Source organism: Epinephelus fuscoguttatus, linkage group LG12, assembly GCF_011397635.1.
Source record: "Epinephelus fuscoguttatus linkage group LG12, E.fuscoguttatus.final_Chr_v1".
Taxonomy (NCBI): domain Eukaryota; kingdom Metazoa; phylum Chordata; class Actinopteri; order Perciformes; family Serranidae; genus Epinephelus; species Epinephelus fuscoguttatus.
Window position 1 is genome coordinate 24950871 of NC_064763.1, and position 56653 is coordinate 25007523.

General features: G+C 41.4%; 1 protein-coding gene across 3 annotated transcripts; it reads left to right on the plus strand.

Annotated features, from left to right (window-relative positions):
* The first annotated feature begins 2343 nt into the window (after window positions 1-2343).
* lrch2 (leucine-rich repeats and calponin homology (CH) domain containing 2) lies at window positions 2344-50062 on the plus strand. 3 transcript variants are annotated; one of them, XM_049592325.1, is made up of 21 exons: window positions 2346-2750; window positions 13366-13510; window positions 13779-13905; window positions 13998-14103; window positions 16090-16226; window positions 17186-17316; window positions 17438-17525; window positions 18525-18621; window positions 18746-18843; window positions 18979-19046; window positions 19923-20027; window positions 20460-20528; window positions 22128-22190; window positions 24618-24666; window positions 24824-24964; window positions 25237-25287; window positions 25402-25465; window positions 28926-29038; window positions 38092-38229; window positions 38416-38493; window positions 40867-50062. In XM_049592325.1, the coding sequence occupies exons 1-21, from the start codon at window positions 2438-2440 to the stop codon at window positions 40984-40986; spliced, it is 2301 nt and encodes a 766-aa protein (XP_049448282.1). In that variant the 5' UTR covers window positions 2346-2437; the 3' UTR covers window positions 40987-50062. The 3 variants fall into 3 exon arrangements, with proteins under 3 accessions (XP_049448284.1, XP_049448282.1, XP_049448283.1); XM_049592327.1 differs by lacking the exon at window positions 38416-38493 and having other exon boundaries at window positions 2344-2750; XM_049592326.1 differs by lacking the exon at window positions 20460-20528 and having other exon boundaries at window positions 2347-2750.
* Window positions 50063-56653: the final 6591 nt, after the last annotated feature.

The following is a 56653-nucleotide window of genomic DNA, read 5'->3' on the forward strand; positions in this document are numbered from 1 at the left end:
TGATGAACCATAATTGACACCCACTGAACAAAATCATGCCAGTAATTACCTTGTATCTGGGTGCTGTAGCTACTCCATGCTGTAATAGATAGATAGATAGATGTGCTTTATGGATCCCAAGTTGGGAAATTATGTTGTTACAGTAGTTGGTTATTAAGGCATTGAATGGGAGCAGTAAAAACACAGTGATACACATATTACACAAGAAGGGAAAAATGTCTCAGTAGAGAAGGAAACCCCAGCATATTCTTTTTTTCCCCCCCGAATATATTTTTATTGAAATTTTGCCATAGTTACAGGGCAACACAGTGAACAACAACCACACACCCTTCCCACCACCTATAACAATAAGAAGGAAGATGGAGAAAGTAATGCAATAAAATAAATAAAAATATATATAAAAAACAAACAAATGAAACAAAAACATTAAAAAAAATAAAAAATTGTCCAATGTACTAGAAGCATCGTTCACTGAGGTAGTAGAAAAGTGCACCCTGATCGTAACAAGCCATCACTCATGTAATTGTATACAGACGCTCAACTAAATAAGAGGGTGACATAACATATATGAAGGGGGCACAAGCTACGTGAGATGGTATGAGGTAGAGCAGAAACAAAAGTCAGAAAGGAATACGAAGGAAATACATAGTGGGTGAATGAATAAATCAAATTAAGTTTAACCTGCAAATTGCTTAGACAGTGGCAGTGGCCCGACTCAGTGACGATGAACGCTGGAAACCCTAGCATATTCTGTAAGATTAAGTTATCTATAGAATGTACAATATAAAGAATATACTATAATATGCTATATGTGTGTGCAAATTTGTTTTAAGAATGCATTGGGGTATAATGGGAGAATGAATTGTGCAAATTTACCATGTACAATCTTCTGTCCACTATCTGATGCTTTACATTAGGGGTGTTAAACTCATTTTAGCTCATGGGCCACATACAGCCCTATTTGATCTTAGATGGTCTGGATGTGTGAATAATAATGGTAGAAGTATGACTAATAATAACAGCAGTAGTAGTCTGCATCACGCAGGACCACAGCAGAAGTGTAACCATGACACACGATCTAGGCATAGCTGCGATACGAGTAAACCTGCGAGACAGTGGAGCACAAAGGCTCCGGAGAAGAAGCCAAGTTAGTGACATGCAATACAGCCAAGTTAGCGATATGCAGTTATAAGACATGAATGTTAGCAAATGAAGAAGAACCAACTTTTCAGAAACTGAGGAGAGAGAGTCTATGTCAACCTAACTAGGGGCTGGTTCAAGGCAAGCCTGAGCCAGTCCTTACGATAAGCTTTATCAAAAAGGAAAGTCTTAAGTCTAGTAAATACGGAGACGGCGTCTGCCTCCAGAAGCTGAGTTAGTGACATGCAGTAAAGCTGAGTTAGCGATATGCAATAATAGGACATGAATGTTAGCAAATGAAGAAGAACCAACTTTTTAGAAACTGAGGAGAGAGAGCCTATGTCAGCCTAACTAGGGGCTGGTCCAAGGCAAGCCTGAGCCAGCCCTAACTATAGGCTTTATCAAAAAGTAAAGTCTAGTCTTAAATGTGGAGATGGTGTCTGCCTCCCGGACTGAAACAGGAAGATGGTAAATATTATCACCCCCCAAATTTTCCCTTTTTTTGTAAAGAATTACAAGTATATTCTGTTAATGTTCATCCTTTTACAAAACAGATCAACAGCAAGTAAAATAAGTGCAATTTCAACGGTATGTCTCAGTTTTTCCGCATTCAGTCAGTCTACTTCTGACCGTCATGACGTGCATTTATTCACACATTTCCTGATACAGATTCTTTTGAACGGAAGCTGCTGATAGACAATATTTTACACAATGTTCAATATCTTTAAACATGGTCACAGTAAGGATTCACTGGTATATCAGAGGACTGTGCTCTGGTCAGGGTGGGAAAGCATCTGAAGCAGAATTTAACATGAAGTAGGCATTGTTCAACTTGCTCCTGAAATCTGGCACCTCTTGTCTAGTGATAGTTGTCTAGTGATAGTAGGCGGGATTGGACCCTTTGGCGGGTCAGATCTGGCCCACGGGCCATATGTTTGACATCCCTGCTTTAGGTTATGATAGTATTCAGAGGGATATGGCACCACATGGCACTCAGCATTGCTTTAATAACCATATCTGATATAGTTGTGATCATAGTGATTAATTATAATTTGTCAGTAACCATCCACTGCCCTCCAGGCTGAATGTTGGATTACATGAAGGGCCCCCTGTGTGCAGCACTGGGGCCCCTGCTGGGAGTTTGATATTAGCAGGTGGAGGCAGGATAAAAAGCCTAAAATGGCCACCCTACCCTGCTCACCATCACCACCACCATCATCATCATCATCCTCATCACTACTCGCAGCACCACCTCAGAAGCCCATCCCCTAGCGTCCGTCCAGGGAATGTGCCCCGTATGCGCATGGGCGGAGAGACTGCCGCTGTGCGCTGTTATTATTGTAAGAGTAATTTCTTTTTTACGAAAATGGCGTCTAGTCAGGGAGGTGTGGGAGCTGTCACGGCTCTACAAAGCCATCACTACTCGAGCGGACCTCACTGGAGCCCAGGCGTCAGCCAGTACCAGCAGCACCAGCAGCAGCACCACACGGCCCGCAGCCTGGACCGGGCTCTGGAGGATGCCGTGTGCTCGGGGATACTGAACCTGAGCGGGAGGAAGCTGAGGGAGTACCCGGGGATGAGCTACGATCTGACCGATACAACACAAGCAGGTGGGTTGCTGCGTGCGTGCATGGACTATATAGGAAACCACGGGTGCCAGTGTGCTTCATATAAAAACGTGCTCACTCCTTTTTTTATGAATGCAGCACGCCCGCATTGTGCATGGATTTTGTCTGGTTTTATTATAGAGGCGCATGACAATATTTAAAGGGAGCTGAGCCGCCCTGTGTAAATGCACATATAAGGCTACATCCTGGTTGTAATTACTCTCCTCTCAGGCTCATATATCACATCAGCCTACTGCACAAGGGGGTCCGTCTGCTGTTGTGTGGTTGTTTTGGTCGACGCCAACGGCTTTGAGTACAGCCCCCCCGAGACACATGAATGAGACGGCAGGCGCACCCAACTCAGCCGCTGTGCAGTGGTTTGCACACCGAGCTGCAGTTGATTTGGCACCGGACTGCTGGAGCAGAATATGAATGAACCATGAGGCCAGTTGTAAATTGTTGCTCAGTGAATATCATTTGCGGTGAGCATGTGACACACGTACAGGCTTCTTCCTCTTCTTTCCTTTTTTCATTTTCGGCACAACCAGACAAAAGATGCAGTGTAGTTGCAGCCTCACCCCCCTGCCTGCCTGCCTGCCTGCCTGCCATGGGTGCATATGCCCATATAGCCCATGATCTTTCAGGCAGGAGGAAGACTCTGGTCTGCTTTTGGTTTCATATGTGGGATAGATATTTATTTGTTATTTGATTTTGTGTTTTACTGGGTTAGAATGATGCAGCCATGTAGTCTGGTGGTCAGTAGGTCAGTATTAGGCTCACGTATTCTGAAGGGTCGGGCTATACATACTTAATTATATCACACATGGTGGTTTAGACAAAAAAAATCTTGTCTAAGTTTCATGATTTTGTAAAAGGGAACCCTGTGTAGGAGGATATTTGTTCCACTTCTCATACTGTAGGCAGATTGAATAGATGATAGTGAAACTCAGTTATTATTAATTATTCTAAGTCATTATCACAGGCGTCTAGATTATGCTGGATCTCAGAGTGGTGGTTTCCTCCTCCGAGATGTCCACGTACCATATGGTGTTACTCTGTCATGTGCAGCTCATGGCAAGCCACTGGTTTGTTGGAGTGCCCCTACCCCAGGGGAGTTTCATTTTCTGCTCCAAGATTTTGGTATGTCTTCCAGACAGTTTTTTAACCTCACGCGTGGAATTGAAAGGAAAAGTGAAAATATTTGTAGTAGTATGTTTTAAACACAAATTGATTGGCTCTGGTGTCTGGAGGCAAATTGTATGTAGGTAACAGGTTTGTTTAACATCAAGTAGACATTTTGGACATGAATGCTGATTGTGGCTTTTTTTTGTTAGTCATATAGATGTGCATAATGATGTCATTTTAAATGATGTGTGCCCGAACAGTGTGAAAATCTATACCCTTGAACAGCTGATTAGTGGACGGTGTATACAGGTATAGGAGGAAGACCCACCTGTTTTCAGACGGGATCCGAAAGTGGAAAGGGAGTCAATATTGCAAATGTCGTAGGGGAGAGTTCCAGAGACTGAAGGGTCTAGAACCCATGGTAGTCAAGATGGCAGATGGTGATGCGAGTTGGATTGCAGAGGAGGATCTAGGAGTATGGTAGGTGTACCTGCCAATCAGCCAAAAAGCCATGGAATATAGAGGAGAGTGTACCCACTTCATTCTCGGAAACCTATCCATCTACTTAGTAGTAAACCCATCTCGTCAACTACCACTACACCACTGCCCTTATAGAGCTGAAGCCATAGATATTAGGCATAGGCTGACATTCAGGGAGGAGGTAGACACAACAGGAACTTATTGCATGGATTAGGGCTGGGCAGTAATGGTAAATGGTAAATGCCTTTCTCATCTTCCAACCACTCAAAGCACTTTTACAATACCCATTCACACACACATTCACACACACTGATGGACAAAGCTAACATACATGGTGCCACCTGCTACTCAGTTACCATTTACACACTTGGGGTTCAGTATCTTGCCCAAGGATACTCTGACATGTTGACTGCAAGAACCTTATGACTGGTGGACGACCCGCTCTAACCCTGAACCACAGCCGCCCCATTGATATCGTAATATGAGACTTGATATTGTCTGAGATTTTGGACACTGTAGGATCATAAAGGTTGTCTCTTCCTGGTTTTAAAGGCTGCATTACAGTAAAGTGATGTAATTTTCTGAACTTACCAGACTGTTCTAGCTGTTTTATTATTTGCCTTCACCCACTTAGTCGTTATATCCACATTACAGATGATTATTTGTAAGCATTTTGTAAAAGAACGCATAGTTAACCCTTCAATCTTGTTGCAATATCAATATTAAGGTATTTGGTAAAAGATATTGTTTGATTTTCTCCGAGTGCACGTTACTTAACACTGATAGTAATCAAAAGAGATACGAGTGTACATTCCTGTCACACCTCTGACTTCTTGCTTACACAGTGACTAATCCCGTTGCTGTGAATTTAGCAGTCTTATCACTTTTTTTTCCCCACATCTTCATTTCCATGCCTTGAATGAAAGGTGTGCCAGGGAGAAGTCTCACTTTGAGATGTGCAAAGACAGATCGACACCTCACAGCAACATCCTTTGCATCATCACTCTGATCTCTGCCACCGTGAGAAGAAACAGCTTTACGATGCTGCATGGAGCCTTTACATTTCACTGGATCGATCGCATCAGAGGCCTTTTAAATGCAATGAAAGGAAGCTCACTCAGATTTAGTGTGGCCATTTCTTCTGCTGTTAGTTCACACTTATTTTTTAATTTACCTGCAAGTTGACGAAATGGCTGATTCCTTTGAAAACTGTTGTGGCAGCACATGTATTTGCATGTTACTTCCTCATGCAATAGAGCTTAATGTCCGTGCAATATTTGGATATGGATCCTTTATTGAAGCTATAGCATTTCATCCCACCATTAACTGGGTGTTATTGTAATTTCAGTCTATCTGATTGCTGGTTTTAGAAGTTAAATGGGGTTTTGATACAGAATGGGGTCTAACTAAGTGACCTCCATCTGACTAATGAGCAGCAGAAGGCCCCAGTGTGTGTAGACAGAGAAAGAGAGAGGCCTGCTCACACAAGGGTGTCTGTTTGCACTGCGCTCCTGGCAGTTTGTCTCCAGTCAGTTTGTTTTCCCATGGGAATGTGCATGAGCTCTGAGCTGCCGCCCTGACCTTGGAGAGGGGCTGGGGAGCAGTGCATCAACCTGGGCAGATGTTCAGGTTCATATCCCAGCATGCCCCTGCCTGCCATTTCCCTGCCCTTTGAGGGTACAGACACACGCATTAGACAGTGCAACATGCATTGTGCTTACATGTGTGTTTAAAGTATGTGTGGTAGCTTGGGGAAATCCTAGGAAACAAATATATTTTAAAATCCACATTGTTAGAATGTGGGTCGCACAGGAGATTTGAGTTTATATCTCCTTGTTTTGTGACTCCCGCTTCGAAATTAGAAACAGAATCTGTCATCACACTACATATCTATCGCCTTCTCGTGTCCTCTAAGAAGAGTTTGGTGTAATATTAAACAGTCATATGAAGCTGGAACAGAAGGTCAAAGAAAAGATAAAGAAGTGTGATTTTTGTCGCCAACTGAGGGTGAATGCGCAAAGATCTGACAGTCAAGAACAAACCAAAAGCTGAAATATTCATAGCATATCACGTCCAGACTTTTATAGTGGACTGTTGAGAGCTGGCTGAAACAGGTGGCGGAGTGAATATCCCACATTTTATGTCACTATGTGTGACTTGAAGCAAACAGTAGGTCTGCTTCTTCGTTGTTAACATTCCTGAAAAGTTTGTGAAGGACGTTCTCCACAAGGACAAAAGTATCAAGCTTCTTGGATTTAATAATCAACCAGTGTAAATACTGTTAACTGTATTTAAGAGCACTGCGGGCCGACTCACTCAAAAGGCTTCCAGAGGCTTGGTCAGTAAAAACATAACACTGTTCTACTCATATTTCGTGCTCCATCTTATGTGAAATCACATATTCTGGGTGTCTTGTTAAAGCCTGTCTTGTCTATCCTCTTGTCAAGGCTGCTGGGAGGCTGTTCAACAGATCTGGCCCCAAAAATTCGCTGGTAGTAATATCAGTGTAGCTTGAAAAATAATCCACATTCCCAACCGGTGCTTCTTCCCTCAGGGCTCCTTCTAGATATGCCTCTGCATGTCTAGACAAGACAAATGCATACCTGTCAGCAGGAGCACAATGCCATGTCACATTAATGACGCTACTGTTCTATGTTTGGACAATAAAAGTAAACTGAAAATGAAATAGTCCTCATTATCATAATGCTTATTGTGTTGCAGCGTCTGTAATAAAACAAAGATTTAATCATACACTATATACCTGATGGTTTACGGACTGTTAACACTACAGACAGTTGAGGAAGCTCTCTTTGTAAGTGCTTACTTATTCCTGACAGTGGTGAGTTTACATATGGAAATATGATATATTTTTAGGAAATATCTGATACGCCCGCAGTACTTCCCATAAAGTTAGCTTCTGATGAAATTAAGAAGAGATCTGTAGATACTCTGGTCAGAAATCACTGGTATAAGAGCTGCATGGAAAACAAAAATTGACCTGAAAGAACCTTTTGATTAAATTAGACCGGCCAAATTATGCCATTAAATAGACTGTAAATAAAATAAGAAACTCTTGTGTGTCACGTAATGGTGGCTGTGCTTATTTTAATGTAATCATATTTCAGAGCATGATTTGGTTAGATGAGACGTTAGCAGTGAAGTCTCCTACATGTGAATCAGCAGGTAGCTTTAGTGTCACCTTAAGTGTACGGCCATGACTTATGCTTATTCAGTTACAATGCAGGCATATGGGTCGCAGTTTCGGTTTCATTTCATGCAGTCAGCAGTGGTAAGGGTAAAAAAGATACAAAGATTATTTAAAATGATCTCATATTGAGTTTTAAAATAAGGTTGCAGTCATCACAGGGTGGAGTAGGCAGTGTAAAAAGGTGGTCTTAAAAGTGCTCAGAGTCGGGGCTCGTCTATCATCTGGGAGGTTATTCCAGGTTTGTGCTGCAGGATAAAACGCTGCTTCACCATGTTTTGTTCTGACTCTTGGGACGGTTAAAGAAAAAAAATATGGGAATCAAACACACTGTGCTATATACTTTATTTTCATGATCATTTGACTGTTGGAAAGGAGTTTGAACACCAAGACTAGGACCCTTAAAAGATGGAGTGTGTGTTAGTGTGATTGTCACCTCCTTGGATAAAAACAAGCATTAAGTGACCATTAATATTTTATATCTAAAGTGCTTGTAATAATGATTCTGTGTATGTTTATAGGGTATAAATGAATCTGTCTGCATATGCACAAGACAGGAATGTATGGGTGTTGTTAGTTTGGGGCTGCTGAGCAATAAATAGGACATATTTCGTGGGCATAGGCGTAGATTGGGGTGGGGGGGGTGGGGGTTGCAGGGGACACAATAAAATCATGAAAGGACTTTTATTTTCTGCCTTAAATCGATGTCAAAAAGACACAAATTGGTGCGTATAAATTCAACAGAATGCAGGAAAGCGCTGATGCACAAAATTACCCCCAACCTCCCCTAAAATCCATGCCCTTGCTGGAGGGGAGAAGTGTACATTGTATGACAGTAATGCATGGACCCGACATGCACTAAGTTAGTGTCTGACTGTGAGTACAGTGAAAGTGCCCCATAAAAGCCCCCACAGACAGCCCCAGTTGTGAACGCTCAAAAAAATCTTACTGCCTCCCACTTATCTTATTGTTTAAATGGCCCCTCAAATCCCCATGAGGAGTCCCATTAATGTATCTAATTAATGTAGGAGCACCTAGCTGACTGACCATCAAGCACCTGAATCCACACACAGGCATTAACCATCCCCACAGAAGAACGCTTCAGACCACACCCAAAAACCCGCCAGACGCCGTGGTCACGTCTGCTACAGGGCGCAAATAATTAACCCCAATTAATCTTGTTTGTGTCGTGCTTCTGTCCTGTTTTTATTACACTGAACCCTGTAGTGAAGTTGCTGAGGTGAGATTTAATTATTTTGGTGTGTCAGTTTCTGAATTTAATGCTGCACTTCTTGTAGACCCTAAGTGACATGTTTGCGTGGTAAGATGATCACAGGTTGAATCATTTAATCGCAACCTGAAAAGAAATATTTCCTGTCCAGAATCCCTCTGCAGCAGTAAAGAGTCTGTTATTTCCTCCAAGCACTCAGCAGGATGTCTGTTAGTACAGAGTTTGTTGTGTCATGGGAAGACATAACCAGACATTATCTGTACTAGCACCATAAATGAATAGATTGCTGATCTGGCGTGAGGGTGCAGCACAGTGGAGCCTTGATGGAGGGGCTCGTCTGCCTGGCGGGCCTCGTCCTGCGGGAGCTCTGGGCGACCAGCAGGTGGATAAAAGGCCCACTGTGGGCTGCAGATGGTGCATGGCCCTGGGTTGGAGGAGGGAGAAGGGGATGGAGATGGACAGGCTCACAAAGACCGCCTCCACCCACCCCCATCACCCAGCGCCCATCGACCCACATGATTCCACCGCTAAAGAAGAATCCCCAGTTGTTTGGCTGGAGGGAGGGAGGGAGGGGAGTGGGGAAGGCGTCTACGTACAGCTGGGTTACAGCATCAAGGTTTGAGCCTCAGGGAGAGGCAGAATTTACTCTTAATGGAGAGCGAGTATACCCTGTGACCTCAGCTTTGGTCTTTCCTTGCGTGGTAATTTCTGTTTCCCTTAACCTCTCGACTTCTTTTCCCTTTGTGCTGCTGACTGTCTCATGGTCTGCTTCTCACTTCTGCTTACTAGCTGCTGTCAAGAGCTCAGACCACAGCTACAGAACGATGTCTGTCGGGTCTATTGTTGGTTGTTTAAGGCTTTTCAGAAATGAGAGTCTATCTAAAGATGCAGACGCAACTCACACACAGTTCTCATGACATCTTGTGACCTCGGGGAGTCTCGATTAAAGGTTGCAGTATATGTTAAAATTATTTTTGAATAATAGCTGCTGATATGATATTGCTAATCCACCCACAGTGAACAGAAAGTCAGTGAGTGTTTCCTTTCAGTAAAGCCCATATAGTGTAATTGTATAATAAAGGTGGTGTCTGTATGTAATTGCGTGCATTAAGGGATGGAGCTGCAGTAGTGTATGGCTGCAGCGCATCAGTGGGGTGAGACAGAATAACTGAAAGCTGTTTTTATCTGTGGCTGTGCAGCTCCATCACATAGGTCTCTAATTATCGTGCCACCTGGAGATAATTCAGAAGACAAGATCGTTCACACACATACACACACACACATACATAGGCACACACACACACCAATTTGCAGCTGCTGGATCAATATGTGTCTGAAGGTGAAGTCTTATCAATACGGTATCCTTACATGTATTGTTCTCATGGTTCCTCGTGTATCCTCGTGTTTCCTGGATGCAGTTTGTGTCAGGGTTTATTTAATAGGGGACACTAAAAGAGAGAGCATAACCACAATAACTTGGGCTGTGTGAGTGATTCAGCAACCTTGAGGGACAATGTGCCTTAACTCAGGCTTTGTGCGTGATCCAAAAGCATGCATAAGAATGTAGACCTCCAGATGGAGCGTGAGTCTGGTTGATGATGTAATTTATGATTTAGTACATGATGTATGTGTATGGGAAAGTGCTGAGTGACTGCTCTCCTCTACTTTTATGTTCTCGGGCAAGAGAGCCAGTATCTAAATATTTCATCATAGGAGGCAGATGCAGATGAAAGGCTGTGCCCACATTCATTGACTGAAGCACGGATTACATTCACATACTAGCTGCAGAATAGTAGGAGCTACTCTGGGCTGGTTAATGAGGGACTGTGATTTTGCAGCAAACTGGGAAGCAGAGTGCAAGTGAGTTATAGTCAGGCCTGTGCTAACTGTGTCACACACACTTTTAATTACAGCTCGTCCTGTATTGATTCAGCACAGCACGGATCAGTTGTAGCTTTCTCATGCAACTGAAGTGATTGAGATATAGAAAAATATAGTGTTACATATAGAATATCTCTGAATATACAGAGGGGCACCACATATTACAACACATGCCTGATTAATATTTAATATCTCCTAGTATTCATAGAAAATATATGGTAATGCTTTTTGCCACACTATCAGCATGGCTTTCAGGGATGAAAATGTCAGCTTGTGTGTCTGTCCGCTTTTGGTCCAGACTGAAATATATTATATTATATATTTTGAATGGATTGAAATTTAGTACAGATGTTAATATCCCCGACAGGATGATTTTTTTTAAATGAATTTGTTAATTATTCAATTTAAAATCAGGTATAGTTTGGATTTTTCCAAAACCAGTGCCAAAACGTTGCTTTTAAAACCGTACTAGTTTCTGAAAAGTGCCTGAACGGATACTTAAAAACAAACAAACAAACAAACAAAAGCACAAAATGAAGGTCAATGTCATTAATGCTTTAAAATCTGAGCAGATGGGCTCGGTTTCTTCTTCTTGGGAAGAAGGCAAAGAACAATGGAAGAAGAAATGACCCAAAAATTGCAAGAAATTAGTAAAAAGAGAATATTAAAAACTAAAAAAATCAAAAGTTAGAAAAAAATATGAAAGCTAAAAACAAACAAGGAAATAACTTGGAAAAAGAGCTTTAAAATATAATAATTATGTAGCATTATTTTAAATATAAAATAGTGATAATTATAAATACAGTTGCTCCCTAGCATTTTAAATATAATTTTCTAAATCTATTTTTTTCTTAGCAAGTTGCTCATTGCCTTTTTCCTCATGTTTTTGAAAGACATTGCACCAATTTGCTCAGGGTTCAAAGGTTAAAATACTCACGAAAGGCATCTGAAAGCAGCCTAAGAAAAGTGATGTTGCTTCAGGTTTCAAAGGGTTAAAGAACTTTTTTATTTCAAATAATTTGAATGTGAAATTAAACAATATATTATACAATAAATCCAAGACACATTTTACAAATTCACACAATAATAATATAAATAAAACCTAACCCAACTATAACTAGGGCCCGAGCTTAATAAAAGAACACTAAATAGCAGTTGCAGTACATATAACAGCAAAATAAATTTTGTGGTGGGATCAATAATTGTCACAGTAACTCAGGAGAGACTCGGCAGCTGGATGTTTCTCCATAGCTGGTCCACCTTAAGTGAGTCTGGTCAGGTTTTAGTGAGAGGCTAACTTTGACTGCAAACTTCAGGGCTAAACCTCCTCATTTAAATCAGCAGGTGGAGAGCAAGACACAGGAACTTGGCTTGTGTCTTGAACAGTGCCACTGAAGAGGTGCTGGTGTCGAGGAGTTGTAGAATTTATTCACTGACAGACAGGCTAAACTGTGCACACACTGCACTGCTATGTTTAACTTCGCACTCTCTGCTCTGGTCGCTTCAGCCTCACCATAGACGTATCTATGAGCCTCACTGTCACTTGCAGGACAGGGTGCCTTTTTGCCTGTCGACCATTTTCTAATTTACAATGGAAATGAACTGGGAAATTTTTTTGTACTTTGAATGTAAAGAAGGTGTCAGAGTGCATAAACAGCATCAAAATAGAGCTTGTTTTATTTAAGAAAAAGGTATCAGAAAAGGGCCCCCCAGACCCCTTGACAGAGGCCTGAGCCAAGTCCTTTATATGCCTCTGTAGACCTGTGTGAGGCTGGTGTGACTGGATTTACCTCTTGGCAGAGCTGAGTAAGGTCAGCAAACATCAAAAGGTTGAAAACAGGCAGTTCATTTATTATATATAGCAGTAAAAATGATAAGTGTTTGTTTATAAACTGGCTCAGGTAGAGCATGTTAAGTACCCCTGCAGTAGCACCTTAGCATTGTCATGAGTATGTTGCAATGCTAACATTAGCATTTAGCGTAGAGCACCACTGCCTCAGAATTGTTAGCATATGAAAAGACTGGTCTCTTTCTGCAACATAGCACCACAACACTTGGTATATCACATTACACTGCACATATGTTAAATTGATGTCGATATATCTGATGAATTCCATGTGTGTAAAAATACATATTTCAGTTAAGTGCAGTTTTATAGCTCAGACGAGATATTATGCACCATTAAAAAGTGGCTCCTAATGATCAAGCCTAGAGAGATAAATCCTATTAAAGAGCTTAATATTTTTCTTGATAAATTATTCAAAAGTTTCCAGTTGCATACTAAACCTACCATGCTTCTGTACAATTTTTTTTTTGAATAACCAGTTGGTGGTTATCTTCTGCTGCTTGCAACTGATCTGTCAACAAAAAGAAAACATCTGGAGTGAGTCCTGACACTTTTCGCCCATTCATACAAATCTAAAGCCATTACTGTGCCACTCCCAGTGAGATCAATATTGGAAATTCCAAGATATTACACTGCCAGTAGCACTCCACCCCTCAAGGCCCAGGACTCTGGTGTAATCTTAGACTAGTACTCAATGAGGAGGCATGCTGCCCGCCGCTTTGTCAAGTATTGATTGGTCTTTCAAGCCTCATGCTGGAAGCAAACATAATGGACGGTGCCAGGGCTTGACAAGATTAGAATATGTATGTCACATGCGTATCTTATCAGCTCCTGTTCCTTTGCCTTGCAGACTTGTCCAAGAATCGCCTCACAGAAATCCCCCCTGAAGTGTGTCTCTTCGCCCCCCTCGAGTCGCTAAACCTCTACCACAACTGCATCAAGTGCATCCCAGAAGCCATTATCAATCTGCAGATGCTGACTTATCTAGACATCAGGTGGGTCACTGCCAACACTTTACTTTCACTTTGCTTCCTGTGTCTTGTTATATACGTTCAACAAAAGTGAATGTGTGTGTGTTTGGTTTTATATCTCTCAAGAAGTGCTTGTTCCCTTTTCAGTGCACAAACAGGACAAAAACGCTTTCATGAAAGAGAAGCACTTCCTCTTTTGCTGAAACTCAATTCCCAGTGACCAGACACTCACTGTTACATGCCTCTGTATACTGTTTTAAAGTAGGTCAATCTTTTATCTGTCTCCCTACAGCCGAAATCTCCTGTCAGTTTTGCCAAAATACTTGTTCAGCCTCCCCCTCAAAGTTCTGCTCGTGAGCAACAACAAGCTTGTGTCCATCCCTGAGGAGATCGGCAAGGCCAAAGAGTTGATGGAACTGGTGAGCAGTGTGTGTGTGTCAGTGCGTATAGACTTGTGTACACTGTGCGGCCCAGAGCAATCCCATTCCCTACACTTTGTCTCCCCTTGCAGGACGTGAGCTGTAATGAGATCCAGGTGCTGCCAGCTCAGGTGGGGAGGCTTCATGCCTTACGAGAACTCAACATCAGGAAGAACTGTCTTCACATGCTGCCTGAGGGTCAGTCCATCACACTTGATGCTATCCATATTTCATTTCCCTGTGTTCTTTAGCAATATCCCATCATTTATTTAGGTTGACACTTTTGGCAAGAGCACCAGTCCTCTCACAGCCAAGACTGACATCTCTACTGCTTGTTTTGTGTTGGCTGTCATGTTACAGTCTGTGCAGCCAAAATGCCCTTGATGAGTGATAAATAGTGATACAACAGAGGTGAAGGATTCCCGGAGTCTAGACATGTTTTAACAATCCTTAAATGTAATGCAACAAATCATGCAGCCTCTGATATTAATAAAAATAGTAATGATCTTATTTATAAAGCACTTTTCAAAACAGTTACAATATTTAAAACAGACAAGACATGAAAACTACTTTCAAAAGAACTGATAAAAATATTTAAGTGTATAAAAACTGAGAAAATAAAGCACAGTTTAAATGAAGTTAAAACTCAAGTAAAATCAGGAAAGGCTCTCCGATAAAAGTATGTTGTAAGAAGGGACTTAAAAGAGATCACTGACTCGGTCGACCTGATTTCCACGGGCAGATTGCCCTGACAGCAAATGCTCTGTCCCCTTTAGTTTTAAGACCTCTGCCCGAGGACCTCAAAGTACATCCTTGCGTGTACGGCACTAAGAGGTCAGAGATATAGCCGGGAGAGAGACCATGAAGAGCCTTAAAAGTAATCAGTAAAATCTTAAAATCTGTTCTAAAACATACTGGGAGCTGATGTGATCACGTCTCTGGCAGCTGAATTCTGAACAGTCTGGAGTCGATAAATAGATTTTTGATTCAGGCAAGAAAAGAGGCTGCTGCAGTGATCCAGGCGTGAAGAGGTGACAAGCTTTGTGAAATGCTGCGTACAACTTAAATTACTGTCAAACCAGACTCCAAGATTCCTTGCAACAGGTTTGATATTATCCAATAGGGGACCAGCCAAAGGCAGAGGTTGTGGAGTTACGTGCTGTTTATATCATAAATAATAGTTTATATTGTATATTTTTTTATTTATAAGTTAGAAGGTGAAAGTGATAAGGGTTGCAATAATTAAGAGCAACTTTGGTGGTTAAGTGTGTTTAGGTCATATGAATTCACCCAGGCTGGACTGTTATGAAGCAGACATAAAGGCAGTTGTGGATACCTTTCCATAGTCTGTATGCATTTGAGTGAATTAAATGAAAAAAAAATATAACACCATCACACTCTTGAAAGGACAGTTCACCCCCAAATCAAGAATGTCAATTCTTCCTCTTACCTGTAGTGCTATATGGCTAGATGGCACTCTTTGCAGAAATCATGACCAGGTCACTCTAGATAACCCACAGACTTTGTTGTGAGCAGTTTCATGTAGGAGCTCACTGAACTACACCCGTCAACTGTATCACCACACAGAAGGAAGCGTGCATCTACTGCTAGCTCAGCTGAGGAGGACACCATTAACGTTTACATCTCACGCTGTCAAAAGCATGAGCCTCTCATCCATGAGTAGATGCGCCTTACCTTTGTGCAGTGATACTGTTGGTGGGTGGGGTTTGGTAAATTTGGAAAATAGTTCCTACATGAAACTGCTGACAACTATTTCTACGGATCATCTGGAGCAACTATCATGACGTTGCTGTTGAGTTTGTCAAATGTATTTTTTTAGCGCTTTGAGCACCACAGTACGCCACCAGTTTAGAAGATGAGGGTGATTACAAGGTAAGGAGGGTGCAATGTGAAGTTGCTATAAGTTACATTATCTAGTGATTTTTGGAGTTTGACTCATACTAGGGACAGAAATCTAAAGTGTTGATTGAGTTCCTCAAATTTAACAGTGAATACTAAATCAACAGGGCACTCCTTCATGATGTACAAGAGATGAGACCATTGTGGACTTAGTTTTTAGGGTGTTGCCGTACTCTGATTAGGTCTAACAGGCTAGCATAACAAAGCATCCAACTCGCAGTGCATCACATTCAACATACGCTGTTCTCTGGTCTGTACTTGCAGAGTTGGCTGACCTGCCTCTCATCCGACTTGACTTCTCCTGCAATAAGATCACAGAGATTCCTCCAGCTTACAGGAAACTCAGGCAGTTGCAGCACATCATCCTAGATAACAATCCTATGCAGTCTCCACCAGCACAGGTGGGTGCATTCATGTCATGATTCTGTTTGTTCACATCACACAGGTGTTGAGTGTATACATGACATGCAGCATGAATGGTTTTTAAGGGTTTTCTGAGTTGACAGGTTGACATGTCGCTCTCATTCTAATGAACCTGGTACAGTTGCACCATCTAGTGGATGAATCAACAAAGTTCTCTCTCTTGTGGCTACAACACCTCTGACTCTAGAGCAGTGGTTCCCAACTGGTTCAGCCACAGGGTCCAGATTTCTCCTTAGTCATTAGTTCAAGGTCCACACAGTTTGATATGTTTAGCGTCATACTTGTGTTTGGCCATGTCATCCAGTTAGTTTGCTATCTCTTTCAAGTGGCTGTCTGTTAGTCACCCAGTCTACAGCAGGAAATTCCCAGAAATTCACTGTACTTCAAAATAAAGTGTGTCTTATACAAACTTCACTTGTGGCCCTTTCAGAATGGACCCACGACCCACCAGTTGGGAACCACTACTCTAGAGACACCTTCCTATCTTGTCATTTCTCAGCTTGTACGCCTGTGATTCCTTTCCTCGCCTCCTCTCCTCGTGTCTTAAGCCCTCCTAACTGAGATGTGAGCAGAGGAGGCAAGAAAGAGACACAAGGCACTTAACAAAATGAGACATCCATTCTTTGGAGCAGCCATTTTTAAGTGATGTCAATTAAACATGACATGTGGCACAGCTGCGCCATCAGCTGTGTGTGACACCTCTTTTATACATCTCGGGTCCAGAAAGGACTTCTACAAAGGATACACCTGTGCCTCCTCACTTACCGCTCTTCCGGCAAGCCTCCTCTCTCCTCAAGATGCATTTTGGGAATTGAGACATCCTTCAACGTGGTGTGCTAAGATCTAAGATTTGTAGGTCGCTGGGAGGAGGGAGGAAACGAGGAGGCAAAAAATAGAGGAATAACAAGATCCCCTGGTGTGCTTTTTTACGTTTCAGATTTGTCTCAAGGGCAAAGTGCACATATTCAAGTACCTGAACATCCAGGCGTGCAGGATGGACAAGAAGCCGGACACCCTGGACCTCCCCTCCCTCGGCAAGCGTTGCCTTCCACAGCCACTTACAGATAGGTACTGACACAGTTATTGTCACTGTTATATCTTCCTTTAACATATTATTTGCATGTACAGTAGTTACCTGTTTCAAAATACAGCCCTAATGAGCACTTTGGGTTTTTTTGCACATTTCCAGCATGGAAGATTTTTATCCCAGTAAGAACCACGGGCCTGACTCTGGAATCGGTAGTGACAATGGTGACAAGAGGCTGTCTACAACTGAGGTCAGAGTTCAAACACTTGAGCTCAGCTGATTGCCAATGCATGATGAACATGTTATCATGTTGTACTACTTAAATTCAACATTTCAAGATCCAAATATATAAAAGCACCCTGTGGAATTTTGTTTCTGATTCACTGCTGCTAGCCAGATGGTTGCATATAAATCTAACAAACGGAAAAACCCTCGCTGAGGCATTAGCACTCACAAGCAGACCCTCCAGACGAAGCAGCAGAGGATAAAACAGTCCTTACTAGGCAGGAGAAAAGTAGACGGGTACAACAAACAAATCGTGAGAGGCCAAAGCAGCAGGCAGTGGTAAAAAACTGGCAGAGGATCATAACAAAAATGGTGGGCAGAGCAGACAAGAGTCAGATAGTGATGGCAACTTGGCAGCAGAATATCTGGCAAGAACTAAAAGCTTTGGACCAGGTAGACTGGCTAATGGGAGGCGGGTGTGCAGCTCGGGTGGGTAGGTGATCAGGGGTGACCGGTTGAGGTGGGAAGTTCTCTGAGGGTGACTGGTAGACAGATGGGGAACGGCTGAGTCATGACAGGAAAGGCTGTTGTGGGAAGTCACCAACTTCGAAACATGTGTAGGAGTCCACCTTTGCCCCTGACACTAGGAACCACCCTGCTGCTCCTGCTGCTGAGTCAAAGTGTTGCATTAGAAGCCAACATATGTCATAGACTTGGAATTTAACAGTCACTGGAAAAGTTATGGAATTAGTGAAAGTCATTGAAAGTTTTGGAAAAGTAATCTTCAGTGGATGAGCTTCCACCTAAGGTCACATAGCATCAAATGTATTTTCTGTAGCTGTCGACGTGTTGTAGCTCAAATTTGTGATGTGTGTGAACCCTGATCGTCAATCTTGTGAAAGCAGAATAACATTAGAGACTTCATCCAGTCACATTCGTTAAAAAGGAATACTAAAATACTGCACTAGAAATGAGGAGTACTTGTACACAAATAATCCTCTCTCCTTTGCTTCTTCTCCTGCAGCCTTCAGACGACGACACTGTCAGCCTGCACTCTCAGGTTTCAGAGACAGCCCGTGCTGATGCCCTGTCGCTCCTCTCCAAAATGGATTCTTGCAAAGGTTACCGAAAATAAGTATCACATATTCCCTTTGAAAGCAATAACAGAGACACGGGGTGGTTGAATGAAGTGCCTAAAATGTGACAGTGTATTTGATGAACGCGGATGCTTCCTCCCTCTATCAGATCAGGATCTCTATGACTTTATAGACCCCAACCCGGACGAGGATCCTGCTCTGTCAGAGTGTGACGGGCAGCAGAGCAGTCACGTGTCTTGTATAAAGGTGCGTGTATGTATCTGTTTATCAAAACGGATCATTTCAAATGTAAAGGAAATCAGAACGAGTTCCCCAGGAGATAAAATCAGTTACAGGCTGCTGGTTCCTGACGTTATGTTTTTGTGTTTGTGTGTGTTTCAGGAACTGGAGAAAGTTCTTAACATGTCTCACCAAAGCAAAGATAAAGACGGCTGGAAAGAGGAGTCAGGGTGAGGTCATAATTCACCACATCTTTGAACACTGATGCTTGAGCAAACATGTTTTGTCTTATTCATTTCACAGTGCATGGAGCTCATGATTGCAATAACTGCACAAGGAGTTCAATGGAAGAGAGGAGTTTCCTGATGGCAGCTTTTTCAATAATGAGTCACGAGTTGACAGGCTGTCATAAGGCTGAATAATTAAAAACAAAGAGTATGCACAGAGGCCTTCTGCAGCTCTTGAATGATGTATCTGTGAAAATACTGCAGCACTAAAAAGCAAAAAAAAAAAAGGTGTTTGTAGATATGTGAGCAAAGGTTTTCTACAAATCAGGAGACGCAGGCTGAAAACACATAATCCTGAAGCACTGATAAGTAGCTAGAGTAGCTGAGTGCTCGATCCGTCAGCTAGATGGCGCACCCCTGATGCAAGCAGTTAGCTCCTTTCATCAGCAGCTGCAAATATACACGTGCCTCAGCTTGAATACTACTCCACTGTGACACTGACGAATCGGTTTGATTGACAGGTGTTGACCTTGTATGTAAACACTACAAAATCCACCAGCAGCTTTTATGAATACTCTCTTTGTGGGTTGTGCCAGTTTAAAACATCTGCAAATATTTTGGGAGGTTTACAATGCAAAAAGTTAGACAGCGATGTGCGGATGTGATTTATTTCACCTCAACAAGAAACAAATATCACATAGTCAAAAAGGTTAGTTTATATTACAGGATTTACCCACCACACGCGAGGCTTTAGTGTTTTGACAGCTGTATCAAGGCTTTCTGAGTGATTATGTTGCTGCCAAATGTTTAAACGAGGGAGTCAAATAGGGTTGTGGGGTTTTGTGACAATAGTAACTCTGATTCTGAACTTTTCCCCAGCTCTGACAAGGAGCAGCTGGTCGAGGAAGAGGACGATGAGCTGAAAGAAGTGCTGGATCTGAGGAAGATTGCTGTCCAGCTTCTGCAGCAGGAGCAGCAGAATAGGTGTGTGGCTCTCGCTTTTCTTGTAGTGATGTCACAAAAAGCCATCCCACTCTAACCGAATCACTCTGCACTGCCATTAGTTTTGATCTCTGTTCTGCTGCACTGCGAAAACGCACCTCTTTCTTCTGTTACTTCCTCCTCACTCCTCTCAGGAGAGATTGTTGTTTAATTGTACAACCCGTGAAATCCTCTCTCATCTTATCCTCTCATCACATCTGTGCTCCTGTTCCTCAATAACCAAACAGATGTTCTGCCTGACATCCCCAAATATGGCTCCATCATCACCATTTTACCACCCTAACCCCCCCAAATCAAACTGTCATCAGCATTACTTCACTCACTCTCTGTGCACTCTTTTCCCTTCCTGACTATCTATTGTTCCCTGCTTTCTCCCTCAACTCAACCGCTGCACATTTGATATACGGCTTCTAGACGACGGTCCTTAATTTGCAGAGCAGAGAGTCTTATTCACAGACGGAGAGTGACCGGCCGAGCACACAGGTAGGTGAACTTTCTTTAACAGCATTTACAGGTCAAGGCTTAAAACTAGAGGAGGCCAAGTCTTTGGAGTCATGACCCCACAGCTGATCTGTTTCTTCTCTCAACTCTCTTAAAATTCTACTTTTATTTATTATTCATGTGGTCATTTCTCTTGTTTTTATGTCTTTGCAAAGCACTTTGTAACTGGTTTTCATAGATGGCATACAGATAAAGTTACTGTTTGTCACACAGTTGATAACCAGTGGTTGTTTCAATCACACTGACACGGTATAAGGAATTTCAGCTGTTTCTATGCTTGAATTCATGAAAATATTCTTGTCATAGAAATGGATTTAGCTCTTTACCTGTGAGGCTAGTTTAAATCAGTGCTGTTGTTAAAATGAAGACTCATCGATAGGCTGTTTAAAACTTGACAAAATAAACTTTTTAAATGGGTCTAAGTGTATTTTACCTGTTGGAATGTTTGTTAATGCACTCGCTGACAAGGAAACTATAAAGAAGGAGCGGTCATCATGACAGTGATCGTGTTCAAGGAGCCAGACTGTCTGTCTGACTGTGTCAGGTCAGTCGGAGTCAACAGGGCAGTGCGGTAAATCTCAATATATCTTTGTTGTTTTAAGTTTGACTGAAAAATCCTTCCATCAGATTAAAAAAACACACTATCAGACACAATGGTGGACTCACAAATGCAGACTGAGATGAAATCCAAAGTTCAGGGTTTTTAATACAGTCAGGGTTAGTACACAAAAGGCAGTCAGCACAGGTAGAGGTAACCAAACCAACAGGCAAAAACTCACTGGTTTTAATACGAAAAAGGTCAATCTCATGAGGAATACATACTAAGGAGAACACTAGAAAGCTCTCATGAAGGCCAAGACAATCTAGCAGAGAACAAAGGGAAGACACAGACTTATATACCCTCGACAGGGGAGATAATGAGACACAGGTGGAAGCAATCAGACAATCAGGACGGTGGGAAACTTGACAGGACATGGGGAGGCAAATAACAGACTTTCAGAATAAAACAGGAAGCAGAACATCACATTCAAACCCTGACACTGACAGATTTTTTTTTTATCAAAATGTGTGCATTTCTTCTTTTTTTATTGGTCTCCAGACAGATCATGTCTCTGTCCAGCAGAGGCTGCGATGCGGCTGACGGATGTAATGTGTTTTGTTTTTTTTTTCATTTGAAGGTGAAACAATAAAGATTTTATGGGTTCTAGTGTGATTTGCAGTGCTCGCCCCAGTGACATCAAAGTCTGGGTCCTCCTTACTGACATATGACCTTTCCTTCTATTTTACTTTCCTTGGTAGCTGACAGGAAGTTGCAGGGACCAAAGCTGTCGCCCTAGCAACATATGAGCAATGAAACAACCCTTAAACAGACGCTCTTACTTACTGTCCCATCTGTTGTGCAGATAATTCCCTATTGTTTCTCAACTGGCAACATTTCCATTGAATTTGACTCAGCCCAATTGTTGCACAGTTTTGCATTTGTAAACATAGCATCCTGAATGACGCATGGCAATCCATGCATGTCATGTAACATGAGTCATCACCATTGTCACAGTTGTCACACCTGTCTCTTTTTTGCAGATTCTTGAGTCACTCTGGAAGCTCCGGCAGCAAGCCGAGGCCACCGCCTCAGACGGCTCGCAGGTATGCACTGTACCGCATTTTTAGTCCTGCTGAGGACAAGCACACATTTACAACAGGGCCCTTGTAGAGGGCGTGTGGTAAAGATGACCAGGGGTCTCACAGCGCTCCATAGCCTAAAATTTTCTAGTAAGGAGGGATTTTTTTTTTAAATTATCAGAGCTATTCTTAGCAAGGAAGGGACAGAAACTTTTACTCCAGTGAGGAAGTGTCACTGACCTTTTTGCTTGGTATGACACATTGTTTTAACAGATGTAAGTGGTTGTCTTGTCATGACTTTGTGAGCCTGCAAGGTGTGGATATCCAGTGGAAATGAACTGTGATTGTGAAAGAGTTGTAATAGTGTGATCCCTCTGCTGATGGATGGTTGAGACAGTTGAGACTGTTGCATTTTCCCAGTTGCGAATATCTTAGTGTGATCGTCGATGTCTGGCATTATAGTGTTACTGCATGAGAACATTGATGAGAACATTAATCCCTGCATGATCTGATCTGTAGCGTTCCACTGACTCACTGTCATCCAGTATTTGGAGAATATTTCTTCTACCTCTTTGTCTTTCTACCATTTTCTAGTCTGTTTAAGAAACTCTTGAGCTTTTTAAAATACCTGAGGGGTTAAGATGCTCTGTGAATAACTTTTACTTTTATTTTGATAATTTTCTCAGAATTTTGTCACAGGGAACAACTCTTAGTACAAGGAAGTTTTGTGAATACAGCCTCAGAAGCAATATATCTGCTTTGATTGTCACATGATGTCATTTACCTGTGCTCTTTGATCAAAAACTTGTGCCTCTGGAGGAATTGTATATTTTTCTGACTGGTTTTATGAAAAAGAGAGAGAAAAACATAGTAAAACATCAACTTCGGAGGCAAATATTTCACTTTTTTTCCAATGAATGATCTTTCCTGTAGTCTATAAATTCCTGAAAAATACAGTAATAACGGCCATTACAATTTCAAGGAGCTGAAGTTTTCATCCGTCCAATAGTCCAAAACTCAAAGCTCTAACATTCAGAATTGTATAAAGCAGAGATAACAACAGATACTCACATTATAAGTGATAAAACCAGCAGTGTCTGTCATTTTGCTTCATAAATGAAGATATTGTTGCTGTGTGTTGGACTAAGAGTCTCATCCTACTCTCTAATGTGTTATGTGTGAGCTCAGTCCTGCGTGTTCTTTAATGAAGCAATAGGAGAAGATATTCGGTCTCAGTTAATGTAGTTTATTAAGCAGTAAAGGAATAAAATTACAGAGCTCTGGGTCTCAACTTCACGTCCCTGATGAACAACAAAGGTGTGTCGGTTCACGAAGTCTGACCTCCTGTCCTTTCCCTGACCCAGTATATTTGAGCGTAACAGAGTGTCATTGTGCACGCAAGGCGTTGTCCTCTTCTCATTGGCAGTTCCACTTCCTCCTTCACCACACCACGCCCCTGCCTCGTGTTAATCTGACTCCTTCCCGCTGGCGGTGGGGGCGTGGTTCCTGTTTTGAAAGACAAGAGAACAACACAACTCCCTACACGTGCTGTACCTTACTATCTGTACATCACTTTCTATTCTTTTTACCATATATGAAACTAATTATCTAAGCATTGCGGTATGTGCTCCTCAGACTTCATGTCTCTTCCTCTCCTGTACTTCTCCACTTCTGCAAAGCAAACACATTCAGATCAGCTGAAATCATCTCAGTATTCTCATTGTTCACACATATAAAACTTATATAGTGAAACACAACTGATAGTAAAACACATAAAATCATTCTATTCCCAACATGTGATAAAATTAAAATTGACTGTAGGGTGGGTTTTGAGATGGCATTTGAAGAATGTTTTGCTGTCAGACTTTCCAATGTGTGGAGGTGGGGAGTTTCAGAGCCTCGGGGCAGTGCACTCGAAAGCCCTGGCACCCGTGGTGTTGAGGTGTGAGATGGGAATGGTCAGGAGACCAGCAGAGGAAGAGTGAAGGGAGTAGGAGGGGGTGTACTCTTGGAGAAGGTCAGAGAGATAGGTGGGGGCTAGGTTGTGCAGGACTTTGAAGGTGAACAGCCAGTGTAATTTGATGAGGATGAGGATGGGGGTGATGTGTTTGGATGATTTGGTGCGGGTAATGATCCAGGCAGCAACTTATGCCGCTAACCTTGCAATCCACTGGATCAGCCACTGGCTTTACTGGTCTTTACCTTCCAATGCCAGGGCTTGCAACCAGTGTGGACGCTAATATTCAGATATTACTCAGATAATATCCTGAATGTTCAGATTAATCGCAGGGCAGCTCTGTGGTGTTTAATTTCTGATTCTAATCAGACTTGAGGACATTGAGCCTCATGCAAGAATCACTTGGAAACAAATCTCAAAAATGTTTACAAGAGAGATACTTAGGTCCATAGTTTCTTTAAAGTCATCTGATGCTACTTGTGTCTTTATTCTAGTGCTTCTCTGGATGAAGGAAGTAGTGGAGCATCGGTGCTGAGTGGACAGGTACAAACTCCTTTTCTTCAAAGCAAACATACCATGAGTCAAAATGTCCCGAGTCTATCAGTTTCTTTGTTTATGCTCGTGTCTCCCACTCCTCTTATGATGTTTTCTCTCTGGACGGATGAAGAGGATGATTTTTATTTGATGTGCTTGCTTACAGCCTTCTTCCTCCTGCTCCTTTGATGGCAGCCTGAAGACAGATCAGTCAGACTCAGAGCCAAAGTGGCCCGAAGTCCCACCAGTCCTCAATCAGAATGAAGATCGCAGGCGGAACAAGTACCTGAGAAAAGATTATCTGAAGGTATGAGCGTGCACACGGCTCCCCATAGCCGCAGCAGTCTAATTTATGGTTACTTTGATTAAAAATAACACAGTGAAAAAATGTAGGATGATCGTAAGTCATTCTTTTATAATGAGTACATCAGAACGATGTCTACGAAACAGACAGTCAACAACACAAGTCTCCTCAAGTTTGCATCGTCAGACACCCATTCAAGCAGACAACACAAATAGAGGTTAGCAAAGTAATTGGTGTCAAATCGTAAAAAGAACATGTCTTTCCTTTCCTGACAGTATAAGTGTCAGAGTGCTCGGAAAAGCTCCAGTGGGAACGATGACTGTGAGGTGAGTTTAAGAAACTTCCTATGTGAATAAACATCTAAACATCATAGTATTTCAAAACATCTTTCAGTGCTAAGACAGTGCCTCATTCTGGTTTCATGAATGTTGTGTCTGCAGGAGGGCTTGCGCAATGCCGATTTCAGCACCACTCTGACAGTGTTTGGACTCAAGCCCAGATCAGGTAACGTGGTTGTTGAATGACACTGTCAACTGTTTGGCTCCATGTTTTTCCTTTTCGCTACAGTAGTAATCACGGAGCTGAAGTTTAAAAATAGTCCCCTACAGGGTTATTGTCTTTTATATGCAGTGGGAATGTAGGATATCACCTCTCCATGTGCGTGAGGAAGTTCACATCAAGCGTGACATCAAGTCCAAGCCCTATGTCCTCTTCTGAAGAGATTTCTGACGATTATAAAGACATGGATACAAGCAAGGATGTAAACCCTTAAGACTTGATAAATCCAGACACTTGAAGCTGGAGTGCGGGACTTTAACATATTAATGACTGCTACATGCAAGCCCCTGCGAAACAGGTTTACACAATGCTAATTAAGCCTATCACTGTCAGGGAAAGCATTTTCTGTTCTGTGGTATACTGGAGTTGTGGTGTCTGTGGCGACTTTCCCATGCTGGCACACAGGAAATATCTCATTTCACATGAATCAGCCAGAGCTAAAGGGGGCAGGAGAGGGGAGGAAAACACAACAATGGAGCAGCAGCTGGGAGTATGGCGAAAACTGTTGCGGAAAATGTGTGTTAGATGGTTCAAATAAAAAACTTTGTATTCAGAGGATAGACTAAAGTCAAAAAAGACTTGAAGGGAGTGCTCCTATGGGCTCCTATGGGAAGATGTGGTGAGCTCACCTGTATGCATACGTCATAAGCATGCGTCGACAATGTTTGTGTTATTACTCTCACTGCCAGAGGGGGGAGACAAAAGCTCCATGCTCAAGCTTTAAGTTTTTTTTTGTTTGTTTTGTTTTTTCCCCCAAAATTTTATATAACAGGGACGATGTGTTATAAACATTAATCTCGAATCACAAGAAGAGATGCATAACACCAGATTTAGCTGACAGCTAGTTTCCATCCAACAACAAATAAACAAACAAACAAACAAAATAAGTTAACAGACAGTCAATGTTAATTGCTGTCCCCTCACAGTACAACATCAGCACGGCCGCACACAGTCACAACCAACACATTTACTGTAACAGCAACTTGCCAGATCTTGTGGCTCTGTTTGATTGCTCCGAGGTGAGCTGAATGAATTTTTTAAGTGGGCGAGGTGCAGTGCCATGGACGATTTTAAAAACCAGCCGTAGATCGGAATACATCACGAAGTTCTCAAAGTTCATCATGTTATGTTTAGCGTGTATGTTACAGTGATGATACATTAGCGTTTTCTTATCAAATGTTGTCAGCGCTTGCTTGTAGAGTGATACAAGTGGCATAAGAGTTGTACGATTTGTTTGGGACCAGCAAGTTATACAATATGAGAAGTAGGACAAAATCATAGCATGCAAAAAGGTCTTAGCTGCCTCGTCTGTGAGAGGGTTTCTTATATATCTAAAAGTAACTAAGTAAAAGTGTAAAATTAGTAAAAAGCAAAACATATTTATGTAAAATCTACCTCATTCATTTGCTGTCATTGAGTCTCTCTCTCTCTCTTTTACTAAGGATACCTTCAAATCAATGGGATGAACTGAATGAGTCTTTGTTAGGTCCAGTTAGCCTCCACTAATCTAAAAAAATCAAAATGAAGTTTGCATAAACAGAGAGGCAGTGATCCATTTTAACCCAAGGCTCATAGCTGAAGCCAAGTTTTTTTTTTAGGTGGAGTCCCAGTATCCCTTCTCTGGAAGTGGGGAAGGTTTCTGAGGAACTGTTGATCTGTTCTTTATCGGTGCATTAGCAGTCAAGGACAAGGTGAAACAGGATTCATGTCTCTTCCTGACACGCTTTATTTGGGTGCATGAGTAAATCTTGTTTCAGTGCCCAAAAAAGTCATGGAAATGTGTTTTTATTGTTGCTGATTATAGCTATCTGTAGAAACAACAGTATTCAGACACTTGACTAAAGTAAAAGTGTCAATGAAACACTGTAAAAACATTCCATTGCACTTACAAGTCCTGCATTGAAAATGTTATTTATGTTATTTATATGTGAGCATAATCATAGTACTCAATTACTCGTGCACTCATTTGCAGCTGGATGAGTTGCAGCTAATATTTTAAGTTTGATACAAGGCTGCAACTAATGACAGTCTTCACCATGGATCCATCTGCTGATCATTTTCTCCATTAATCAATTTGTTATTTGTTTTGTTAAACTTAAAAAAAAATAGAGAGTAACTCCATGACAGTCAACAAGAACCAACTGCCATTGACCAGTGCCATTGCCTTGAGGGGGTTTACTTGGTCTGCAACGGTGTTTGAGTGGGTGGAGCACATCCACATGAATGCCAGGATCCAAGGTTTCCCAGCAGAACAGTGAACTGTAACAAAATGATCCATGTTATTCACTTAACCCACCTGTGGGTTTTAATGTTTTGGCTGATTGGTGTATATGTAATGTGTATTTTCATTGCAGGTTTGGTCTTAAAATTCATAAAAGGTGGTATTAAAAAGGTCTTAAAAAGTCTTAAATTTAACTTACCTGTAGACACCCTGGATTAAATAAGTCTGCAAATCCCCACTTTTAAGAGGCTGAAACTGTGAAATGTTTGGCATTTTCTCTTAACGTGATTAATCTGTTTTGTTGCAGAATTGCTTTAAAGGTTCTGTATGTAATATTCAGAGCAGTAATACAGCAGCAAACCACTATTTGTTATGTAAAAACAGAGAGGAGTAATGGCGTCATGACCACAGAATGACATCAGGCTCCCTCTGTGTGGTTTGTTGCAGTGGACTGTCCAGCCATGCGTGCATGTTAGTGCAAGTGTGTATACCAGTAGTTCATTGCTGCCACTTTGCACTGCACTTATACTCTGGTTATAGCTTATATCAGGATGGTGTCACCACAGATGCGTAGTGCCCACCCTCTGTTTCCTCCCTGGTTAACACTGTTAGCTGTTTATGGAGTTAGCACCGTTAGCTGTTAGCCGCCGGCTCAGCCACCTCCATGATTGGAGTGCTTTCTGAATTTCACATTGAGCCTCTGTAATTGGCTAATTGTTCCATCTCCATTGTTATATAAAATGTTTGTATCATGTATTATTAGAAGCTAAGGTTTTAGAACTTAGTGAGCAAATGAGGAACAAGGATTTGTGTAGGATGCAAAACTTTTTACGAGAAGATTTGTAGGAAACACTCACCCATATTCTACAAAATTAAGATAAAGTATTCGGAAGTATTCGTCACATCTCAACCATTTTTTTATAGGAGATAAAGGCAAGATGCAATCATATTTCTTGGTGACATCACCCTTTTTTCAGATAAGAAAGATAATATCAAGGTATCTTGGATATTATCAAATGGCTTTGGTTTTTGGCTTTACAAGAGATTTTCTTTTCGGCAGACTTTCCAGGAATGAAAGGTGCCTGTCTGTTATGACCTGAAGTAGCTTTGCCAGGAATGTCAACAGTAGCTGTTTCTAGGATTCTGGGTTATCTGGAACTGAGCACGCTTCATTTATTTTTTCAGCTTTCACCAGAGGAAGCCGCCAGGAGTACAGCTCGACAGACCCCAGTTTCACCATGAGGAGGAAGATGGAGCACTTGAGAGAGGAAATGGAGCAGATTGGACTGTTACGGCAGGTCAGAAGCTTCTGGGCTTGTTTATGCTTTTGCATTTTGCACAAAGCGCTGAGTCATTCGCAGGCCGAAGCCTGCCAGATCCTGCTTTTGTTCCAGTGTTTATACCTTTAAGTGAATAAGTGGTATCTAATACCAGAGGAGTGTGTGTGTCCACTTGGTGTCTGACAAGTTGAGGCCCTCTGCACTGTGTATCAGCCCTATGACTGACTTAGTTTGCCTATGCAGTACAGTATATTTTGTGTTAAGTTAAACTTGACCATGACACCTCATCACCATGCTGCTGCTGCCAGTTTCTCCTTAATTAGAGAGCTGCCCTTTTTGGCACTACCAACCCTGCTGTCACGGTTTTTGTAGAGATGGTTTTACAGCTTTGTACAAGTGCCACATTTTGTACTTTTTAGTATTAAAATGAGTAGTGTTTAATAGTACTAGGAGTAATTCTTCGCAGTTGCAGTAGTAGTTAATGTAGTATTAAACTCTGTTCTCTCTAGCTACATTATGAGTAGCAGTAAAACCTGCTGCCCATAAGCACTAACAGAAAGAAGCCTTGTTAAAGGAATACTTTACCCACAAAATGATTATTGTATACCATTCGTCATGTCATGTTACCTTAAATTTATAAACTTTCTTGTCTTGCATGCCTCCACAGAAATGAGGGAACATATTGATTTACTGATTGATTGGAGACCATGTTAAACAGCAGCAGGACTATATCAAAACATCTGTTTACAAACTCTCACACAACTGGTGCAGTATAATCTAAGTCTCATTTATTCATTTGTATGCTCAGTACCTCCCAAACACATACATTTTTTTGCTAAAAAACTTGGGGTTAGAGTCTGGGTTAGAGTATTTGAAGAAAGCATTGATAGGTTTCACTTTCAGTTCACTTTTAAATAGTAAGGTTCCATCCATCCATTTTCAACTGCTTATCCAAAGCCAGGTCGCAGAGCAAACGCAGGCAAAGCATTCCAGACGTCCCTCTCCCCAGCGATGCTTTCCAGGTCCTCCTAGGGAACCCTGAGGTGTTCCCAGACCAGACGAGATATGTAATAGTAAATAGTAACGCTTTGGTTAAAATGCGTGTTTCTGAAGTGCTGAGCAAATGACTGGATAAATAAGACTTGGGTTATACTGCATGAGTTGTGTGAGTTTGATAAAGTTTTGCTGTTGCTTAACGTGGTCCCCAATCAATTCATCAATTAATTATTTTCTGTGGAGGCAGACGAGAAAAAACAAGTTTTCTTCATGAGTTCAAGTTAACATGGCTTGACTAATTGATTTACAAATGGTCATTTTGTGGTTTAGGTTTTCCTCCAAGGCCCTTTCAGACACAGCATGATTCCAGTTGTGCATGCTGCTGGGTTCAGCACACATTTAACTAGGTGTTCAAGGAAGTATCAGTGGAGTTGATAGCGAATTTTCAGAACTTCTAGCAGCACTGCATCATTTTGTTGCCAGCAACAAAGAAAATTATAAAAAAAAAAACCCTCCCTCTTTACCTCAGAAAAGAAACAGCAAAAGGTCTGTAGAGGTCTTTGTAAAGCAAAAAACAAACCTAAGCTATATTCATCATATAGGCTACACGTATGCCTCCATACATGCTTCGTGTTGATATGCCTACTTGGTTGGAAACGTGTTTCCAAGACGGGGCCATTGTAGCGTTGTGTCTGAAAGTGGCCCTTAGGCTGCCAAGTCTTCTTTTAGAGGAGGAGATGTTTTGTGAATAGCTGCCATTTTCAGACAGTGAGCTGACACAAGTGACAGGATAATTACATAACGCATCTGTTGTATAAGACTTTATACTCATGTGTGAACATGCAGAATTCACATTCCAATGCGTTTATCCTTCATACATTCACCCACATGGTCAATAAGTATGTGCTTAATCTGGAGTTCCTAATAACAGATGAGCCACTTGAACCACTTCAATTCTCATTTATTGTATTTTCCATTTTACACTATTTGTGGCACTTTGCAATTATTAAAGTGCACTTTCTTGTAAACGAACAAAAGTCAGGTTCACAATCAGTGCTACTCACCAAAGCTCATTGTTTGTATCCTCTGGCTATCACAAACATGTTGAGTGCATTTCCTTTCCATAAAACAGTTGCATTCTTAAGTATTTTGAATCCATCATTGTTTACATTCATGTTTACTAGTTGGCAGTCTTCTTCTTCTGCGTATTTGTTGGCAGATGGCCGCATGTGTTGGTGCATTGCTGCCACCCTTTGATCAGTGGAATTCTGTATCCACAGGATACCTTTACCATGCGGACTTTAATATCATTGAGTGATTTAAAACACCGTCTGATACAGCCTTCAGCTACAGCTCACTTGGTTGAAGTTTAAACTATATATAGAAGTATATATATCAAACAATTTTTATGTGTATCATATTTTACTGAAATATCAGTTATTTGTTTATGCATTTGGCTCTTAGCACTGTATTTGCCAGGTACAGAGTTTAAGGATAATAAATGTCAACATAATAAAAAGTTTGAACAAACAATGGGCAGCCATGGGTGGAGTTTAGGATGCTTAATTGACTACAAATAAGTAACGACCTTGTCATTGATGGTGCTATCTTTTCCTGCGAGAAAAGGACAAAGACGATATTTGGCCTAATTCACCAGCTGAAGAAGAATTTTTTTCTTGAAACCCACTTGTGCTGTTTTCCCGAATGTTCTATCAATGTTTTCTTATTTGGGATTCGTTCTTAGGTAAGAACAGAATCTGAGCACACCTAAGCACTCTTACACACACTTTGCGCTGACATGTTTGTGCAGAATGATAGGTTGTTTTGTTCACTTAATGATAGGCTTTATGGCGGCATAGTGGTGCAATGGTTAGCATTGTCACCTCACAGCAAGAGGGCTCCTGGTTCAAACCCGAGTTGGAGGGTTCAAATCCCGGGGTAGGGGAGCCCCCCCATGTGCGAAGCTTGCATGTTCTCCCCATGTCAGTGTGGGTTTTCTCCAGCTTCCTCCCACAGTCCAAAGACATGCACATTAGGTTAACTGGTGACTCTAAATCGAGCTGGAGCCTATCCCAGCTGACACTGGGCGAGAGGCGGGGTACACCCTGGACAGGTTGTCAGACTATCACAGGGCTGACACGTAAGACAGACAACCATTCACACTCACATTCACACCTACGGCCAATTTAGAGTCACCAATTAACCTGCATGTCTTTGGACTGTGGGAAGCTGACGCTGACACAAGGAGAACATACAAACTCTGCACCAACACCACTGTACCGAAGAAAAGCATTATGGTCTTTTAAAATAAACACCAGGCCTCATTAACACTTTAGTTCACATCAGATAAGTAAGTAAGTAAACTTTTATTGACATAGCACCCTTCATCGTACGTGTACACAGAGTGCTTAACAGTACAAACAATAAAACCACAGTTCAATCAGTCACAATAAACGTGCAACTGAAACATTCAAGAAAACATACACACAAGGTATATGGCAATGCAAGGTCAGTGCATGTAGAAGCATGGGAACTATGCCATCTTATAACTAGTTATTGATCATCTATAAAATGTCAGACGAAGCGGGCGAGACAAAAAGTGACAGAGCAACATTCCGACTAAGTTACTGATAATTTACAGAAAATTGCTTGACATAATCCAGCTTCCTTCTCACCTTAGTACCCCCCCCCCTCTCTGTCCCTCTCTCAAGCACATACATGCAGATCTTGTAGAGCGCTATGGCGCCAGTCTCTGTCCTCAGTCCTGACAGTTGTGCTACTGTAATGTGGAACATTTGCAGGCTTGTTGTTTCAACAAGATGTAATTTAAGCATCCCATGTAGCATTTTATGTGCTATTTTATATCAACTCCTGAGGCTACTAAATCTGATACTTTGTTTGGCATGCAGCTTGAAGCTATTGATGTTTTTTTTCTACCCTTTTTAGAGTTTCAGATGGGCATTCTTCACTTAATTCTCTCAATTTTTGTTCTTCTGAATGCCCTGCGGCCTTATGCCCTTTATTGGGGATCAGTGGAGTGTTAACCTATGCTGATTAAAATCAACTGGCACCTCCGTTAAAGGTTTTTTTGGGGGGAGTTTTGTCCTAAGGACAGAGGGATGTCGTATGCTGTAAAGCCCTCTTAGGCAAATTGTGATTTATGATACTGGGCTTTAAAAATAAAATTGATTGATTGATTGATTGATTGACCTGTTTTCAACTTTTGAAGACAATGGAATTCATCATTTTAAGAAACAATTCTGGGGTTTAAGAACATGTCATGAAGCTGACTTACTTTTCTTAGGTCCTTTCTTAAGAACAAATTTAAGAAAAAAACATAGGAAGCAGGGGCGATTGCTCTGAGACAACAAAGGAGGCTGAACTTCCCCTAAAATTGCATAGAAGAAATGGTCAAATATGCACTATTGAATTTACATTAAAATAAGAATTTACATTGCATTAAATGTGCGCTAGGATGCATTTAACATCATGACTATGATGTTCTAACCTCAGCTGTTTTTCAAATGCGACCTCCCTGTCATACATTCTCGTGTCAGCACGGTGGACGCGGAGCCTCCAAGAATTCCTATGAGACAGCGCTGGGCAGGTTTTTTTAATGCAGCAAAGGGAGACAGTCATTGGATAAATACGACAAAATTGTCACTTCCAGGGAGGTTCAGCTTCCCAGGGACCTAATGGAGCGGTAGGCGGGAGAGGACGCTCAGTGGTATGCATGATGTTTGGAGTAATTGTCTAAAAGGCTGAACCCCTTTGTGATTCGCATTTCGAGCTCAGTCCCATGCGGATATATATGCAAGTGGCAAGCGGCGTCCGGAGTTTCTTATTTCCATAAGCGATATAGCTCATTTTCACCACAATTCAGGTGTTTAAACCCATCTGAAAATCTTTGAGGTGTGTGGTTCTGTGGCATGAGTGTGATTGAAAAACAGCTTAAATCAAATGTTCCTTTTATAAGTTACTGCCTCGCTACAATATGACAAATTTTATGATGTAAACTTAAAGTGAACTTCCCCTGTTTGAAAGACCAGCAGTTGCCACTGGTAGCAAGGCACTGTTGAATGAGGCCCATTATGCGGATGAGGAAGAGTAAGAATAACTGGATGAACCGCATTATTGTCAGTGGCATTTAACCTAATTGGTCTGTCTCATATCCTGGTGCCAATATCTTCATGATCTCTGTGAAAAAAGTCAAGCTTAAGATCTGAAGCATCACACCATGAAGACAAAAGGGAAGGCAAGTTGACATCCTAATCTGGATTGTGCAAAATAAAAAAAGATGAGTGAAGCTGAGTGTCTGCTTGCAAGTTGTCTGTACAGAAATACTGAAGAATCAAACTTTAACCAGCAAGATAGAGACTGTTGGACACACCTAAACCGTGTGAGTAGAAGAGCATGGTGTCCTTGGCTTAAAACCAAAGGTAAGCAAAGATAGGAGACGGAAAACAGTTGGAAGATAAGATTTAGGGTGTCCCAGATTGTCTAGAAGAACAAGGACAGAGATGTGACATCATGTGCTTGGCAAGACCAAAGAACCAATAGAGACCTCAGTGGCATGTAGCTCACTGAGTCAATGACACGAACTTGAAATCACTTGATGTAATAGGTAGCTGTGTACTTTGTGCTCGACATGATTATAAACAACCAGATAACATCACACCAGTGACAGAAAGGACACAAAGTGGGAGGCTGTTTAATAGTTGACAGCAGCAAGGCAAGGAACGTAAGGCATGCACAGGCATAATAGAACAAATGTTCCCTTTACTAGGAAACCAGCCACTGACGTCTTTTACAATCAGTTAGGACACCATCTGTGTTGACTAATAATAATGCAATGTGGAGAACTTCTTAGATGCAAGTGGCAGTGTTCAACATTTCAAGGCCTTTTTGTCCATGTTGGCTTAAAAGTCTTGACCTTGACCAAGACGTGAGGTCGTGACTGAGTGAACTTTCTGTCTCAATCAAATCATTGTCATGGCTTGTGAGAGATTACACAACTTTGCGTTCCCAGGAAAGTGTTCTGGATGGAACTACAGTGGAGGTCAGATTACACAAAGGAAAGTGCAGAGATTCACATTTAGAAAACACCATGCTGAGCAGAACAACCCCTTGTCCATCAACTTTATGGAGAAAGCCAGAAAGAACCTACCACGTCTCACATCCTGTGCCTGCCCCTCGTTTACTGGCTTTCGATGACAAACACACAGCATTCATTGGACTCTGCCTAACTAGCTGCAGGACCTGGACTTTGCCCTCATGCACCCTCATGTACAGGAACAAACAGGCTCTCTTTTACTGACAGATAGTCTTGCAGCACCAGCATTGATAGATGATACTCTGCGGTACATGATTCCTGCTACTTTGAGAATGCAATCAGCAAGAACTTTTGGGCGCTACAAGATTTTGAGACAGATTCAGCTGAATTTAGATATGCCTTTGGCTTCTGAGAAACGTATCAAGTTCCCATTTATGTGTAAAATAAATATGGGTCATTTCCATATTTCCATTTAGAGATACAACATATGGGAGGGGGGAAATTTATACAAATATTCATTTGACGAAAAAGGGCAGAGACCAAAGCCAAGTTGGAGAGAAAGAGTGAAATGGTGAGTGAAGATGACTTTTGTCAGTCTTCAGTAATAGTTCAAACAATGAAAACACTTCAGCAGTATCAGTAAAGAATATATGAAGTAACTACAGGAGGTCTCCATCTGTCACCACAACAGCACAAAACTAGACCATTTGAGTATGTTAGTGAGTATGCAATATGTTGAGTATGAAGGTTTATTCTTAATCTTAGAAACTGATGAAAAATGAAGCTTTGCATTAGTTCGTGTCACACACCAATCACAGCCCATTCCCATTGCACTCCCCTGTGCTAGTTTAGCATGCTGCTTGTCTGATCCAGGGAGCATCTTAAGAGTGGAGCCGTCAGCACCAAGTATAACTGTATCTCCATTTGTTGCAGTAAATGGTTAAATCTATGACAATACAAGCTAACCTTTAAGATGTTAACGTCTGTATGACAATAGGCCCATAAATGTCTATCATAGTTTGAGCAGTTTATGTTTGTAAGGGTAATCACAGAACTTGATTTGTACGGAGCGTCTTCCATGGCGAACACAATACGGCGTTGCACATGGTCAGTAAGTCAGCATCGATGCAGGTTCACTGTCAGAGGGTTTTAAAACTCACTTAGACTCCTCACTAGTTGGTTTGGGATGGCACTCAGTGTGGCTGACCCCCCACGTGAACGTGGAATGAAGTGAAAGTGGGTAGGGAGACGGTGTAGGGGATGGTTTGGGAAAGGCCCTCTGTGTCCTCATGTCAGAACATCACATTTTGGGTTTACTTGACTTCCGCATTTGTGGACACTTTTTTTGTGCCATCTAGTGGTAGTAAGAGCACAATATACCAATCCATGTAAAAACAAGATGGCAGCCATCCCTGCCAAGTCAGTCTGCAGCCGATCCTGACACAAAACTGGATAAGGTCCAAAACCTGATCAGATGTTATAGTTGAAACTTATTTATTTATGATTAATAATGTTTGCAGTTTGATATGGCAGCAATGGACCTTATTGTTGTCTCGTTCGAGGGTAATGAGACTTTAATATCGCTGACAATATTTAGTTTGCATACCAAACAGAAGTTCGGGTCACAGGAGGATATGTGAGTGAAATAAAACGTTAAAGTGTAGGCCATAGATTTCTGGTCCAAGGAGATTTAAAGTTCCAAGAATCCACAAAAATCTCCCATGTTCATTCAGTCACTGTTTTTTTGTTGAGCTGACAACATCAGGCTATTTGACTAAGACTTCCTCACAATGTATAGCCCTAGTGTTGTCACAATACCAAAATCTTTGTTTCGGTACCCATACCAATATCAATTTCGATACTTTTCGATACTCTTCGGTACTTTTCCTAAGGAAAAGTCCTTTTGGATACAAACCTTTAGAACAATAAATAGTAGGGGTGTAACGGTACCAAAAACATCATGGTTCGGTAAGTACCTTTGTACGAACGTCATGGTTTGGTAACTCAAATGTTCCACCAAGTTTGTGTTGTCTTGTATTGTCTCCCTTTGCAAGGCAGACTTTCTCTTGTCTTTTTGCATGTGCGCCAGCTGCGGGTGTTGATACAGGTGTTGTCTCCCTTTGCGGGGCAGACTTTCTCTTGGGCCAGCTGCGAATGTTGATACAGGTGTTGTCATACACACCACTTGTGCAATCTGTGCTCTAATAGGAACAAGAAAGGCGTTTTCGTGCATAAATTAGTAAAATAAATTAACTAAATTAATGAATTGAATCAATTTCAAAGTACCAGTATTTTCCAAATGCAGTATAGTACCGTTTGGAATACTCTAGTACCGTGGTACTATTTTAGTACTGGTATACCGTGCAACACTATATAGCCCTCATCTTGTGGGAAAAAGTGCATGCATAGCACTCTCAAAGTGTCTTCTATTTAGCTAATATTTCACTCAAAGCCCAGAATAGACCTGTCTTGCAATTCATTTACTTTCCAGATATGCACACAATGTGTCTTTGAAAAGCCCAGCATCAGATCCTATTCAACAGCAGTTCATGCAAATCAAATGATCTGCAGCTTGGCTCGATTAAATCTGCAGAATTGGTGCTTGCCAAAAACATCAAGTCCTCAGGTGTATTGGAAGTACCTTGAATTCCACGAAATGCCTCAGGATTTTTTTTTTCTTAAAGCAAAACACTTTTTTCTCTGGAAATCAAAATGATACTTAAAGATGTGAGATGGGATTATTAGTTTATATGATTGCATAAACAGCTTTTCTCACAGTATTTACAGTAGTGACATTATTTTGTAAACATGCCCAAATATGACTAACTCGTATGGTGCAGTGCAGGCCTGGACATTCTCTGCAGCTCACTAGCTGCACTGTTGGCTGCAGGGCCTTCATGGTAAATAGCGTCTGTAGAGGCGACAGAGCTCGATGTGAATGGTTTCATTAAACGAAATAAATAAAACTCCTTTTGTGTTCTGGGACAGTGATTTCATGAGGTCGTTGTTAATGTGTTTGCAGAACATCGAGTCCAGACTGAAGGTGTTGCTCCCAGATGATGTTGGAGCTGCTCTGATGGATGGGGTCGTCCTTTGCCATTTAGCCAATCACATTTGTCCTCGGTCTGTCGCCAGCATCCATGTGCCGTCTCCTGCAGTGGTAAGCAGCAGGGAGTTTTTTATTTTGAATGACAGATATCACTTTGTGATGATAAATGAGCTTTCTCACTCTGTTAATAATGATTTGCAGTGTTGTCTGCATGACCAACAGTAACCACACAATGTCATGAAATGTTTTGTGTGGTCTGCTTTGAATGTCTAACATGATTTATATTGTGGCCTCTAGCCAAAGCTTAGCATGGCTAAATGCCGTAGGAATGTGGAGAACTTCTTGGATGCCTGTAAGAAGCTGGGTGTCACACAGGTAATAATATCATATTACATATAATATATTAAAAACGCAGTTTACATTTACTTAATGTTTTTCTTGTTCAGATTTATGATGATAATTTAATAATGAGATCAACTAACAAATGAACAGTAATATTGCCTGACTGTACTAAATCTGCTGACTAATTCGTCTGGTTTGCACTGACTGATGGAAAATTTATTGCATGGCTAATGGAAAAAGCATTCATTTTCATTTTCTTTGGCAAGACCTGTCTGACAAATAAATATATCAAATTCTTATTACGATACAATTATATAGCGGTAAGTATTGAAAGGTCAGGGCTCAGCAACCTTTACTATCAAAAGAGCCATTTTTGGCCAAAAGATTAAATCTTAAAAAAATCTCTCTGGAGCTGCAAAACATATTTGAAAGCCAAGGGCTGAAATAAGGCAATTTCCTTTGACTGCTGTGCATCATAAAGTGTCACATATTTGTGAGTGCTGACACCTTCCTTTGCTATTTTGGGATATTTGGGTGGTCACTTGTTATACTATAAAAACATTTGAGTTGAGCATGGTAGTTCTTTTGAGCCTTATAATTAAAGAAACACAGCCTATTAAATCTAAATTAGCCCATTAAAGGGATAGTGCACCCAAAAATGAAAATTCAGCCATTATCTACTCACCCGTATGCCGAGGGAGGCTCTGGTGAAGTTTTAGAGTCCTCGCATCACTTACAGAAATCCGAGTGGCTAGCAGCACAACTGCACACCTAATGGCTGACGGCGACCCAGATTAAAACGTCCAAGAACACAGAATTGAAACCATAAAATAACTCCATACTGCCTGTCTGTAGTGATCCAAGCGTCCTGAAGCCCCGACATAAAAAGTTGCCAGGTGGTGGCTACTCTGCAGTGGGCTATTTATGATTATGTTGTGCTTTGACTTTGCAGCATTGGCGGTGAAAACATACAAATCCATCCACACATTATTATATTCTCTATGTCCCTTACTTTTCCTTTTTTGGATTTGTAATCCAGACAGTAGCTAGCTAACAAGGAACACTCAAGACTAGCCACCGCTACTGAGGTTTGGCAAAATTTGAAGGAAAAGGCACCAGGCCACTGATGAAAAACTGACATTTTAGTTGACGACATGTTGAAACATTTCTTGTATTATGTGAATAGGCTACACATTTAAAAATTAAGATGTTGAAAAAATAACTATTATTTATTTCTGTGTAATTTTTGTCAAAGCAACAGGGAGCCTCTGTAGAGGGGCTAAAGAGCTGTATGTGGCTCTTGAGCTGACCCCTGCCCTTGATATTAAATCCATATATATAGCCCTCTGAGGCTAATTGTGGTTAGTGATATTGGGCTTTATAAATAAAATTGAATTGAATGAATTCATTTGTGAGTAATTTCATGATCAGGTATTCAGTTACATAGAATGTTTAGATCCATACAGCCTTTTTTGCCTCCATAGTCCTGATGTAATTTGCCCAGGTATTGAGATACCTTTGATTTCTGCTGTCGACCAATACAATAGAGGTCAGTTATATATAATTTATGATGCTTGTGCACAAAACTCAGTTACAAATATCTCAAAACCAGCTAAAATAGATTATGTTTTTTGTTTGCTTTGAGTGAACTGATCCTTTACAAAGTGATCAGGGTTAGAGAATGAAGCAGCATGCTGTTACTGTGGAAAGTCTCATTTATGTGCTTTTGTCAGCCACAAAGGTCATTAAAGGGATAGTGCACCCACAAATGAAAATTTAGCCATTATCTACTCACCCTCATGCCGAGGGAGGCTCTGGTGAAGTTTTAGAGTCCTCACATCCCTTGCGGAGATCGGCGGGGGGAGTAGCTAGCACACCTAATGGTTGATGCCGCCCCAGACAGACAGAACGTCCAAGAACACAAAATTGAATCCACAAAATATCTCCAACATGCTCATCCGTAGTGATCTAAGTGTGCTGCAGCCCCGACATAAAAAGTTGTTTCGAAAAACATCATTTGATGTGAGGACTCTAAAACTTCACCAGAGCCTCCATCGGCATGAGGGTGAGTAGATAATGGCTGAATTTTCATTTTTGGGTGCACTATCCCTTTAAGGAAAGTCCCAGGTTTACCCAAAATATTGTTACAATTATTTAATTAAACATAACACAGCCAGAGATTCAATGACAGTAACAGATCACAGAAATCTCAGAAATGAATATCAACAAATAAAACCAAAACTATCTGCATGGTTAGATTGGTTAGATACGACTACACCTAAGTAGGATTTCTTTGTAATTTGGGTGAACCAATCCTTTGAATAATGAAGGTGAGGAGAAGCCACATTAGTCACGCCTATATGTTTCTGAGTGTAACTGACGAAAGATATCTCTCTGCCGACTCAGGACAAGCTGTGTCTGCCCCACCACATCCTAGAAGAGCGTGGCCTGGTGAAGGTGGGCGTGACCGTGCAGGCTCTGCTGGATCTGCCTACATCGAAGCCCACACAACTGTCAGCCGTTTGACACGAGCCTGAATGTTGCGTCCAACCCACAGTCATCCAGCCAACCCCTCTCCCCTTCCCGAACCTACACCCCATCGCCAGGGACCAGAGAGCCCCTCAGGGTGAGGACCCAGTGGGCCGTAGGTCCTGCTTCTGCCTGACTGAAATGGGAGACAGGAGGGAGAAATACCTCTGTCTCTTTATATGATGTCAGCCACCACTCCACTTCCTGTCCATCACATTTTTACTTGTATCCTGTTCCTAATTACTGGGGTCATCCTGTATGTGTGTGGACTAGCAGTGTGACTGTGTGTTTCCTGAGCTGCACAGCTTGCCGAGAGGAGACTGAAAAGACAATGGGTCTATACAGGAGGACCTGTGCATCTCTCTCTGCATGCTCAGTGATTATTGAGCCTGCAAGTGCCAGTACTAACAACATTTCCATGCTGGTGTTGGAGACATTGGCAGTGAGGAGATGACAGACATTTGACTCACTCTTTCACTAAAGAGACCGAAGCTGCACGCTGGCCTCGCAGCCACAAACCACTGACTGACCTCAAGGGGTTCATACACTCTTGACTTTCTCTTCTCTTTGTGGAGTTTATTTCTTCCCATGAAAATTCATTTTTGAATTTATACATGTTTTTTCCAGGTTCCTACTGTCACTGCTTCTCAGCAGCCAGACGTGTTCACATTTGTTTGAGCAATCACATCACAGCTTTTTGAGGGCGAACGCAAGGTGTGCCTCAGAACAGTGTGACAATTAATATTTGCTTGAAGTCACGCTCCAGTTGATGTCTGCCTGTTTTCCCCTCAAGTGTTGTTCTGAAACATTTAAATTACTGCGCAAATCAGTACAGTAAAAAAAAAACCTCTATTAATACAAACCTGCATGCCATGACATCTGACCACTGTGACAACATGTGCTTGGCTGCGGCTCAAAGCATGACGGTCCTGTTATGTAGCTTTTTTTTTTTTTCATTGTACATTAATTTTCTGTTGTTGAAAATATTCTGTAATCCAACTTTTCTAAAGCTTTTATACTTTCCAATCATTGCCAATCATCACTGGCCATTTTTCTGGAGGTCAGAGCCTGGGTTTGCCATGTTGGGCACAAAGCAGTTAGGATTTTATTGCTGTCCGTAACCTCTGATGAAACATGTTTATACTGTATGTGTTTGTGAGTGGAGGGGTCTGAATGAAGGGGCCGTCACTCCTGCAAACCTTCCACACATTGCATGGTCCTGTCGTACAGCCAGGCCACCCCGCTCTGTGGTTTCTGATACAATTCATTATTTCAGGGAAATGAAATTATTTATGTTATTTATTCATTTGTTTTGTATTTATATGTTGTTGGTTTTGTGCATCGAAGCCCTGGCTATCAGTTCAGGTGCAGTGCAGCTGACTTTGTGTGTTTTCTGTAACAACCTGATCTACTTTATGACTCTTTGGCAAGATGTGGGGAAGTGACTAATCACCTGGTGGCTAAACTGGTCCTCTGTGACCTCTCAGCATTAGTGACAACTGTCACAGTTGATGTTTAGTTCAGTATGGGTGTTAAATACAACTATGTTCACACCATTTGTCAGTGTAGCTGACAGCAGTGTTGACAGCATGAGAGGAAAGAATAGAGGCATGATTGTTGGGTAGACATTATGCAAGAGTTGATTGTTCACAAAGGCTGAATTTATTCTTCTCTCAAAGTTCAAGACGGTATTTGTCATCTCCTCATAAAGTTACACCCTGTTTGCTTTAACCTTTTAATGTATTACATCTGTTGTATTAGGTCTTACTTAGGGATTATTATCATTTCTGCAGGGCAATGTCAGTCTCATGAGGTAATTGCCATGTTAGTCCAGACTGTAATCTTTTTAAAACTCCAACACGTTTTGGTGGGAAGAGTCTGTGTTTCCTCTCTAAATCCAGAGGGTTTTGCAGGTCCGTGAACGCAGCACAGGCAGAACTCTTCTTTTCTTCCATCAGCAGAAGTTTTGGAGTTTTTAAACAGCAGGGTGGATGATTGATTAGTCGATCCGATCACAGCTGATCAGATCAGATTGATGAATGAGAGGAGCAGCTGCTTGTGACTGAAAGCTAAGTTTTAGACCCAGCACAATAAACGGTTAAGTTTCACTTTCACAACGGCTGATGTTCTGCTGCTCCGTCTGTGCCCAGAGTGAGCTCTGCGCTGCAAGACTGTGGAACTGTGAATAACTCAACAGTATATATTTCCAATATCACTCTCAATGAACAGTCCAGCTCCAAAAATAGAAAATTAAAGCTAGGCAACAGATGAATGTGTGGGAAACCCTGCATTGTCTCACATTGCCTGTGTCTCGGCCAGAAAGTTGCACTTGAGCACACCGCAAAGACTACAGCCAATGACCAACTAGCACGGACACTGTGCATCTGCGAGAGAGGAAATAATTCTTCATACCAGACTGTAACAACAATACAACCCAATGTTGAAAAAACAAAAGATATTTCCTGTGCACTAGCGATCAATAGCACAAACAATTGCAAACTGTTTCTGCTATAGAGCTCAGTGGCAAAAAATAATCTTAAATAATATAATAAGTCTGTTTTGATCCCATGCCCTTTTGATCTTAGTCATTTGTTTGCTTTCTTCATTTGCGTTTCTCTTCTCGTATGCTGAGCTGCCAATCAGAGTGTTTTCATTTACCGACAGGCTGCCATTCAACATGCTGAATCAATCAAAAAACAACTGTCAAGTGCTGACTAGTGCCAACGATGTGGGACACATTGCAAAAACTAGGGTGACAGACACTGACTGACGGCCAGCTGTCGGCTTGGTGTGTCAGGATTCTTGACAAGCTTAAGACTTATACATATTGATAAGACATCCATGAAATGACCTCTGGCTATTGACAAAGGCTTTGCTAGTTTCTTTGATGAAGAAATAGCTAATCATGATGCAAAACCTGTTAAAACATGAAAGTGTTGTTTGTGTAGCTGAAACATCTTGGAGGGTGATGCCACTTTAACACCTTGAGAGTCTACAAATATCATCATTAAGCAGCACTGTAACATCTAAGAACATGACATATTGTGCCTTAAAGAAGGGGTATTTATTTTGTTTTTCTGCAATTTTTTTGTTTGTTGTAAAAAAACATGTGTAATGGTTTTCCTCCCTGTTCTGTTTTTTTGAAGGGATGCTCTAGATTAGCTGTAACATAAGAAGCTTCTCTGCCGGAGGGCTACAGCTTCTGACTGGCTGCTAACTGCAGGAAAATTAAGTTAGAGCTCAGTGGCAGTGTTTATTAACTCCTCGATCTACAGTGCGTAGGCAACCAAAATCTGAAAGAGCGTATTTGAGGTTTTATTCACTCTGGCATTTACTGTTAATGCTTTGAACCTCACTGTACAAAAGTCACCTGTATGTCACATGGTTGGACTTTCCAGAAGAACCTCTGCTTCCTTTAAACGGGCTCTATGATTGACTAACTTTATGCCGTCATTTTCCAAGGAAGAGATGCCATGGAGATGCCAAACAATACAGGGCTTCCAGTTTATCAGGCTTAGGGTGTAACAAAAAAAAAAAAAAAAAAAAAAAAAAAAACTCTCATGTTACATCTTTTCTGCTGCAGAAAATTCCCATCAATTTCAGGCTACTGTGGGTTATCAGGTGCTATTTCCTGTGCTGTTGAGCTGCATTTATCAAACACGCAGCTGTTTTAAGGACAGACACGTATTCATAGGGTGTGCAACAACAGACTGCATCTTACGACAGCATCTACTAAACGTGCTGACCATATTTATCACCATGTGAGCGGTTCACGTATTATCAAACAAGAGGTGATGTGAAATCTCAAAAACTGTAGCACACAGCGCTATGTTAACATTACAGAAGCTGGCTTTATCTGAAAAAGTGTCACACAGAAAAGGCATTACTGAAGGTAGCATTATAACTTCTTCAGTTTTTTTCTGTCTATGATTACAGGTTTAGAGACGATGAAGAAACAGAGCTGATGTGTAACCTACCTCAGGTTTGCTGTGTCAGACACTGGCAGTTTAGATTTGAGATACTTTTCTGATCAAAAGTGAAAGATGTTCCTGTATGCCTAAAAACATAAGCTGGCCATACCTGACTGTATGTTTTCTGTCTCATATGTTACTGCACATATTTACACACAACTACTTTGTGTTTTGCAATTGGGGAAGTGAGTTTGAATTTTAATGCATTTTGATGACAATGACACTAAATTAACTGAGGCACAAAAGGGGCAGAAAATCAAACCACAAAGAAAATATTTTGTTGCTTAATCATCGTGTGGTTCCTGCTGTGGTTTGTAATGGGATTTAACTAAATTTTCAAATAAATGTGAATAGTATGGCAAAAAACTAGCACAAACATCTTGATATTCGCTTCTGAGGCTGAACCATCTGGACCAAGTATTACCACTTATTAATGCCAGAATGTCTATGAACCTGATTTATTTTTTCAACGTAGTCGCCAGAATTAATGTTTTGGCATTGTACGTTTCTGCAAACCACGGATATTTAACATATTTAACTGCGTTTCTTTATGTTTCAATAACATTGTGGTTAATGTGTGGTTAGGTTTAGGCACAAAAACCACTTGGATATTGATAGGAAAAGATTATGTTTTGGCTTAAAACACCTGCTTTTGGTGGGACAATCATTGCTGGAAATGCTGCAAATGTCCCACTAAAAACACCTGCTGTTGGTGGCACAATTGTTGCTGGAAATGCCACCAGTGTCTCTCAAAAAAAAAAAAAAAAACACTGTTGGTGGCACAGTCACCACTGGAAATGCCAATGATTTCTGGCTAAAAAACACCCGCTGTTGCTGGCACAATCACAGTTGGAAATGCCACCATTGTCCTGCTAAAAACCCATTTTTGGTGGCACAGTCACCGCTGGAAATGTTGTTGATGTGTTACCAGCTGGTGCTGGCACTGCTGGAAATGCCAACCAGTATCCCGCTAAAACATGTCCTGTTTTTGGTGGCATATGTGCCACTGGAAAGGTTGCTGATGTCTTAAAAAATACCTGATTTTGGTGGCACAATTGCAGCTGGAAATGCTGCTAATGTCTTGTTAAAAAACACCTGATTTTGGTGGCACCATCGTTGCTGGAAATACCACCAATTTCCCATTAAAAAACACCCATATTTGGAGGCACAATCACCGCTGGAAATGCCACCAGTGCCCTGTTAACCCCCTCCCCCTGTTCTTGGTGGCACAAGTGCCACTGGAAAAGCCACAGATGTCTCACAAAAATACATCTGAATTTGGTGGCGCCACTATGAACCTTACAAATGTAACGTATTAGTGGTTTGCAGAAACATAGAATGCCAACAGAGGATTCTTCTGGCGAATGGGCTGATTATCTTCACAAAAAAAAAAAAAAATTGCAGTTACATAAAACACTTCTTCCTCAAGGTGTGGTGACTTCACCTGCTGGAAATTATGATGAGTTTCTCTCTATTGTAATGATGGGAATTAACATCTCAGTTAAACTGTAGCTGTAGGACACAGGTGAAAGTCCTTTACATGAGTCACCCCTTTTGTGTTTTTTTTTTTTTTTTTTTTTTTTTTTTCTCAGTGTTATCTCCTTGGTATCATGCACTGCATGCCTGGGCATGATATATCTCCCTCCATGCATGCAAAGGCGTTGCTTTGTTTCCTTTTTGATCCCGTTAATATTTAATCTTTTCAATTGCCTGTAGCACTTACCCTCTCACTAATGCCCACACATGATCGAAAATTCAATTTAATATGGGATGTTTAAGTCATACACAGTTACAAATAACTCCCAATACAATGCCACCTAAGTGTGCGGCTCCTCCCTCTTTCCCTTGATGTCTGTGTGAGCCAGCGCCTCAGTTACCTTCAGTTCTTTGTTAGTGAGATGACTCATTGATCTGTCAGCCAAGGAGAGCAAAACAACTGTGACTTTTGTGTGCAGTGTAACTATGTCATCAAATGTCACACTGATGCCTTACTCCTGTTTTTCCTGTTTACACCCCCGTATGTCATGATGCCCTTTTATTGTTTTACTGTAAATTAACCAAGTGCCAAATCACGAAGGTATCATTACTTCACAGCCTTCAGTGTTTGAGCAAAAGCATAATTATGGGCACTGTCAACACTGTATACAAATATCTACTACTACTGTTGAGCCGAAATGATGAAAATCCCACACACACACATACTCACACAGCTCCTGTGTAGCAGGACCTGTATCAAGACTATTCAGATGGTTTGTATTATGACTTTGAAACTGAATATGAAATATTACATACAGTTTGATTGTAAGTCTTTGTTTGAAGGACAAGTTCACATTACCTAATCTTACAACAGCAGTCACATGTCCACTTGTGCATTGACCCATTTTGTGCTGGCTGAAGTCGTTCCTCCTGTTCATACTGGAGTCAAGTGGGTTTCTTCTGAATTTACAGTCGGCTCAGTGTGAAACTTCCACAACAGTGTTTTTTTGTTGAGCAGAGTAATAGTAGTAGAAAGAGGGAATTGTGCACCAAAAAGACTGTAACTTCAGAAGATAACCACTCGATTTATCTGACTCAGACTGTTGAAACATCATATAAACTTTAGCTGAACTTTAGGATTTAACTTGAGGGGATTTCTTCAGGGCCAGTATGGCCTGGAGGAACTACTGTAGTGACTGTTATCTCTGTCGACATATACGGGCATGTGAGTAAGACAGACTTGAAAAAAGCTGAAACTATCTTTTGAAATGTTTGCCCTGTTTGGAAGAGTCACACAGAAGTGTCGGAAGTGACTTATACTCATAAAGTAATAGCTGGTTGTCATTTTTCAACATTAATGTGTGTGTTATCATCTGTGAACGTAGTGTTTTACCTCAAGAACTGTTCTATCCAGTTATTTGTTTATTCTGTTGTACAGATCGCACTAATAAATAGGTTTCCTGGCAGGTATTTTATGATGCATGGGAGCAAGTGGAACATAATAATAATAATAATAATAATAGATCTTTATTTTGCTTTTAGGGTGACACTCCCTTTGCAGCACACCTGCTATAAAAAGTAATGAACTCTGACAAATGTCATGGAAAAGTCTAACTGACGCATCATTGTTGGCGAGAAATCCACTGCAACCATCCTTTGTATCATCATAATCAGTACATCAGTACCTGTACATGGTTCACGTGTCACAGTTGTACAGTGGCCAACAAGGGCAAACGTGCTACACTGGCCTAAAACGTTTCTAATACAAGAACCGTGTTGCTGCTTCAGAAATTACGGCAATTTAAAAACAAAAATCCAACAGAAATGCAACAATGGAAAAGTTCTGCAAATGAAAAAAGTGCTGCAACGAGTCAAAAAAAACCCACATTAAGAGCAAGCACATTATAAATACAAGTGTGGAGTTAAAAACACAAAAATAAATATAAACTAGTCCATACCTATTGGTAGCTTTGTCACCTTCTACCTATGCCAATCCTCAATGCCTATGTGCAGTTTCACATAGATTGACCACGTCAGTGAGTAGAAAAACGTGAGACAGACAGAATGACTGACTGACAGAATGACACACTGACAGTTTCAGTGATTATGTACAGCATACCATACCATGACTTAGTCATACCAAAAATTAGAGAAAAAACCCCCCAACATTCGGCCACAGGGGGAGCCACAGCAATCGTTCGCATTTTAGCCATTTTTAAGCATTTTTCTGTTGTTATAGCGCCACCCAGTTGCCAATTAGAGTTAAATTTCTCCAGTCACCTTGAGCCATCCTGTTCTACATATCTACCAAGTTTAGTAAAAATCCATATGGCAGTTAGGCCTAGATAAGAAATTAGCTCTCTAGCGCCCCCATTTTGTTTGATGGGGTCAATAATGGAGGGGTCCCCTCAGATTATGTGTGGTCATATGCCTACAAAGTTGCGTGGTGATCGGTGAAACCCTTGAGATGTTATACACCTTTATGTGATGAGCCACACCCTCCGCAATATTCATTGCCTTATAGAAGCTCAGTTTTAGTAAGTTTTCCAACTTTTGCCAAGAGGGAACTTTAGATATTGGTCCCTAGATTATGTTCACCAAGTTTCATGCAGATCGGTCAAACAAAAGGAAGAGATCGATTTTTAAGTGTTTTTCAAAAAATTCAAAATGGCGGAAAATCGTATATAACTGGAAGTTATGGGTTCTAGAGGTAAATTTGTTCCTCATGAGGAGAGGCATCTCTGTGCAAAGTTTCATGTCTCTACAACATACAGGGCATGAGATATGCCCATTCAAAGCAAATTCAATCGGTTGCTATAGCGCCCCCCTTTGGCCAATTGATGTAATATTGCTTCATTCGCATCCTCCCATGACCCTCTACCACTGTGCCAAATTTCACATGGATTGACCAAGTCAGTGAGGAGAAAAACGTGGAACAGAGACGCCCACAGACACACAGACAGAGTTTTCGTCATTATATAGTAAGATAAGATAAATGCAAAATGCTGCATGCCCAGTGAACACATCAGATATTCTCCAGGCCTCTAGGGGGAGCTACATAAATCCGTTGCTTTTTTATGATATTGTAAAAGACTACGGCCAAATGTTAAAAAGAATACGTACCCTTTTATGTCACCTCTATACTTCACTTCTCTTCTAAAAAAACAAGTCAAACAAACACGCTCTCTCCAGGTCGCCTGGAAAGTTTTGACTTTGATTGCACATTTTTTCGATTTTCAGGACATTTCCGTTGTCGCATTCGTTTTGGATTTTCATATGTGTTTTTGAATTGACATTGTTTCTGAAGCTGCAGCACTTTTCTCCAGATGAAAATGTCTCTGGGCCATTGTAGTGTGTTTGCTATTGTCAGCCACTGAATAACTGCCATCAGATTTTTGTCTGTTATGATTTATCACTTGCCATCTCATCCAAAGAAAACAGTGAAACAGTGAGTCTTGTCTACAATGCTACACTGCCAAGAAAATTCAAACGTATGTAAAGAAGCTTTTTGTATCTCCAAACAAGTCAAATGCATGCAAGAAGACCGAGTGGCTGAAGCTGAACCTCTGTACATATCATCTGTATAAATTCCAGGGATTTCTTAAAAAAAAAACAAAAAAACAACATGGTCAATATTAAATAAAGTGAAATTCTTTGCAGCTCAGTCTGTCCTGTCGTTACATGCGTCTCAGACTCTGACAAGTGGTGCGCCTTTGATGGATGTCTGCCGATGATGCAGTAATTTACTGTGGAAAGACACCAGCTCATTGTGTGGAGAACTGTAATTGCAGGGGCTACCCTGGGTACCACCCAGTTTCCTCAGAGGTGTGATCACATTTACGTGCAAGATTAAACAAACTGCAAAAATATGCAAATTGTTGTTATAAAGTCATAGTCATGACACGTACATGTACAGCAATGGATGTGAATCAGCCTTTTGAATCCAGGACAAGAACATCAAAGAGTTAAAAGCATAGAAATCATAAAGAAGGTCAACAGCAGCTCCGGGCATTGACTTGGATTTTTACAACTGACATTGTAAATGTGATACCTGAGTTGTTTGCCTCCTCCCCCTCCTTAGTCTCTGCCGTAGATCTCCTGTCCCCATTCCTCTCCTTGTGCCAGTTTCCCCACTTAGATCTGGTTCATGTCTCCCAGTCAGAGCCCTTTTCTGTCTCTGCCTCTCTGAATCCCTTTACAGCGTGAACCTGTCTTTGTTTCTCTGTCCAGCTTGACATTGTTTCTGTGTGTTCATGTTTGTTTTCTGTCTCAGAGCTGATCCTGAGTCTGTCCTTCCAACCTTGTGTCAAAATCTGTTGTCTGTCTGTCAGTGCTCAATCTGCTGTAAACTGTTTTACATATCAGTGTTCACAACAATTTAACAAATGACTCATTCCCAGTAATCTATGACTCCATTTCCAGGAAAAACACAATTACCCATCAACAGAGGACAGCAAATAAATAATCATGAGGTGGTTTATAGTATGATTTCTGATGTTGATCTTTCATGATATCATCAGCAAAGAAAGACATATTGCGTGCAGCCACTTGGGTGGTCATCAAGGTTTGGTCTGTGTTACGCATGTAATGCACTCTGATAAGGGGATGAGGTCTATACATGTCTGATAAACTGTAGTTTAAAATGTTTTTTTTACTCAGCTGAAATACAAGCTGTCATTTTAGCATGAAAAATCAATTTGACCATAATTCAAGGTCATGAGGTTGCCCTGATCACACAGAAAACATTTTGCAGGTTGCAAAACTTAAGGTGTGCCACACTGCCTCTTTTAAAAAAAGATTGAATGGCACTAGTGATAAAAATAAAAAAAAAATGCTTGCTGTGCCTTTTTATTGTTGCCAGGCAACCACTCATCTCCTTATTCTAACCTTCCCGTGTAATCAATCCACCATTTATTTATTTATTTAAGTTATTTGACAGTAATTAGTATCTAGTTCCTAAAATGTTCAGGCAGAGGGTACTTGCTTTATCTCTGGTTGTAGAGGCTGTCAGTAAATAGTTTTTTGGGCACATGAGACCCTAAAAAGAGGGTGGACCACGGGGACTACCACCAGTTGGTCCAGGAGCTTCACTACCATGATGGCCGTTTCCAGGCATATTTTAGGATGACTCGGGGGCAGTTTGACAACCTGCTGTATTGTTGGGCTGTATAGCTCTGGGTATCCAGCAACCACTACCACCCGTTACTCCTCCATTGTTTACCGACTGTAAACGTGTTGTCGTAACTACCACAAATCATCCAAATGAACAATGGGAAAAAAGATGACAAAAAAGAGATGACATGGGGTGCTTTTTCACTTTGAGTTGAAGTTTTTTCAACTTTTTTGATTGCTTGTCTTTGTTTTGGTTCATATGACTGTCTTCACACGCACAGGTACACACAAGCACACTCATGCAAAAATATTACTTAGTTCCTGCAGATTTTCCTGGGAAGTTGATTTTATCTGCCTCGCTGCCCCTGCTGATTACTCCTCATTCTCAGCCTCCGTGTTGTAGTTCCTCCTCCAAGCCTTCCCTTCTAAGCCTCATCATCATGAGTCCGGGTTTTTCCTTAGTTAAGTAACTTTTGGGTTTTGACATGTCAGCAGTCCTTATTTGTACTTACCTGCACTTTTTCCCAGGACATCCTATTTGTTTCCTGCTTCTGGGCTTCCCCTCCCGATCCAGTCCCCCTGTCTCCTGCCACCAACCAGCTTGTCCTCGCAAGCTGTTTTCGTAGTCTCTCCAGCTTCTGAGCTGCCATTCCCAGCAGTCCCACCTGTGTCTGCAGCTCAAGCTGTTTGTTCTGACTCCTTTCCAAGTGGATCCGCCAGTCTCTCCAACATCCTGGCAGCCTTCCCAAGCAGTCCTGTTTTGGTTTTGTTTTTTTCCTGCACTCTGTGCCTGCACGTCTATGGTTCTGAGTGATGTGTGCCTCTTGGCTTAACCTGTCCAGCACAGCTCCTTTACCTGCAAGTTACCTATGTGTATGTCCTGTTGCCTGCCAGATACCTCTCTTGCCTCAGTGCACTTGGATTTGTCATGTCTTCCAGTCAATTAGCTGCTAAACCAATTCTGCCATTGCTTTGTTTGCACTGATTCCACTTAAGTTGATTTACTTTATGACCAAAATCAAAAGTAAGCTATTCAGACTGAGCTTTTTGACACTTAAAGAACACTAAACCCGCAAATGACATTTTGTATAACAACAACTCAATGGTAAATGGAGCATAAAAAACAAAGTCAAACGTTTGAACGACAACCACATCGCAAAACTGTACCTAAATAATCTTTTACAGACTCTCACACAGCTCAAATCCAAATCTCATTTATCTAGCCGTATGCTCAGTCAGTGGTGGGTCTTCCTCTAGGCGACGAGGCAACAACCCCCCCAAAATTAAAAAGAAAAACTGAACATCAGGGAAAAAGGATCCTAAGATCTAGAGCACCGATGGGTATAATGGTGTGGAGTGTATGTGGATAGCAACACAGTAAGACAAAATGAAAAGGCAAACCCCACCTGGGACACAGTTAAAAAACGCAGCTGAAATTTGCATATACCAGATTATTTTATTGTTTGATATTTATTATTGATGTTTGTTAACTTAGTTTTTTATTTGTGTAGATTTCTAATTAAGTCTCCTTCTTGTTTGTGATAAATACAACAAATGGGGGGTGCCAAGGGAAGCTTGCCTCTGACCCCTAATGTGCTAGGTCTGGCACTGTGCTCAGTACTTCCCAAAAACATGCATTTTTTGCTACAACATCATGATTCACACATCTGCATAACGCCACACTGTGATTGAATTCATCTCTTTATTTGTCACAACACATCTGCCCCTGACAATCACATCCTGAATGTGCCTGAACTTGCATGTGTTAATGAGCAGAGTTCAAAGGCACACGCATGCCCAGACACATGACTCAGCCATGCGTGAGACTGTTTACTGATGTTTTAGCAAAAATGCAATTGTTTAGGAAATACCGAGCCTATGACTGCATGAAGAGACTTGGATTATACTGAAGGAGTTGTAGTCGTAACTACTAAAAATGTCGTTTTGTTAATGTTAAATGTAGACCCCTATGACTTCAATCCATGAAGGATGTTATTTTAATTATTTGCTCACAGTGGATGCATGCGAGAAAAACAGTTTTCTTCCCAAATTCAAGGTAACACAGGGTGAGTAATTGATATACAAATGATCATTTTGTGGGGGAAGTATTACCTTAAGTAGAATTACCAGAAAAAGAAAACAAGTGTGAACAGACAAATCCTTAAAATGATTTACTTTCATTAATGAGCCATGAACAGAGATAACATCAGCCTTTATAGTGAGCCGCTTGCTCAGACTGACATATCACCACAGCAATCGGTGGTATCAAAATCTTCCCATATCAGTCATTGTAATGGGAGAGGTGGAGGTGTGCTCAGGCGTGCAACTTGTCTTTTTTTTTTTATCACATTCGCAAGACAAATGCAAAAGGAAAAAAAGCTGTGGATAAATGAAGTCAGGTAAAGCTCTGCTGTTTGAGCCTGTGAGCAGCCTGCAGTGTGGCCGATTGATGCATTTACTTTGTGAAGTGGCAGCTGTGGCTCAGAGGTAGAGCAGGTTGTACACCAATCAGAAGATCGGTAGTTCACTGGCTCCTCCAGTCAGCATGTAAGATACTAAACCCCAAACTGTTCCTGATGGCTGTTCCATTGGTGTGTGACTGTGTGTGAATGGCTACTGAGTAGCAGGTGGCACCCTGTACGGTAGCCTTGGTCACCAGTGTGTGAATGTGACGTATAGGCCTAGTGTAAAAGCGCTTTGAGTGGTAAGAAGATCAGAAAGCCGCTATATACCAAGGGCAATTTCTGATGTTAGACCATAAATGACACATGTATACATTATTTATCTCTACAAGTTTGCTGCCCAAATTCACCCCTAGTTTGTGTCTCTGTGAAGCCTGACAGTGAATGTCCCGTATTCAAAATCTACACAAAGACGATAGTAAATATTAGCATCAAATTATTACTCAGTAAAATGACTCATTATGCAGAATGTCCCATTTCAGAATAATATATATTATATTATTGGATTATAATTATTGATGCATTCAACATACATGATGCAGCTAGTAAAGGTGGGGCTAATTCATACTCTGCTGCGTAGCTCAAACTATAATAACACATCACAATGTATTTACAGATTAGATTTTGTACGATTAAAGGAGAAGTCTGGTATTTTGCACTTTGAGCCCCATTTCTGGGTTGTTTATGATGAAATAGAGTGGCTAAGACCAAAATAGTGACGATTGCTCATTTTCGGAGAATTTGGCTTTCCCCTGCCTGGCTTAACACTGCCGCCTCTGGCCATGTGTGAATCTGTCCTAAAACCACTCTAAACGTTTGTTTTCAAAGCCATGAAACTCACCGAGTGGTCAGTGGTGTTCCTTGATGTTCTGACATAAAAATTGTGATGATGATTTATTTGACATTTTGTCTACCCCATTCATTTTCTATAGGAAGCCTCATTGTCTGTTGGTAGTAATCCGCCACTGAAAACGGAAAGGGGGTTGTTTACGACAAGGTTGTAGTCATTGTAGTCTTTTAGCTCAGGGAAGGTGCCGGCTCGACAGTGCTGTGTGCGCTCCTGGAAGAAGAACGAGAACGAACGAAAAGTTTGGGAATAAGTTTAAACAACTGCACAATGGATTACTCGCTTGTAAACAACCTTCACAGAACGATGCCTTTGAACACAACGTCAGCCTTCTTCTGCTTCTTTTCTGTGTCCCATTACATTGCAATGGTTTCCTGCTGGTTGGGGATACCCACGTAAAAGAGCATTATCGCCACCAAGTGGGCTGGAGTGTATAACATTTCAGGGTCAAACGAACGATCAAGTGGAAGTGTACACAGGGCTTGCTACGATTTTTATGTCAGAACATCAAGGAACACCACTGACCACTCGGTGAGTTTCATGGCTTTGAAAACAAACATTTAGGGTGGTTTTAGGACAGGTTCACACATGGTCAGAGGCAGCAGTGTTAAGCCAGGCAGGGGAAAGCCAAATTCTCCGAAAATGAGCAATTGCCACTATTTTGGTCTTAGCCACTCTATTTCATCATAAACAACCCAGAAATGGGGCTCAAAGTGCAAAATACCAGACTTCTCCTTTCATCTAGTCCACAAAGCCAGGGAGAAGCTCGCTCGGGGCCCCGCCCCTGCCTGCCGCCCAGCACACAATGCACCGGACCCTGATTTCAGTCCCTGTGTATGGTGGGCCCACAGGGTGACGGCTCCACGTAATCTGTTCAGGCTGAGCCTGACGCTTGCTGGTCCCGCAGGAGGAGCTGGAAAGCATTGCTGGGGAGAGGGAAGTCTAGGATGCGGCCCCGGACAAGCGGATGAAAATGGATGGATGGATGGATGGACAATTAATCTAAATCAGAAAAGTAATTAGTAACCAAAGTTGTCAAATAAATGTATTTTGGAGTAAAAATATAAAGCAGTAGAAAATAGAAATACTCAGCTAAAGCATAAGAACCTCCGAACCTCCAAGTAAAGTACTGATGTTTCAGGAGGAGGGACATCTTTGTGCATTGCATTCTCAGATGGATTCAGACCTTAAACTGGGATGTAGCAGGCAACATTAACTCTTTAGCAGTAGTCTCGCTCACCAGACCTTTCTCAAGAAAAGAAAGGTCTGGCTGGGCCGACTCTCATTTTGAGATTGGAGAAAAAACGCCCCGGCTGCTTGTACTTCTTTCAACCAATCACAATCGTTCTGGGCGGTGCCACAGCAACGGTGCGCTTGCAAAAATATTGCCGGGGGAGAACAGGTTTTGGTGTAACACGCCCACAAAAATATCGCCTACAGGACGCGAACCATGGCAGAAAAATGGCTACATCCCCGCAAGATCAAACACCGCAGAAGTTAGTAAAGGACGTGTTGAAAACGGTTGAAAACTGCTACACAACCGCAGGTGGTAGGGCGGGACTTCAGCGGGTGGCTCGTTCCACCCAATGAGAGGCTGATCTCTGCAGCGAACTTCTGCCCACTCAGACTACCTTAGCAGTGACTCACTTCCTCCTAAATTTGGCCTCTGAAATATTTTAGGAGAATTTGAAAGATGTTGGAACAAGCTGTGTTTGGTACCAATGTCATGCTGAGCAGAAGCTCACAACTCATCAGATTTCTGTATGAAACAACTGAAAGCTTGTGGATGGGAAGCC

Excerpts from the sequence above, each read along its gene's own strand:
- lrch2 (XM_049592325.1), top strand. The coding sequence starts at position 2,438 with ATGCGCATGGGCGGAGAGACTGCCGCTGTGCGCTGTTATTATTGTAAG. Across the intron at positions 18,622-18,745 it reads CAAAATGGATTCTTGCAAAG|ATCAGGATCTCTATGACTTT; the intron begins GTTACCGAAAAT and ends TCCCTCTATCAG. Across the intron at positions 20,028-20,459 it reads CAGCAGGAGCAGCAGAATAG|ACGACGGTCCTTAATTTGCA; the intron begins GTGTGTGGCTCT and ends TACGGCTTCTAG.